The sequence below is a fragment of the Barbatula barbatula genome (assembly GCF_947034865.1).
Source record: "Barbatula barbatula genome assembly, chromosome: 25".
Lineage (NCBI taxonomy): Eukaryota > Metazoa > Chordata > Actinopteri > Cypriniformes > Nemacheilidae > Barbatula > Barbatula barbatula.
Genome location: NC_136788.1, coordinates 4857714 through 4929029, shown reverse-complemented (window position 1 = coordinate 4929029; position 71316 = coordinate 4857714). Strand labels below are relative to the sequence as shown.

The 71316-nt window shown below is 40.7% G+C and overlaps 10 protein-coding genes across 11 annotated transcripts; 6 read left to right on the top strand and 4 right to left on the bottom strand.

Annotated features, from left to right (window-relative positions):
* Positions 1-26807: 26807 nt before the first annotated feature.
* Positions 26808-27446, top strand: LOC306890630 (histone H1-like; the record flags this gene model as incomplete). The annotated part of the gene is made up of 1 exon (XM_079450490.1): positions 26808-27446. The coding sequence occupies one exon, from the start codon at positions 26808-26810 to the stop codon at positions 27444-27446; it is 639 nt and encodes a 212-aa protein (XP_079306616.1).
* Positions 27447-28036: 590 nt separating this feature from the next.
* Positions 28037-28423, top strand: LOC306890637 (histone H2A-like; the record flags this gene model as incomplete). Its single annotated transcript, XM_079450497.1, has 1 exon — positions 28037-28423. One exon carries the CDS (start codon positions 28037-28039, stop codon positions 28421-28423), a length of 387 nt encoding a protein of 128 aa, XP_079306623.1.
* A 1379-nt stretch (positions 28424-29802) lies between these two features.
* On the top strand, positions 29803-30932 carry LOC306890633 (histone H3.2). The gene has a single exon (XM_079450493.1). It carries the CDS (start codon positions 29830-29832, stop codon positions 30238-30240), a length of 411 nt encoding a protein of 136 aa, XP_079306619.1. The 5' UTR covers positions 29803-29829; the 3' UTR covers positions 30241-30932.
* A 42-nt stretch (positions 30933-30974) lies between these two features.
* On the top strand, positions 30975-31286 carry LOC306890642 (histone H4; the record flags this gene model as incomplete). The annotated part of the gene is made up of 1 exon (XM_079450502.1): positions 30975-31286. One exon carries the CDS (start codon positions 30975-30977, stop codon positions 31284-31286), a length of 312 nt encoding a protein of 103 aa, XP_079306628.1.
* Positions 31287-35525: 4239 nt separating this feature from the next.
* LOC306890641 (histone H4) lies at positions 35526-35837 on the bottom strand (the record flags this gene model as incomplete). The annotated part of the gene is made up of 1 exon (XM_079450501.1): positions 35526-35837. One exon carries the CDS (start codon positions 35835-35837, stop codon positions 35526-35528), a length of 312 nt encoding a protein of 103 aa, XP_079306627.1.
* A 42-nt stretch (positions 35838-35879) lies between these two features.
* Positions 35880-37009, bottom strand: LOC306890632 (histone H3.2). The gene has a single exon (XM_079450492.1). It carries the CDS (start codon positions 36980-36982, stop codon positions 36572-36574), a length of 411 nt encoding a protein of 136 aa, XP_079306618.1. The 5' UTR covers positions 36983-37009; the 3' UTR covers positions 35880-36571.
* Positions 37010-38388: 1379 nt separating this feature from the next.
* On the bottom strand, positions 38389-38775 carry LOC306890636 (histone H2A-like; the record flags this gene model as incomplete). Its single annotated transcript, XM_079450496.1, has 1 exon — positions 38389-38775. The coding sequence occupies one exon, from the start codon at positions 38773-38775 to the stop codon at positions 38389-38391; it is 387 nt and encodes a 128-aa protein (XP_079306622.1).
* Positions 38776-39365: 590 nt separating this feature from the next.
* LOC306890629 (histone H1-like) lies at positions 39366-40004 on the bottom strand (the record flags this gene model as incomplete). The annotated part of the gene is made up of 1 exon (XM_079450489.1): positions 39366-40004. One exon carries the CDS (start codon positions 40002-40004, stop codon positions 39366-39368), a length of 639 nt encoding a protein of 212 aa, XP_079306615.1.
* An 883-nt stretch (positions 40005-40887) lies between these two features.
* LOC306890868 (C-type mannose receptor 2-like) lies at positions 40888-43183 on the top strand (the record flags this gene model as incomplete). The annotated part of the gene is made up of 4 exons (XM_079450885.1): positions 40888-40934; positions 41776-41954; positions 42330-42668; positions 42798-43183. The coding sequence occupies 4 exons, from the start codon at positions 40888-40890 to the stop codon at positions 43181-43183; spliced, it is 951 nt and encodes a 316-aa protein (XP_079307011.1).
* Positions 43184-47165: 3982 nt separating this feature from the next.
* ankrd27 (ankyrin repeat domain 27 (VPS9 domain)) lies at positions 47166-64343 on the top strand. Of its 2 annotated transcripts, XM_079450172.1 has the most exons (30): positions 49215-49250; positions 49400-49447; positions 50219-50341; positions 50601-50711; positions 50808-50964; positions 51212-51366; positions 51900-51959; positions 52036-52089; positions 52177-52242; positions 52336-52412; positions 52813-52940; positions 53497-53578; positions 53724-53856; positions 54567-54650; positions 54915-55039; positions 56051-56133; positions 56252-56367; positions 56443-56535; positions 56631-56828; positions 56981-57040; positions 57115-57234; positions 58521-58565; positions 58664-58783; positions 59539-59736; positions 60007-60126; positions 61066-61239; positions 61446-61542; positions 61666-61732; positions 61863-61914; positions 62965-64343. In XM_079450172.1, the coding sequence occupies exons 2-30, from the start codon at positions 49433-49435 to the stop codon at positions 63334-63336; spliced, it is 3285 nt and encodes a 1094-aa protein (XP_079306298.1). In that variant the 5' UTR covers positions 49215-49250; positions 49400-49432; the 3' UTR covers positions 63337-64343. The 2 variants fall into 2 exon arrangements, with proteins under 2 accessions (XP_079306299.1, XP_079306298.1); XM_079450173.1 differs by lacking the exons at positions 49215-49250; positions 49400-49447 and adding an exon at positions 47166-47469.
* The last annotated feature ends 6973 nt before the right edge of the window (positions 64344-71316 follow it).

The following is a 71316-nucleotide window of genomic DNA, read 5'->3' as shown; positions in this document are numbered from 1 at the left end:
AATCTACCTTTTTATGTATCCAGTTATAACTGCATTTGTAAATGACATATGAGTCATTAAGGAACTCATTTATAAATGCTTTATGAAGGGAACCTGAATGTAATTGTTACCATTAGGGGTATATCTATTAACAGGATGACACACAACTGCAAGTATCGGATCACTGCAATAAACCATAAAGACACGAGTCATAATTTGTTTTAGACAAACTCTTGACATAGACCTGCTTTAAAAAAATTGCATAACTAGTATCATAATGCATAATTTCTCACGATTGTCTGTTATCCTCCTAACCTGTCAACGAACAAAGCATTTTTCATTACTTACTTTCAAAGCCAGCACTCCACATGATGTGGCATCTCGTTGTCGCGGGTGAGCTACTGACCCAAACTTCCATCCAGACACGACACAGTTGTTTACTTTCAAAAAATGTCTTCACATAAAAAAGCAACATATTAAAACATTGGTAAACTGTTTGTTTCTCAAATATTAACATTAAAAGCACATCCTGTAGGAAAAACAATAGCTTATACCTTGTAATGACCTGGCAGGTTTTTAGATGCTTGGAGCTCTCTCCCAAAGGATCAGCATAAATAGCTCTCTTCTCCGACAGCAGCAGAGCCTGTGTGTTTTAATAATTAAAATGATAATCACTGAAAATGACAACTTTAAATCCTTACATTCCACTTTTTACATGACATGGTTTCTAAACAAAAAAGTTCCCCATTATATCTTCACTCAACATTACCATGTGGGACTCCTCCCCCTTCTAAACCCTCGTGAAGTCTCACGCCTGTGTCAATGCACTGGTCAATTGCCCTGCGGCATGCAAATAGCTCTTCTATTTAAGGCGGCCGCAGCAGCAGCAATTCCATCTGAATCTTAAGCTTCACGTTCCCATCGTTTGATTCATCACAAAGAAGCCTCATGAAGGGAACTTCAAGTACTCCAGTGGCGACCCTCTGCAAGACCTGCCGGGGACCCATCAACAAAGCCGCAGACCCACACCGCTCACGCTGATGCGTCTCTCCCCGAAGATGCCGCCTGATGCCTGTGGAATGAACCTACGTCACGCTCTGCAAAGGCCATCGGACGTTCAATGGGTTTTCTGGTCGTTCTCGAGAGCCACCTTTGGTTAATCCTAGCTGACCTCATGGCAGAGACAAGGCCCTTTGCGTGAGATGCAAGTTGGCCCGCCGAAGGAAATGCCCCTCAAAGCAGATCTGCTTAATCAGGTGGGAGACCTAATTCGGCACCCTAACACGGAGCTGTAGAACCTACATGACTGAACAAGCTTCTCAGCATGACGTAGATAAGCTAGGGGTCGCTATTGCTATTATTATGTGTATACAGAGTCATTCCATGCAGGATTTTATTATCGTCCCACATGTTGAGTGAAGCTGTGATGGGAAATGATTCGGTTAAGACTGTTACCTCGGTTTCCAAAATAGCGGACGGGACATTACCAAACCTCAACCGTGCGCGCGGCATATCTGTCAGTTTCGATTAGATTCTGAAGGAATTGCCACTGTGGCCAATTTAAATAGAAGATATATTTGCAGGGCAATTGACCAGTGCATTGTCACTAGCATGAGCCTAGAAAACTTCACAGAGGTACAGATGGGAATCACGTGGTAATGTCTCGTTCCGCTATTCAGGAAAGAGTCGTAACTGAGATAAAAGCATTATAAAATATACAGACTTCATAATGCATTCCATATCTGTATCTAATAATTTGAAATCTTGCAAGTCTTTTAAGGTAAAGTGTTCGGTTTACCACAACAGTCCAATTATTTTGAACATTCACAAAGCCAACAACACAGCTGTATGTTGCGAGATCAATCTGAAAAACAGAAAGAGCGTTATGATATTTCCAGAAATTGATATAAAAAAATCAATAAATAATAACAGGAGACCCAACAAACCTTCAGCTTCGAAGCATTTCCTTGCCATATGCCTGTCATTACTTTTGAATCAATGAATAATGTTTTTGATTGAGAATTTTCATTAAAATTTCGAATAACACTTGTCATGTATCCATTCATAACCTACAGGAACAAATACAATTGGGGATTAACAGGGAAATTGTTTAATTTCCACAAGTGGTCCTTACCTATAATTGTAATCACTGAAACATGTAATAAGATTGTTAAAACATTTCATTGTCTTACTTCACATTCCAGTTGTTTATTTGATGAAATGTTGTGGATGTCAAAATAAAATATTTTATATGGTCCAATCTTTGAAAGTAACACTTGGACTTTTTTTCCAGCCCAGGCCTCATCGATATCTAAAATGATATATATTATGAGATGACTTTCCAGAATATTCGTATAATATGGGTAACATGGTTTCTAACTTACGTCTGTTAATGATTGCTGAATCTATTGCGTTCAAGCAGAGAGGAAAATCATCAGTTGGCTCAGGGGTGCCCGTTGGGGTTATTAGGTATGTTTTTCTAAGAGCTGGAGTGGTGGATGTGTCTGAAAAATGTGAAAAAAGTATTATGGATGTGCCCCAGATGCTGGGCTGGATGGTGATGCCTCAGACGCTGGGCCGGACGGGGATGCCTCAGACGCTGGGCCGGACGGGGATGCCTCAGACGCTGGGCCGGACGGAGATGCCTCAGACGCTGGGCCAGAGGGGCCTGCCTCAGACACCGGGCTGGAGGGGCCTGCCTCAGACGCCGGGCTGGAGGGGCCTGCCTCAGACGCCGGGCTGGAGGGGCCTGCCTCAGACGCTGGGCTGGACGGGGATACCGGACTGGCAACCTTTAAATAACTTCTTGTTTATTTCTAGATAAACATGTTTCTAATGTATTAAATCAATAACTGACAATTCACACCCACCTTATAGTGTTTCGGGACTTTTGATGAGTATCGTGCCTCATGTCCAAATAATCTTTGAAAGGGGGAACTCCTTTTTTTTGTTCTTAGTGTAAACATAAGTTTGTCCACGTATCTATCCCAGCTTTTGGGATTTTCTTGAGCAATTTTGCAAAGCGCCCTTAAAATCATAAATTGCATTAAAAAACGGCTTGAAAAACAACATGGCAAATATTTATCTTCACTTAATACAAAAACGACTTTTCTATCTGTTGTGGGTGTACCTGCAATATCAAGTTAAAATGTAAATATAGTACCTCTTTATTGTTGCTTTCAGTTTTTTAATTGGCTCATTTTCGCAATGGATCTCACACAGTTGAGATCTGATTCTTAAACCTTTCATAAGGTTTACATTGATCTGTAATTACAAAAAGTAAAAAAATAAACAGATATATTAAGAGACATTTACTACAAAATGTGGTTATTGTATGACATGCCATAGAGTGATTCCACCCTTATAGAACACATACACAAGTGTCTGGGAGACGTGTATTTACACCTGCAAGATGTTTGCAATACATGTGCAAACGTGTGCATTTCGGACCCAAAAATAATATTAAGGCAGTCCAGTGGGTGCGGTGGGAGGGGGGAGCAATCGAATACGAAATACAGAGGTCAAAAAATGTAGTTTGTCCCAAACAAAAAAATTATGTTCTTGATCTACAATTGTGCATCAAATGGAGAGCGGGCACTCTTTAAAGAGGGTGTACATCTGTCTTGCAGATGTAAATGCAGACATCACATAGACGTCTGCCAGATGTTTGTGTGCTGTCAGGGTAGGTTGTAGGAGGTAACATGATGTGTGTTTTCCTCTCAAATGACAATAAATTGTTAATGCTAATACTATAAGCAGTTTCTTCTTGCTCATTCGAGTTTCATAAGTCATAAGAATTCACCAAAAGTGTTTGATTTGCACGCGCACACACACACACACACACACACACAGTACATGTTCTGTCAACTTAAAGGCTGTGTCCACCGAGGCCTTTCTGCTTGCGTGTTTTTTTTCAATTGTTGTCAACTGAAATGCAGCGTTTTTTAAAATTTCAGCAGCTGGCATTCTTTCCGCTCAGCCTATCATAGTAACCAATGCGCCTTCGCTTGAAATAATAACGCTGTTCAAACGCCCGCAAGCAATTTTTTCTACGAGCGCCTGCCCGTTTTAGCAACATAAACGTTCATTCATTCATTCATTTTCTACCGCTTATCCGGGACCGGGTCGCGGGTAGCAGCAGTCTAAGCAGAGATGCCCAGACATCCCTCACCCTAGACACTTCCTCCAGCTCTTCCGGGGGGACACCGAGGCGTTCCCAGGCCAGCCGGGAGACATAGTCCCACCAGCGTGTCCTAGGTCTTCCCCGGGGTCTCCTCCCGGTCGGACGGGCCCGGAGCACCTTCCGGGGAAGGCGTCCAGTAGGCATCCGTAACAGATGCCCAAGCCACCTCAGCTGACCCCTCTCGATGTGGAGGAGCAGCGGCTCTACTCCGAGCTCCTGCCGGGTGACCGAGCTTCTCACCCTATCTCTAAGGGATCCCCAAGCCACCCTGCGGAGGAAGCTCATTTCAGTCGCCTGTATCCGGGATCTTGTCCTTTCGGTCATGACCCAAAGCTCATGACCATAGGTGAGAGTAGGAACGTAGATTGACCGGTAAATTGAGAGCTTCGCCTTGCGGCTCAGCTCTTTCTTCACCACGACTGACCGGTACATCGACCGCATTACTGCAGAAGCTGCACCGATCCGTCTTTCAATCTCCCGTTCCATCCTTCCCTCACTCGTGAACAAGACCCAGAGATACTTAAACTCCTCCACTTCAGGAAGGAACTCTCCACCAACCTGAGGTGGGCAAGCCACCCTTTTCCGACTGAGGACCATGGCCTGGGATTTGGAGGTACTGATTTTCATTCCAGCCGCTTCACACTCTGCTGTAAACCGTCCCAGTGCATCCTGAAGGTCCTGGTTTGAAGGGGCCAACACGACAACATCATCTGCAAATAGCAGAGACAAGATCGTGTGGTCCCCAAACCTGACACCCTCCGGCCCCTGGCTGCGCCTAGAAATTCTGTCCATAAAAATTACGAACAGAACCGTTGACAAAGGGTAGCCCTGGCAGAGTCCGACATGCACTGGGAACAAGTCCGACTTACTGCCGGCAATGCGAACCAAGCTCCTGCTTCGGCCGTATAGGGACCTGACAGCCCTTAGTAAAGGACCACAGACCCCATACTCCCGAAGCACCCTCCACAGGATGCCACGAGGGACACAGTCGAATGCCTTCTCCAAATCCACAAAACACATGTGGATTGGTTGAGCAAACTCCCATGAACCCTTCAGCACCCTGTAGAGGGTGTAGAGCTGGTCCAGCGTTCCACGGCCTGGACGAAAACCACACTGTTCCTCCTGAATCCGAGGTTCTACTATCGGCCGTATTCTCCTCTCCAGTACCCTGGCATAGACTTTCCCGGGAAGGCTGAGAAGTGTGATCCACCTGTAGTTGGAACACACCCTCCGGTCCCCCTTCTTAAAAAGAGGGACCACCACCCTGGTCTGCCATCCCAGAGGCACTGTCCCCGACCGCTATGCGATGCTGCAAAGGCGTGTCAGCCAAGACAGCACCACAACATCCAGAGACTTGAGGTACTCAGGGCGAATCTCATCCACCCCCGGTGCCTTGCCACTGAGGAGCTTCTTGACTACCTCAGTGACTTCGGCTTGGGTGATGGACTAGTCCACCTCTGAGCCCTCAGCCTCTGCTTCCTCAATGGAGGACGTGACGGTGGGATTGAGGAGATCCTCGAAGTACTCCTTCACCGTCTGACGACATCCCCAGTTGAGGTCAACAGCCTCCCACCTCCAGTGTAAACAGCGTTGGTAGGGCACTGTTTCCCTCTCCTGAGGCATCGGACGGTTTGCCAGAATCTCTTCGAGGCCAGTCGATAGTCCTTCTCCATGGCCTCACCAAACTCCTCCCAGGCCCGAGTTTTTGCCTCCACAACCACCCGGGCAGCAGTCCGCTTGGCCTGCCGGTACCTGTCAGCTGCCTCAGGAGTCCCACAAGCCAACCAGGCCCGATAAGACTCCTTCTTCAGCTTGACGGTTTCCCATACTTGCCGGTGTCCACCACCGGGTTCTGGGATTCCCGCCTCGACAGGCACCGGAGACCTTATGGCCACAGCTCCGAGTGGCCGCTTCGACAATGGAGGCGGAGAACATGGTCCACTCTGACTCAATGTCTCCAGCCTCCCTCGGGATCTGGTTGAAGCTCTGCCGGAGGTGGGAGTTAAAGATCTCTCTGACAGGAGACTCGGCCAGGCGTTCCCAGCAGACCCTTACAGTACGTTTGGGTCTGCCGAGTCTGTCCAGCTTCCTCTCCTGCCATCGGATCCAACTCACCACCAGGTGGTGATCAGTTGACAGCTCCGCCCCTCTCTTAACCCTAGTGTCCAAAACATATGGTCGCAGGTCAGATGAAACGACCACAAAGTCGATCATCGACCTGCGGCCTAGGGTGTCCCGGTGCCACGTGCAGTGATGGACACCCTTATGCTTGAACATGGTGTTCGTTATAGACAAACTGTGACTAGCACAGAAGTCCAATAACTGAACACCGCTCGGGTTCAGATCAGGGGGGCCGTTCCTCCCAATCACGCCCCTCCAGGTGTCACTTTCGTTGCCGACATGGGCGTTGAAGTCCCCCAGTAGGACGACGGAGTCCCCAGTCGGAGTACTTTCCAGCACCCCTCCCAGAGACTCCAAGAAGGTCGGGTACTCTGCACTGCCGTTCGGCCGTAGGCACAAACAACAGTGAGAGACCTAACCCCGACCCGTAGGCGCAGGGAAACGACCCTCTCGTTCACCGGGGTAAACTCCAACACATGGCGGGAGAGCTGGGGGGCTATAAGCAGACCCACACCAGCCCGCCGCCTCTCCCCATGGGCAACTCCAGAGTGATGAAGTGTCCATCCTCTCTCGAGGAGTGTGGTTCCAGAGCCCAAGCCATGCGTAGAGGTGATCCCGACTATCTCTAGTCGGAACCTCTCAACCTTACGCACCATCTCAGGCTCCTTCCCCGCCAGTGAGGTGACGTTCCACGTCCCTAGAGCTAGCTTCTGTGTCCAGGGATCGGGCTGTCGAGGCACTCTCCTCCGACTGCCGCCCGATCCACTACGCACCCACCCCCTATGGTCCCTCCCGCACGTGGTGAGCCCACGGGAAGGCGGCCCCACATCGCTCCTTCGGGCTGAGCCCGGCCGGACCCCGAGGGGAAAGGCCTGGCCACCAGGCGCTCGCATGCGAGCACCGACCCTGGGCCTGGCTCCAGGGTGGTGCCCCGGTTGTGCCATACCGGGCGACGTCACGGTCCTTGTTATTTTAAACGTCATAAGGGGTTTTTGAACCACTCTTAGTCTGACCCGTTGCCTAGGACCTGTTTGCTTTGGGAGACCCTACCAGGGGCATATGACAACATAGCTCCTAGGGTCACTCGGGTACTCAAACCCCTCCACCACGTTAAGGTGGCGGTTCAAGGAAGGGACAGGCTTACAGCACCTGGTATTCCCAGGCGGTCTCCCATCCAAGTACTGACCAGGCCCGACCCTGCATGGCTTCCGAGATCTAACGAGAGTGGGCGTGCTCAGGTTGGTGTGGCCGTAAACATAAACGTGCCTCTGTGAATTCATGTCATAGAAAAGATAAATGAAAACATGGGAGTTTCGCTTTGTCAATCCATCAGATTTTTTTAATAAAGATGGAAATGGAGTTTCGTTGTATGAAAAATCTGATTATATAAAAACTTTTTAAGTTTTAACTACTTACAGATATGTCTCAGTAAAACCTTGATATTTTAGGTTGACTGAATTCAGTTATATTTATTCATCTTAACCATTATAAGGTCTTTGTTTGGGAAAATTTAAGCGCACTTATCCGGCGTCACGCGGTTAAGATTGCATCTGCGGCAAGTGTTGAGTAATGTTGTTTAGCCGTTGGAGAGGTTGTGGGGCTCGAGTGCATTATATCCGCCTCCCGAATGAACAACGCAGTTGTGATTTTCTTTGACAGTATTGAGAAAGTAAATGCTGTTGGTGAGCACGGAGTTACTATTAGCGGTGAATTTGTTCCTGTTCATCTGTTGGCTCAAATTCAAGCCATCCTTGTGGACTTTTTCAGAGACCCCGAAGACCATGAGGGTGACTTGTTTATCACTAACATAAAATCAAGTAAAAACAATTTTTTTTCATGCCATTTGGTCAAAGATAACTTTTTTTATTTCAGCAAACGTCAGAAAGAACCCAAACCGCATAAGGGTTAATGAATCACTTACAAACCTTTTTTTTTTATTGCGGTAACATCTACATTGAATGATTATGTTAAAAAAGTGAAAGTAGATCTGACAGACCAGGGTCAACAACCTGTTCAGTGCACACTGAAGGGAAATCAACGGCACGCCAAGCACATCCACATAGATGTTGGAGTTGGAGTTCCTATGACAAATGACATTCAGCTATTTATCCTTGTAATCAAGTTTACTTGTCACAGCGGGTGTCAGCGATCATGCAGTTGGCGCTAAGCTAGGTTCTGAAGTGGTACTGCACAATCTTTCATCTCGCCGATCTGGTGCTGAAAATATGACACCTATAAAAAAGTATGACTCCCTCCATTCCCCATCTCGACCCCTTTAAGAATTTAAAGAGCGAAAGGTATGCGTTTTTAAGAATATTAGACTTCAAATATACTGTACAGAGGGTCGCACAGGCTGCCGCGTTGCATCCCGAAAGCTGTATCGCACACCGGACACGCATCCTACATTCATGCGAGCTCAAGTTCAAACATTAATTAGTTAACAACATTAATAGCATGACTAATATATGTATTCATATTGGTTAAAATAATTCAACTTCTAATACTTTTTTCAATTTGCTTGATATATATATATATATATATTCAATGAATTATGCTTTATCCTTAACTTACCTGATTAACAAACTCCCCCACTTGATTGGTAAGGATCCGGATGGGTGCTTCGAACTGATATATAAATGTCATGAGGCATTCACTAGTTTGAGTTGCAGTCTTTGAAGACATTATGTATGTTTGTGGCCATTTGGTAAAGTGGTCTATGAGTAATAGTACGTAGCGTTTGCCCCTGTCAGTAAGAGGGAGTTCGCCAATGACATCCATCCACACAATTTCAAAAGGCTGTGTGACCTTATGAGAAATATGACAGAAATAAATATCAATTTAGGCATACATGATTAAAAACAACATGAAGTTGGAGGGAGAAATAGTCTCTAACATGTATAGATGAAACAGGTGAAACAGGTTTCCTCTTTTTGCTGCATTCCACACAGTCTTTTACCTGAGTAAACAGAATAACTTTTTAATAAAACAATTATTCTCATTATGACTCATTATAATATACCAATAGGCAAGGCAAGGCAAGGCAAGTTTATTTGTATAGCACATTTCATACACAATGGCAATTCAAAGTGCTTTACATAGAAGAAATTAAAAATATCCATTTGATAAAACAGTTAAGAAATAAGAAAAATAAAAGTAACCAGTTAAGAATAAAAAAATAAAATAACATAGTTTAGAAGAAATAAGAAAAATAAAAATTAACCAGTTAATAAAATAAAATGTAATATAGTTTAGATTAGATAATCAATAAAATAAAGTACAGCACAAACAGTCGGACGGTCAGAGGCACAGTGGCACATTAATCAAATGCAAAGTTAAACAGATGTGTTTTGAGTCTGGATTTGAATGTGGCTACTGTGGGAGCACATCTGATCTCTTCTGGAAGCTGGTTCCAGCTGCGGCTCGCATAATAGCTAAATGCAGACTCTCCTTGCTTGGAGAGAACCCTTGGTATTTCTAGCTGATGCGATCCTAATGACCTTATGTTCTTTTGGGTCTGTATTCAATGAGCATATCTGCAATGTATTGAGGTCCTAGGCCATTGAACGATTTATATACCAGTAATAAAACTTTAAAATCTATCCTATATGTAACTGGTAGCCAGTGTAAAGACCTGAGGACTGGTGTGATATGATCATATTTTCTGGCTCTGCTCAGAATCCTTGCCGTAGCGTTCTGTATGAGCTGCATCTGTCTTATGGTCTTTTTGGGAAGGCCAGTAAGGATCCCATTACAATAATCCACCCTGCTCATGATGAAAGCATGCACTAGTTTCTCTAAGTCTTGACTAGAAACAAAGCATCTAATTCTTGCAATATTTTTCAGATGATAGTATGCTGATTTAGTTATTGCTTTGACATGACTACTGAAGCTAAGGTCTGACTCTAGAGACACACCGAGATTCCTGACTTGATTTTTTGTGGTTTGACCTTTAGAGTGAAGGTACGCGTTCACCTTGAGAACTTCATCTTTATTTCCAAACGCAATGACTTCAGTTTTGTCTTTGTTTAACTGAAGAAAGTTTTGGCACATCCAACTATTTATTTCATCAATGCATTTGAGCAAGGAGTCGTTTAGATTCATTATACGCGCATGCTTCGTAAACTACGGTAATTTCTAGAAACACCGCTTTAAAAGCTTTATTTAAATGCGGATCGTCTGTGTGTCTCCTCAATATTATATATTGTGTTTTACGTTTAGAATATGTCGTTTTTGTAGTAATTTATGTATTTTTTTCGGAATGTTTGCATCATAATTTCTGTAGGCTAAAGTAGGCCTACTTTATTGTAAAAACAATGTCTCCGTCTAAAACTAGCCTTTTATTATAGACCTTTGTCCTGCATATAAAACAGTTTATCCAATTCAATTATTTGTCTAATATCTATACTCCTACGACAATTAACCATGATTTTTATTTGTTCAAAACAAGTTTAGTGGTTTTAATACACGATTTCTAATAAGTTTCCAAAACGGATGGTCGGTTCCTGTAGGGGGCATCCCACACTATATGCACACCATATATGGCCTCATTTTACTGTAGCATTTGGGAGAAATGGCGATTTCCCCAATTTAAATGCCTATAGAAACATGATTTCTAATAAGTTTCACAAACAGATGGTCTCTTCCTGTAGGGGGCATCCAACACTATATGCACACCATATATGGACTCATTTTACTGTAGCATTTGGGAGAAATTGAAATTTTTCCACTTTAAATGCCTATAGAAACATGATTTCTAATAAGTTTCACAAACAGATGGTCTCTTCCTGTAGGGAGCATCCCACACTATATGTACACCATATATGGACTCATTTTACTGTAGCATTTGGGAGAAATTGTAATTTTTCAACTTTAAATGCCTATAGAAACACGATTTCCAATAAGTTAAAAAAATGGATGGTCGGTTCCTGTAGGGGGCATCCCACACTATATGCACACCATATATGGCCTCATTTTACTGTAGCATTTGATAGAAATGGCGATTTTCCCAATTTAAATGCCTTTAGAAACATGATTTCTAATAAGTTTCAAAAACGGATGGTCGGTTCCTGTACGGGGCATCCCATACTATATGCATACCATATATGGACACATTTTACTGTAGCATTTGGGAGAAATTGTCATTTTTCCACTTTAAATGCCTATAGAAACATGATTTCTAATAAGTTTCACAAACTGATGTTCGGTTCCTGTAGGGGGCATCCCACACTATATGCACACCATATATGGACTCATTTTACTGTGGCATTTGGGAGAAATTGTCATTTTTCCACTTTAAATGCCTATAGAAACACGATTTCCAATAAGTTAAAAAAATGGATGGTCGGTTCCTGTAGGGGGCATCCCACACTATATGCACACCATATATGGCCTCATTTTACTGTAGCATTTGATAGAAATGGCGATTTTCCCAATTTATATGCCTATAGAAACATGATTTCTAATAAGTTTCAAAAACGGATGGTCGGTTCCTGTACGGGGCATCCCATACTATATGCATACCATATATGGACACATTTTACTGTAGCATTTGGGATAAATTGTAATTTTTCCAATTTAAATGCCTATAGAAACATGATTTCTAAAATGTTTCACAAACAGATGGTCTCTTCCTGTAGGGGGCATCCCATACTATATGCACACCATATATGGACTCATTTTACTGTAGCATTTGGGAGAAATTGTCATTTTTAAACTTTAAATGCCTATAGAAACATGATTTATAATAAGTTTCACAAACAGATGGTCTCTTCCTGTAGGGGGCATCCCACACTATATGCACACCATATATGGCCTCATTTTACTGTAGCATTTGGGAGAAATTGTAATTTTTCAACTTTAAATGCTTATAGAAACATGATTTCTAATAAGTTTCACAAACAGATGGTCTCTTCCCTGTAGGGGGCATCCCACACTATATGCACACCATATATGGACTCATTTTACTGTAGCATTTGGGAGAAATTGAAATTTTTTCCAATTTAAATGCCTATAGAAACATGTTTTCTAATAAGTTTCACAAACAGATGGTCTCTTCCTGTAGGGGGCATCCCACACTATATGCACACCATATATGGACTCATTTTACTGTAGCATTTTGGGAGAAATTGTCATTTTTCAACTTTAAATGCCTATAGAAACATGATTTCTAATAAGTTTCACAAACGGATGGTCGGTTCCTGTAGGGGGCATCCGACACTATATGCACACCATATATGGACTAATTTTACTGTGGCATTTGGGATAAATTGTAATTTTTCCAATTTAAATGCCTATAGAAACATGATTTCTAAAATGTTTCACAAACAGATGGTCTCTTCCTGTAGGGGGCATCCCATACTATATGCACACCATATATGGACTCATTTTACTGTAGCATTTGGGAGAAATTGTCATTTTTAAACTTTAAATGCCTATAGAAACATGATTTATAATAAGTTTCACAAACTGATGTTCGGTTCCTGTAGGGGGCATCCCACACTATATGCACACCATATATGGACTCATTTTACTATGGCATTTGGGAGAAATTGTCATTTTTCCACTTTAAATGCCTATAGAAACACGATTTCCAATAAGTTAAAAAAATGGATGGTCGGTTCCTGTAGGGGGCATCCCACACTATATGCACACCATATATGGCCTCATTTTACTGTAGCATTTGATAGAAATGGCGATTTTCCCAATTTAAATGCCTATAGAAACATGATTTCTAATAAGTTTCAAAAACGGATGGTCGGTTCCTGTACGGGGCATCCCATACTATATGCATACCATATATGGACACATTTCACTGTAGCATTTGGGATAAATTGTAATTTTTCCAATTTAAATGCCTATAGAAACATGATTTCTAAAATGTTTCACAAACAGATGGTCTCTTCCTGTAGGGGGCATCCCATACTATATGCACACCATATATGGACTCATTTTACTGTAGCATTTGGGAGAAATTGTCATTTTTAAACTTTAAATGCCTATAGAAACATGATTTATAATAAGTTTCACAAACAGATGGTCTCTTCCTGTAGGGGGCATCCCACACTATATGCACACTTTATATGGACTCATTTTACTGTAGCATTTGGGAGAAATGGCGATTTCCCCAATTTAAATGCCTATAGAAACATGATTTCTAATAAGTTTCACAAACAGATGGTCACTTCCTGTAGGGAGCATCCCACACTATATGCACACCATATATGGACTCATTTTACTGTAGCATTTGGGAGAAATTGTAATTTTTCAACTTTAAATGCCTATAGAAACATGATTTCTAATAAGTTTCACAAACGGATGGTCGGTTCCTGTAGGGGGCATCCGACACTATATGCACACCATATATGGACTAATTTTACTGTGGCATTTGGGATAAATTGTAATTTTTCCAATTTAAATGCCTATAGAAACATGATTTCTAAAAAGTTTCACAAACAGATGGACTCTTCCTATAGGGGGCATCCCATACTATATGCACACCATATATGGACTCATTTTACTGTAGCATTTGGGAGAAATTGTCATTTTTAAACTTTAAATGCCGATAGAAACATGATTTATAATAAGTTTCACAAACGGATGGTCGGATTCTGTAGGGGGCATCCCACACTATATGCACACCATATATGGACACATTTTACTGTAGCATTTGGGAGAAATGGCGATTTCCCCAATTTAAATGCCTATAGAAACATGATTTCTAATAAGTTTCACAAACAGATGGTCTCTTCCTGTAGGGGGCATCCCACACTATATGCACACTTTATATGGACTCATTTTACTGTAGCATTTGGGAGAAATGGCGATTTCCCCAATTTAAATGCCTATAGAAACATGATTTCTAATAAGTTTCACAAACAGATGGTCACTTCCTGTAGGGGGCATCCCACACTATATGCATACCATATATGGACTCATTTCACTGTAGCATTTGGGAGAAATTGTCATTTTTAAACTTTAAATGCCTATAGAAACATGATTTATAATAAGTTTCACAAACGGATGGTCGGATTCTGTAGGGGGCATCCCACACTATATGCACACCATATATGGACACATTTTACTGTAGCATTTGGGAGAAATGGCGATTTTCCCAATTTAAATGCCTATAGAAACATGATTTCTAATAAGTTTCACAAACAGATGGTCTCTTCCTGTAGGGGACATCCCAGACTATATGCACACCATATATGGCCTCATTTTACTGTGGCATTTGGGAGAAATTGTCATTTTTCAACTTTAAATGCCTATAGAAACATGATTTGTAATAAGTTTCAAAAAAGGATGGTCGGTTCCTGTACGGGGCATCCCATACTATATGCACACCATTTATGGACTCATTTTACTGTAGCATTTGGGATAAATTGTCATTTTTCAACTTTAAATGCCTATAGAAACATGATTTCTAATAAGTTTCACAAACGGATGGTCGGATTCTGTACGGGGCATCCCACACTATATGCACACCATATATGGACTCATTTTACTGTGGCATTTGGGAGAAATTGTCATTTTTCTACTTTAAATGCCTATAGAAACATGATTTCTAATAAGTTTCACAAACGGATGGTCGGTTCCTGTAGGGGGCATCCCATACTATATGCACACCATATATGGACTCATTTTACTGTAGCATTTGGGAGAAATGGCGATTTCCCCAATTTAAATGCCTATAGAAACATGATTTCTAATAAGTTTTTCAAACAGATGGTCTCTTCCTGTAGGGGGCATCCGACACTATATGCACACTGTTATGACCTGGAGAACTTTCTGCATAATACTATATTGTTGCCTGTGTTTTTCTTTGTCCATGGTTCATGTGTGCAGACACGTCACTACTCCAGATGGGCGTGGTCTCTTCTAATCACTTGGAGATGGTCATTGGTCCGACGCCAGGTGCCATGTGGTTATTAGGACAGCCCCAAACACTCATCGTGGCCTTGGGTTCCTTGTGTGCCATTGAACTCTTGTGCCTTGTGATGAAGTTGGGGAGGATGATTTGAGAACAATTTTTCAGGTAGTCATTCCTAAAACTTTTCGAGAAGAAGTGTTGAGTGTAGCTCATGACCATGAACTTTCTGGTCATATTGGTGTTCGGAAAACATACGATAACTTATTGAAACATTTCTTCTGGCCAGCGATGAAATCTGACGTTTCAAAGTTCTGTAAGTCATGTCATGCCTGTCAACTAGCGGGCAAACCGAATCAAGTTGTTCCTGTAGCTCCTTTAAAACCCATCCCAGTTCTAGGAGAACCATTCGAACGGGTGTTGATTGATTGTGTGGGTCCGCTACCTAAAACCAAATCTGGAAATTCTTATCTACTTACACTGATGTGTGCTTCAACTAGATATCCTGAAGCTATACCTCTTCGTTCAATTAAGGCTCATGCTATAGTCAAAGCGATTGTCAAGTTCTGTACTATTTTCGGTGTGCCAAGATTTATTCAATCAGATCGAGCGACAAATTTCATGTCAAAGGTATTCGCTAAGGTGATCAGAAAATTGAATGTAAAACATCAAATGTCTAGTGCTTATCACCCTCAGTCTCAAGGTGCCATCGAACGTTTCCACCAAACTCTAAAATCGATGCTCCGAACCTTCTGTGTAGAGCAAGAAAAGGAATGGGATGAGGAAATTCCTTTATTGTTGTTCGCTATTCGAACCACGACTCAAGCTTCACTCGGCTTTAGTCCTTCCGAATTAATCTTCGGACACAATGTGCGTGGCCCGTTAAAGATTTTACAAGAAAGGTGTGGATAATGTTATTGCTGATTCACTGTCACGGGTAAATTGGTAAAACATTGTATGTTTTATTTTTATGGGTGGGGGTGTTATGACCTGGAGAACTTTCTGCATAATACTATATTGTTGCCTGTGTTTTTCTTTGTCCATGGTTCATGTGTGCAGACACGTCACTACTCCAGATGGGCGTGGTCTCTTCTAATCACTTGGAGATGGTCATTGGTCTGACGCCAGGTGCCATGTGGTTATTAGGACAGCCCCAAACACTCATCGTGGCCTTGGGTTCCTTGTGTGCCATTGAACTCTTGTGCCTTGTGTAGATGGTTCAGCTGCGGGATGTTGTTTGATGTTACTGGATGAAGTTTTGTAATTCTTGAGAATGAGTAGTGTTAGACTTTGTGTTATATTTAAGTATACTCTCACACTGTACATATCTTTTTACATTTGTTCACCAAGTTGGGGAGGTAGGGGGGGTAAGGCGCCATTTTGATTTACATACCGGTTTTTACTTTGTTTATCCTCAGGGAGTCAGGGAAGATACTCTGTTTTGTTTTTTTATTGTTTATCCTCACAGGTTATTTAGCACTCTAAAATAAGACTGTTTTGTTTGTTATGTTGGCCTTGTCTGCCCCCCTGAAGAGATTCCCATATGTTAATAAACTTGGTTTATTGAGTTACTTGTTTTTACGAGTGTGGTTTTCTTTGCCTGTTTCGGCCGACACATTTTACTGTAGCATTTGGGAGAAATGGCGATTTCCCCAATTTAAATGTCTATAGAAACATGATTTCTAATAAGTTTTACAAACGGACTGTCGGTTCCTGTAGGGGGCATTCCACACTATATGCACACCATATATGGACTCATTTTACTGTAGCAATTGGGAGAAATTTTAATTTTCCAATTTAAATGCCTATAGAAACATGATTTCTAATAAGTTTCACAAACGGATGGTCTCTGCCTGTAGGGGGCATTCCACACTATATGCACAAATAATTATTATTGTGACATTTTTTTTCGGCCCGTAACTAGTCCGGCAGCTTTGATCGTACACCCATGAATGATTAGTCAAATCGTCTGGCTTATTGAGAATGGTGAGCTATGACTTTTATAAGCGATCAGGCGTAGGGGGTATGATAGGGGGGCAAAAACTCGCCCCAAAAATCCCATTGACTTAACTTTACGACAAATTTCGGCGGGTCGTAGCTCTGAGCGAGAATTTCGTTGAGATACATGCTGGTAACGACATTTGAAGAGGCTGGCAGGCCCTGTAAGAACATACCTCACAATGGGGTGTAAGTTGCACCCCTGGGGCGTAGGAGCCCCCCCAAAAAGCCCCACTGACTATAATGGATGCCCATATAAGGAGTTAAAATGTCCCGCATGATATAACTTAGCAGTACCAGGCAACGAATCAGCATCCCAGGAACTTCATAAAGATATGAAGCCACGCCCATAGCAACCATTTACATGGACTTAGCAACCGATCCTATAGACTTCCATTATAAATGGCCCACATTGATATCTTGTCCACACAGTGTCGTAGAGACAAGGGGGTGGTCTCATTTGACTCAGGCATTCAATTAGTCTGTCACAGGATCATTGTGAAGCTTTTAAGCCACGCCCATTGCAACCAAATAGGTTTACTTATTTTACAAGATGTATATCTCTGCATCAGAACATCGTAGAGACATGGGAGTTGGTTCATTTCACTTATACCTCAGAGTTTTATAAATTGTTTAATGCCAAGCCACGCCCATGCAAACATTCTGACAAAAATGTTCTTCAATTACGGAAATTCTAAACGTAAAACAAAATATATAATATTGAGGAGACACACAGACGATCTGCATTTAAATAAAGCTTTAAAAGCGGTGTTTCTAGAAATTACCGTAGTTTACTAAGTATGCGCGCATAATGAATCAAACGGCGGCTGGCTTGACCGTGTATTTTCGAACTGCGGCTGGCTTGACCGCGGTAAATCAGAATATCCTATTTGCAATGTTTTTTCTATGTGATTGTCACAGAGACATCCAGAGTTCTTCAAATAACACATGGAGGATGTAAAATGCCATATAAATATTTGTTCAAGTTCTCATAAGCCAGTAAAGTGCAAGGTGCTCACAGGTGCCAAAGCATCACAAAAATAAAAATGAAAGGAAACAAGTTCAATAAACAAACATCAATCAATCAATCAATCGATACCAATCAAATTTGGCGTTTCATTTTCCTTGTAGGGTCACATTTTAATTATGCATTTAAATATAAATAAATAACAAATACTTGCAGACCAAAAATAATTTAATGCCGTATAAGCTGCACCAAATTAAAATATTTTAAGCTTATGTCAGTTTACTTGTTTACATCATTTTTAGTGTTTGATGAGGCCAATAACTGTGCCATGTGTTCAATGGCAAAGCCAATTGGATCTGGGCCTCCCACTGCACATTGGGTGAGTTTATTCACATTTTGGTCTCGTTTTTTTTATTTAAAGACTCCACATCAGAATGTCCTGATATTGCATGATGGACAATCTGAGATGGTGTACTATGATTCTGAAGTGAAATCATTTTTCCAAAACAGGTAGTTTTCTTTAAACACCTATCTGAACATATAGAAAAAAAACATTGCAAATAGGATATTCAGGGGACTTTTATTTAAAAACTCCACATCAGAATGTCCTGATATTGCATGATGGACAATCTGAGATATTGTACTATGATTCTGAAGTGAAATCATTTTCCCAAAACAGGTAGTTTTCTTTAAACACCTATCTGAACATATAGAAAAAACTGTGTATATAGGATATTCAGGGGACTTTTATTTAAAAACACCACATCAGAATGTCCTGATATTGCTTGATGGACAATCTGAGATATTGTACTATGATTCTGAAGTGAAATCATTTTCCCAAAGCAGGTAGTTTTCTTTAAACACCTATCTGAACATATAGAAAAAACTGTGTATATAGGATATTCAGGGGACTTTTATTTAAAAACACCACATCAGAATGTCCTGATATTGCTTGATGGACAATCTGAGATATTGTACTATGATTCTGAAGTGAAATCATTTTCCCAAAACAGGTAGTTTTCTTTAAACACCTATCTGAACAAATAGAAAAAACTATGTATATAGGATATAGGGGGGACTTTTATTTAAAAACTCCACATCAGAATGTCCTGATATCGCATGATGGCCACTATGATTCTGAGGTAAAAAAAAATTCCCAAAACAGGTAGTTTTCTTTAAACACCTATCTGAACATATAGAAAAAAACATTGCAAATAGGATATTCAGGGGACTTTTATTTAAAAACTCCACATCAGAATGTCCTGATATTGCATGATGGACAATCTGAGATATTGTACTATGATTCTGAAGTGAAATAATTTTCCTAAAGCAGGTAGTTTTCTTTAAACACCTATCTGAACATATAGAAAAAACTGTGTATATAGGATATTCAGGGGACTTTTATTTAAAAACTCCACATCAGAATGTCCTGATATTGCATGATGGACAATCTGAGATATTGTACTATGATTCTGAAGTGAAATCATTTTCCCAAAACAGGTAGTTTTCTTTAAACACCTATCTGAACAAATAGAAAAAACTGTGTATATAGGATATAGGGGGGACTTTTATTTAAAAACACCACATCAGAATGTCCTGATATTGCATGATGGACAATCTGAGATATTGTACTATGATTCTGAGGTAAAATTATTTTCCCAAAACAGGTAGTTTTCTTTAAACACCTATCTGAACATATAGAAAAAACTGTGTATATAGGATATTCAGGGGACTTTTATTTAAAAACTCCACATCAGAATGTCCTGATATCGCATGATGGCCACTATGATTCTGAGGTAAAAAAAAATTCCCAAAACAGGTAGTTTTCTTTAAACAGCTATCTGAACATATAGAAAAAAACATTGCAAATAGGATATTCAGGGGACTTTTATTTAAAAACTCCACATCAGAATGTCCTGATATTGCATGATGGACAATCTGAGATATTGTACTATGATTCTGAAGTGAAATAATTTTCCTAAAGCAGGTAGTTTTCTTTAAACACCTATCTGAACATATAGAAAAAACTGTGTATATAGGATATTCAGGGGACTTTTATTTAAAAACTCCACATCAGAATGTCCTGATATTGCATGATGGACAATCTGAGATATTGTACTATGATTCTGAGGTAAAATAATTTTCCCAAAACAGGTAGTTTTCTTTAAACACCTATCTGAACAAATAGAAAAAACTGTGTATATAGGATATAGGGGGGACTTTTATTTAAAAACACCACATCAGAATGTCCTGATATTGCATGATGGACAATCTGAGATATTGTACTATGATTCTGAGGTAAAATTATTTTCCCAAAACAGGTAGTTTTCTTTAAACACCTATCTGAACATAAAGGATAAAATAAATAGAATAAAAAAACATAAGATAAAACAGTATATATAACAAAAAATAACAATACCAACCACCGGAATGCCTTAGGAACGGCCTAGCAACCACCCAGAACGCCACACAAACTGCATAGCAACACCCTTGTAATCACCAAAATACCTTAACAACGACCTAGAAATCACCCAGAAGATTATAAAAACTGCAAATCAACCCTTTAACATTTAACATTGCTCGTTGCAACAGCATCACTAGCAACATCACTTGCAACCTGTAAGACACTATCAAGTGATAGAGTGCGAAACCGCTTTTATTTTGAAATTTGTCCTACCGTGCTCTTACCGTAATGTCTTATATATGCGCTCACAAAAACCACCGTGAGGGCTGGCTTGACCTTCATTATCAAAGTGGAGGCTGGCCTGACCGCAGTAGACTGCCTTAGGTCTAGTGCGTCTAGCCTAAAACGTTCTTTGCCACAGTTATAGCCTTAGCTATAGCCACAGCCACAGCTTTGAAGACCCTACCTCGTCTCCAATGCTTCTCGTAGAGCTGTTTTCATTTGTAGTCTCCTCTGCCCTGTCACTCCCCTCAATAGTTCCCTGCTGGCGTCCTGGACCGCTCTCGCTACACTGCTCCGACAACCCAGTCACAGTTCCAGAACGGCTCGTCCCCTCGCCCACCCCGGAGCTGGCGGGTCAAGAGGTCTCCCCGTGTGTTCCCACCTTCTCTCGTCGGCGGACGCCACGCTCCCATGGCGATTCAGACATTGTGTTCAAGCCTTGGATTGATTGTTTGATTACTTTAATAAACTGTGATTTCCCCGCAATTGAGTCCTCCTTGTCTGCCATGACAGTCTCCCAACAATACAACACATACACGACAATAACTCCCAATACAATATTGAAAAAGTGTTCTTTATTTAAATTAATTTAAAAATTATAAATGCTTAAACCACAAAAATACATTTAAAACAATTAATGTTATTTGCAGCAATGCGTGAACCCTTCTGTCATTCAAACCGTATCAAATGTAAAGTAAAATGATGTGTCAATTTAACTTGGACTTCATACAGAACGGATTTAAAATGGAATTCACAATTAAATATGAAATGTAAAGAAAATTCATTATTTTAAAGAATTGTATCTGAAATTCAATTCAATTTTATTTATATAGCGCTTTTCACAATTTGCATTGTTCCAAAGCAGCTTTACAGGGGAAAACAAGAAAATCACAAAAAGGTACAACACCATACATGAATAGTTTAACTTGTTATATAAACACCTAAATAATATCTAATGTCAGCAGTCTCCCGGTGGTTTATTTTGCATATTTTACATGTGAATAAAACCGAACTGATTTTAAATGGAATTCACCATTAACTGCATCAAACAGCACTTTACAGCATCAAATGTGAAGAAAATTCATATAAAATAAATAAAATAATTGAGAAATCCTGTAGAACAGCATAAAAAACCCATAGTACAGGCTACATTCGATTCCTAACGAAATCCTGTAGGTTTCCTTTGGATTCCTGGTCCTATAAGAGTCCTACAGGAATATTGTCACCAACATCCTTTGGTATTCCTGTAGGGCATCGAAATACATTAATTGCACTCCAAAAAAAACTATAAGTACACAATACAGTTCACTATCGCAATAACATTCTCCGATATTATTTTTACAGATATACATTTTTTGTACTTAGAAATCCCAGATAAACTGGAAACTATCTGTATACTGTAGCCTACATATCCTTCCTATTAAGCAGTGTCTCACCTACAAAGTTCTTCCACTCAAATTCTGTGAGATGGCCAAGGAAGGATGATACCCTGCGTTTATTGCTGTCGCCAGTCTTTCAACTCACTACGGTCTTTGCGGTGCACTTTGTTCCGTCCTCTGGATAAAAATCTTACATTAACAGGGAAATAATAAAAATATAGGAAAATAAGTAATAAACATCCATATGTTTTACATATTTACTCGCCCTTTTGTCATTTCAGACTTCTGCAGAACACAAAAGAGGATGTTTTGAAGAATGTTGGTAACTGAACAGCAGCGGCACCCATTCATTTCTACTGTGTGTACACAAAACCAATGCAATGAATGGGAACTAGCTACCAACATTCTTCAAATTATTGTTTTCTGTGGAAGAAACAAAGTCATGCAGGTTTCGACTGACAAGAGGGTGAGTAAATGATGACAGAACTTACTTTTTCAGCTAAACATCCCAGATAGCAATGAGTCGGCGGACCACCGGCGGTGCTCCGGAGGCAGTAGAAGCGTCAACAAGGCGTAATCGCAAACGCGTCTGACAGCGGCAGCCGGCTTTCTACCGCCTCCGTTTCGCGGGCAAACCGCCGTTCAGCCGCCGTTATATTGAAGGCGGCTCTTCCGCGGAAACTCGCGGAACTCGCTTCAGAGTTTCAAAGTAATTTAAATGTCATTTTCTAAACCTCACTTTAATGGAATCATAGTCAAGAATCTGTTATAAACCCTACTGACTTTGGAGCAAAACAACTATAGCCTATTTGATATAATTTACATCTAGGCTATTATGATTTTATAACCGCTTCAAGTGTGAAAGGTAGTTAAAATGCTGTCAGTTATACTCTCTCAAAATCGGCCATGTGCAGGAGTTAATGTCAAGGCGGCTTGCCGCCAGCCTGCCGCAGTCCAATATACGGAGGCAACCGCCAGAGAAAATGAAGCGGCGGCATCTCGCAAGAAATGGGAGTGACGTATTCATTCAGAAATCCGGCGGTTGCCTCCGTATAATGGACTGCGGCAGGCTGGCGGCAAGCCGCTTAAAATTTTTGGCAAAATCGGCCGTACAGGAGTTGTGTAATTACAGCATTTTAACTACTTTCCCATTTGAAGCGGTTATAGAATCATAATAGCCTAGATGTGAGTGAATTATATCAAACAGGCTATTGTTTTACTCCAAAGCGGGTAGGGTTTATAACAGATTCTTGATTCCATTAAAGGTTTAGAAAATGACATGTAAATTACTTTGAAACTCCGAACCGATTATACAGTATTATATGTAAAATATATTGAATTATTTTATGCACTTAGGTGAACATTTTTACATTTCTTTGATTTATGCACTTGACTGGAAATGTCGTTTATGTGTTTAATTTTTTTCCAACCTCGATTCTGAATTTATTTGACCTTTTACAGGTGTAAGGGATCAATTTGCAATTGCGACCTGTACAAATTAATGTTTAAGAAAGTGTTAAAGCACAAACAATGAAGTACCTCCACCTGTCGACAGGGGCAGCAGGGGAAGACAAATTGTAAACTGGAAGTTACCGGTTCTCTTAAAAATCTCTCAGCTCCGTCGGAAACATGCGGTTCTCTCAGATATAACATATTAATTTAAAAGTCACAGTCTCTCTTAGCTCCGCTGAAAACACACCGTTACAATTTTCAGCTTCAGTTCAGGAACTGTGCAACTCAAATAGACTTCCCCGGTAAAACCTTCTCCGTTCTGCGGTGGGGTTCCTTTTTCAAAACATAGAGAGCAAAGCCTATGCTGTCCCTCAGAAATGAGCAAAATAATTACGTTGTGTTTAAAGACCGCCAAAGACCGTTAGGGGAAATACAGTAAATCACTGAACTTAGTGTTTGATGTCACACAAAATTCCCACAATGCATTAGAAATTACAGTTATTTACTGTTTAGATAAATTGCTGTATTATGCAACATACAGGAACATGCTGTAGATGAACTGAGACCAATTTAACAATGAAACAGTTTCATTAAACTTTCATTAAATACTTTACTTACACATTCATGACACACAATGGGAAGAGAATGATGACAGTCCGCATCATTCCATTGTCTCTTCATCATTCTGACCTCTGTATAATCTTCATTATTGTTATTGTTTGAATCTCTTCATTCTCATTCTGGTTTCTCACTCTGGTCAGATCAGTATGATGCTGTCTGCAGAAACTCTGAGCGTCTCTCCATGTTCTCTGAGAAGTTTCTTTGACGTTTATTTTGGTGGTCCCTTTTTAAAGAAAAATATATATACATTTGAATTCTTGCAATGAAAATTTGAATGTGAATCTTTAGAGACACTATTTTCCTCTGAAGATCTTGAGTTACTGCAGTGCGTGTTTGATCATTTTCTCTCACTCAGTCATTCAGTTTACATTAAACAATAACTTTGACTTTATCACACAAATGTATTTACATACACAGTATCAACACAAAGATCATTTTCATCATTTCATTTAAAAGAGTAGTACAGAGAATAAACGGATCTAAGACACACATCATGTAGTTTACTGAATAGTGTTTATCTTTCTCAACAGTGATTTATTGTTGTTGTTTAGCTGAAATATACTTTTTGATTGTTGTGATTTTTGAAAGCTACACTCACCATTGAAACAGATGAACGTTGATATCTGATCACAGTTCTGATGATGCCATTCTCCATTTCTCATAAATACGCAATTGTCGTTGCCATTTTGTTCATTTGCCCAGTTTGGATTGTTCGCAGGATCACCCAGAGACCACTTCCATTTATAAACACCTGTATTCTTCAGTCCAATCCAGACACTTATATAAAGTAAATTATCATGACTATGAACAACACTGAAACCAATCCACACCATAAAACCAGACTTTGCCCAAACAGAAATTAAGCCTGAAGTTTCCACTTAAACCATTTATTTTTTCACTTTCAGAAAGTAATATTTCTATACGGCTGCCTGCGTATAGCAACTGTGATATCACATGTCAAGACACATCACACGTTTAAGAATATTATTGTCTTGTGATACTGTTATTATCATCATCATGTCATCACATGGGTGATTAAAAATTTGAAGGTCTGAGTTGACATTTTTATCACAGTGTTTTTGCATAACCTTGCATTTCCAGTCTGTCTCATTTGCATGTCTCATTGACATTTGCAATGAACGAGAAGTCTAGTGTGATTCATTGCTGTTCTGTACACATTTTTATTGTTGCATTTTTAATATGAATTAGATATAGCTGGCACTTTCTGACGCCATTTTGCTTTTTTGGTGCCGTTTCCATGGTGAATTGTAATAGCTGAGCTCCATTGATCATGGCTTGTCATAGTTGTGGTGCAAGCGCTTAACTCAAGGTAAAGTCTACCCAGAGTTGATAGAATTACTCAAATCAGCTGTTCTGTAACCAAAAACTCAAGTAAATTAACTCTGAGTTCAATGTATAACCTAGATTTGGTTGAACCTACTTATTGTCTATATGTTCAGGTGTAAATGTATTTTTATAACTTAATACGACCCCATTTCTGCAAGATCACGCTTCGTGTTATTGTTTTGGTTTAACTGTGTATTTCTGTTTGTGTTATTATATTGAAGGAAAACAGTCTAGATCAGTGTATGTCGGCAGCTGAAGAATGGCTAACAGACCCTGAACAACCGTCCCTCAACTCCTGTGACATCAGAGAAGTGTCCATCCAGAACTCTCACAAATCTCAGCAGAAGCAGAAGTAGACCATCAGGGTTTTTCTCGCCTACTGTTTTTGCATACTGAGGTTTCAGACATACTATTCATGACTCATGTTTATTTTCACTCACTATATAGTGTGGAAGTTTGCGCTTTTAGATGCAGGGTTGGAGGAAATGTTGCTGTTAATTACTCTCCCATGATAATGAATAAACGTTCTTAAAATAATGACATAGTGCAACAAGAATGACTCAAAATAATGACTGTTTTTACAAACCAATAGCAAGTTTATTTTTATTAAAGTATAACCAACATAATGTAAATGTAAATAATGGCTGGAATACACAACAAGGTGGATCTGTTAAAGACGGACAGGAAGCCTCTGGGTGGCGCGTGTGCTTCAACACGGCCACAATAACTCCTATAAATAAGACTTCACGAGACTCTCAATGATGTTTTTATCATTCGAGTCATTTTCAGGCGCCTGTTAAACACACAGAAGACGCGAGAAAGATTTTCACCAAATATTCAACACAAAAATAACAAGAAAAACCTTCGCGGCTTCATCCAGTAACTCGCGCTGCTCGAAGATTTGACCGTAAAGTGACAAATGAAACGATTAATCAGCGTGTCATTTAGCTTCCAGACGGAGCTCTGCGCCTCAGCTCGGTGTTCACATTGTTTTTATCGCACACACGGGCTTTATGAGTCCGCTTTTGTTGTAAATGTTAGAGGAGAAAACACACGAGTCAACGGCTCCTGGAAGCACACAGACGCTGAACTGTTCAGTTGAGTCTGTACGGTTCTCATGTGCTGTATAACACTGCAGCGCCGCGCTCGGTCGCTCATCGCTCCTGATCTACTACAGATTGTGTGACATCACTTATCCGAAGAGAAGAATGACAGAAACCGCTCCAGCTGCCGCCGCGCCGCCGGCCAAATCACCCAAGAAGAAATCTGCTGCTAAAGCCAAGACCGCCGGACCAAGCGTGGGCGAACTCATCGTCAAAGCCGTGTCTGCTTCCAAGGAGAGGAGCGGCGTGTCTCTCGCCGCCCTGAAGAAAGCTCTCGCTGCCGGCGGCTACGACGTGGAGAAGAACAACTCCCGCGTCAAGATCGCCATCAAGAGTCTGGTGACTAAAGAAACTCTGGTCCAGGTCAAAGGAACCGGCGCTTCAGGATCATTCAAACTCAACAAGAAACAAGCCGAGACAAAGAAGCCCGCGACGAAAGCCGCTGCCAAAGCGAAGAAGCCCGCAGCCAAGAAACCCGCTGCTGCTGCCAAGAAACCTAAGGCTGCACCGGCAAAGAAGACCGCCGCAAAGAAATCTCCTAAGAAGGCGAAGAAGCCAGTTGCTGCCGCCGCTAAAAAGACAACGAAGAGCCCCAAGAAGGCGAAGAAGCCAGCGGCACCCAAGAAAGTAGCCAAGAGTCCCAAGAAAGCTGCTAAAAGCCCGAAGAAGGCGAAGGTTGCCAAACCCAAGACGACGAAGCCTAAAGCAGCTAAACCCAAGAAGGCCGCCCCGAAGAAGAAGTGAAGTCTGACTTTACATTAAAAAAGGCTCTTTTAAGAGCCACCCACCAGCCCACTAAAGACATATTTTGATATTATCATAGTTGTGTTCTTAACAAATGATTATGAAAACGATGAACTTAATTATGAAGGTAATAATCGCCAAAGCATTTAATTCAGAATCAGCGCAACAACTGAAGTTGTGTTGTCTGTATAAATATATATTATAGCCGATATCATTTAAACTAATGCGCGTGAAGTGGCGAAAGGCAACGTGAGGAAAAACTAAAGGCTTGATGCGGCGCCGCACGATCCGACAGGCGGATGACATCAAAGTACCGCGAGAGCGAATTTACATATCATAAATAAGTTTGCTTTCGTATCGCTCTCGCGGTATTTTGATGTCATCCGCCTGTCGGCTCTTCCAGTCGAATAAGCCTAAAGGGGAGAATGGGCGGGGCTTGGCGTTTGGAGGGAAGTTCAGTGATTGGTTTGAACTTTTCCCAGAGTCCAACCAATAGGCGAACGAAAGATCCGTATAAATACTGGAACTCACGACCTCCATGTCAAACATTGTTTGTGTTGCTGTGATCATTACACTCTTACAAAGGAATCATGAGCGGCAGAGGCAAAACCGGCGGCAAAGCGAGAGCCAAGGCCAAAACTAGGTCATCCAGAGCGGGTCTTCAGTTCCCCGTTGGCCGTGTTCACAGGCTTCTTCGCAAAGGTAACTACGCTCACCGCGTCGGTGCAGGAGCTCCAGTTTATCTCGCAGCTGTGCTCGAGTATCTGACCGCTGAGATCCTGGAGTTGGCTGGAAACGCCGCTCGGGACAATAAGAAGAGCAGAATCATTCCTCGCCATCTGCAGCTGGCGGTGCGTAACGACGAGGAGTTGAACAAACTGCTGGGTGGAGTGACCATCGCTCAGGGTGGCGTGTTGCCCAACATCCAGGCGGTGTTACTGCCCAAGAAGACCGACAAACCCGCTAAGACCAAGTAAACGACTTTCTCCCGAATCATTGAAAAGGCTCTTTTAAGAGCCACCCACTTGAACCAAAAGGGAGCGATTTCATCCTCTATATGAACAAATATAAAGCGATGTACAACATTGCGCATGTGTTGGATAACCAGGTTATGTCGAAGACGGATCTTCAGTATTCTGAGTTTGGCAGTGACTGGTCTGAGTGTTATAAACTAACGTTAGTGGTGTTTTTCTTTAACTGCGTTTTATTACAATTTACCTCTCGCACACAATGAAACGAAACTAGATGAGGTTAAAGTTTGTGAACAAAATGTATGTTGGCCTGAGAAAGTCTGGTGTAAAAGTTTGAATTGTGTAGAGTTGTACACTGTGAAAAGTGGACAGTTTAAAAGACAGACAGACAGACGAGTAGATAAATAGTTTGTTTAAAAGTTAATAATTGTAAAGATGGATGGATAAATAGATAGAGATTGGTGCATTTAGCAGACACGTTTTTCCAAAGCGACGAAACAATTCTTTTTTTTAAAGAAAAGAGATCGAAAGGAAAAAGAGCTTAGTGTTATAGATAAATAATTAGATAAAAAGATAAGTAGGTAGACGGACAGAAAGAAAGACAGATTTGCATTTAGTCATTAAGCAGACGCATTTATCCAAAGCAACATTTTAAATGTTTTTTAAAAAATATTCCAAAGCGACAAAATTATTATATTTTTAAAGAAAAGAGAAAGAAAGAAAAAAGAGGTTAGTGGTATAGATAAAAAGATAAAGAGATAAAAAGATAAGTTGGTAGATAGGTATGTAGAGATGAATGCAGAGAGTGAGTGAATGTTTATGTTTGAAAGTTGTCAGTTGAAATTTGGAACATAAACATCTTCCCTGAACATTCCGTCAATGTAAGTCAATGGGACTTTTTGGAGAGTTTGATCGGCATTTTTAGGAAAACCGTAAGTCCAATCCCTTAGAAAAGATATAGCAACTCGAGTGAGACCAGACTGAAGATGTGTGGGAAGTTTAGTGGCTGTAGCTAGAAGGCTCTAGGAGGAGCTACAGTCAGAAAATTTGAGTAAGAAGAAGAACAATACGTTTATTTAGCATATCAGCATTACTCAAGCCAACATAATAAAACCTCTTTGTTAGAAGAGCAAATGTGTGATTTCTCCGTAAAGTCGCGAGTTCATCACAAGTAAACATCAGAGGATTTAATGCGACAAATGTAAACAAAAGGTTTCGAGCGGGAACCGGTTCGTTTAAACAACGTGAAACGCACAGCCATTGGTCAGTTGTATGCGTAGACGTCACATATTATCCAATCACGTGCCAGCTCACCGTCACCACCCTCTGATGTCACGGTGGACTAGTCTTTATAATCAGCCGCAGAGCGCGTTTCATTCAGTATCTGACAGAGAAGAGTCGCAACTGTAGTCATGGCGAGAACTAAGCAGACCGCTCGTAAGTCCACCGGTGGCAAAGCCCCGAGAAAGCAGCTCGCTACTAAAGCCGCCCGCAAGAGCGCACCAGCCACCGGCGGCGTGAAGAAGCCTCATCGTTACAGGCCCGGTACAGTGGCGCTGAGAGAAATCCGCCGCTATCAGAAGTCCACCGAGCTGCTGATTCGCAAGCTGCCTTTCCAGCGTCTGGTGAGAGAAATCGCTCAGGACTTCAAGACCGATCTGCGCTTCCAGAGCTCCGCCGTCATGGCCCTGCAGGAGGCCAGCGAGGCTTATTTGGTCGGGCTTTTTGAGGACACAAACCTGTGTGCCATCCACGCCAAGAGAGTCACCATCATGCCCAAAGACATTCAGCTGGCCCGCCGCATCCGTGGTGAACGCGCTTAAACTAATTTCTGCATCCCACAGATAAACCCCAAAGGCTCTTTTAAGAGCCACGTTAATTCTACTGAACGAGATACTTTCCCTTAAAAACAGTATTTTCTGCACAAGTCTTGATAAGTGGATGTTAAAATCAGTATTGTGAAGCAATTAGAAAAACGCGTGAGAGCAAATGACGGACAAGACGAGACGCAACACCCGCAATATGTGTCTAATCTCCTGCGGTGTTTAGACCGCCGCTGCAGACATACAGGGCCGGTGTCACGGACGAGATTTAAGGCGAGTCCCAGACTAAAATGAATGTGTGACCGGTCTTAACTCGATATGACTTTCCCAGAAATATCTTCAAATGTATCAGTGCCTTTGTCTCAAGTTGCACAGCAATCATGTATTCAAAGCATTTTCATGAAATCGTCATACAATATCTTAATTAAATTATAATCCTGGTTTAAATTGAGACGTGTCTGTGAGTCTGTTGGTTGGTCACGTGTGAGTTTGAAATAAATGAACATTCTTGACTGAAAGTTACGGACACGAGGCTGCGCCTTAATTATTCCACTCGCCCAAAACACACTCTTTACGTTCTCGCGAGAGTCACAAAACGAGCGCCATTGTGTCTGTGTACTTACGTTGTTGGCTCCTCCTTTGTTTCTGTGTGTCTCCATTAGGTTCTGTAAGCAAAAGTAAATCACCGTGTCAGAGCCGTAATCTACATTCGTAACGCTGCAGTCGAAATAATCATGTCTGGAAGAGGTAAAGGCGGTAAAGGGCTTGGGAAAGGAGGCGCTAAGCGTCATCGCAAAGTTTTGCGCGATAACATCCAGGGAATCACTAAACCCGCCATCCGTCGTCTCGCTCGCCGTGGTGGTGTTAAGCGCATCTCCGGTTTGATCTACGAGGAGACTCGCGGTGTGCTGAAGGTGTTTCTGGAGAACGTCATCCGCGACGCCGTTACCTACACCGAACACGCCAAGAGAAAGACCGTCACTGCTATGGATGTCGTCTATGCGCTGAAGCGTCAGGGACGCACTCTGTACGGGTTCGGAGGTTAAGACTCGTCTGTTCGACAAACTCAACGGCTCTTTTAAGAGCCACCCATGTTCTCAAACAAAGAGTCGATGTCGTTCTGCTTGTTAATTGTCACCAGTGAAGTTGAGACCGTATGTGGGTAAAATTATTCAATAATCCATTCGGAATTGTGTTTGAGTAAAAATACAGTAAATTATGATGCATTCAGTACGTTTTTTTGACCACGACGGAGGTTCGCTTCATGCTAGATTATTGGATTATAGGATACGCGGCCCTGTGCACGCTACGGCGTTTGTTCTATGCACGAGTAAAACAGTGATCCTAATTACGGTTATGTACCATGTCCATTGAGTGTGTTTATCAATTTGACTAAATATTCATTTCAAGCAATGCTAACTTTATTAAAAGATAAATATCACCTATTATAAAATTGGTCAAGTTCTTACATTTATTTGGCAAAAATGCAAATTAGGCCTAAATTTTGCAGTTTTTTGTGTTGTCCAATTTCATATATTTCAAGTTTTCTCTTCAAAATGAACACACACCTGTGTGCCATCCACGCCAAGAGAGTCACCATAATGCCCAAAGACATTCAGCTGGGCCGCCGCATCCGTGGAGAACGCGCTTACACTCCTGGTAGAAGAAGACATGTTTGTGTATATTTTATTTTCAGCATTATTTGTTCAAAATAATCATTAAAACACGATAAAAGTGTTTTTTTAAAACTATTTGAATCCTTAATAAACATAAAATGAATCACTTTCTGTGTCCGAGAAATCTGTCACTTATGTTTCCCATTAATATAAAGAGAGATTGCTCTGTCAAAAAGATAGACAGATATCAGAAAAGTATTCGAAAGAGTTTACAGAAGGCTACTAAAGTCTCCTTTGAGTGTTCGCTGTTGATTGCCAAGGCAAAAAAGTCGCATAATCAAACCCCTGCCTTCATTAAAATAGTGGACGGACTGTGGCCCGCAAGCAGCTGTTAAATCTGTCCCACTTTCTAACAACACTGTTAAAGACAGAATTGATGAATGGCAGAAAACTGCAAAACACTTGCACGAAAAGCTAGAGAAGTCCAATTTGCTATACAGCTGGATGAAACGACCACAGGGTCAGGGTATATTCTGGCAAACAGTTTCCCGATCACGTTTCTCAATCGGCAAAGCAGACCGTTGCCGTTTACCAACACTTGATGAACGTTCGCAAAGCATCTGGCCGCCTCCCCAGCGCATTCGAATCAAAAGCGTTAAGACGTAAGAGGCAGAGCAACCGTTTGGAAAATGTCTAAATGCTAAAGTGGCATGTTAATGGTCCGTGTACCTTCGGATAATTCGTTAATCGTTTTGTTTTCAAAACTGAAAAACGAATAAACCGATACATTTGTACATATTCCGTCGTATTCATGATCATAAAAAAACAAACCCAAAAACTAATTTTGGTTTGTTTTCCTCAATATTTGATTAAATGCCGAAAATAAATAGAAAATAAAACCAAAACGAAAAAAAGTATTTTTATGAACAAGCGCGTTTTAGTCCACCGGAAGTCCAGATGCGCTGCCTCTGGTTATCAGTGGAGGCAGGGGGCGCAACTACTCAGTGTTAGGGGGTATGCAGTTTTGGCTGATTTTAGCTCAGTCTCGGGAGCTAGCGCTTCGACATCGGGATGTCGTCCTAGTTCATCTCGAGACCCTCGGGTTAAGACTCAACGTCAAAAAGAGCGTTCTTTCCCCTACACAGAATGCAACGTATCTGGGGGTTATATGGGACTCGATCGCAATGCAGGCACAACTGTCACCTGCACGTGTCGAATCCATTCAGAGCACCCTGAGGAGCATCAGGTTAGGCCAGAGAGTGACAAATCATCACTTTCAAAGAGTCCTAGGTCTCATGGCGGCGGCTTCCACAGTAATACCTCTGGGCCTCCTGCATATGAGACCGTTTCAGTTGTGGCTCAGAGCCAGGGGGTTTCTTCCAAGGGCCAACCCCCAGAGGCAAATAAGGGTGACGCGCCAGGGGCTTCGCACCCTTTCTATGTGGTTCAGACCTCGGTTTCTGACTCTAGGTCCCACTCTCGGTCCGTGTTGTCGTCGCAGGATGTTAACGACAGATGCTTCCCTCATAGGTTGGGGTGCGGTTTTAGATGGCCGTCCAGCCCAAGGGATCTGGAGAGGTCATCTTCTCGATTCGCACATCAATTGCCTCGAAATGATGGCTGTATTTCTGGCCCTGAAGTACTTCCTCCGGCAGTTACGAGGCTACCATGTCCTAGTGCGGGTGGACAACACTTCAGTAGTCTCGTACATAAATCACCAGGGTGGGCTGCGGTCGCGCCACCTGAACAAATTGGCCCAGCAGATCCTGCCCTGGGCAGAGGGCAAATTCCTGTCCCTCAGAGCGATTCACATCCCGGGGCATATGAATGTGGGAGCAGACTTTCTGTCCAGACAAGCTGTGACGAACGGGGAATGGAAACTCCACCCCGAGATAGTGAGACAAATCTGGGAAAGATTTTACGATACTTTGCTACGATACTCTTTGCTACACATGAGACAGCACAATGTCCCCTCTACTTCTCTCTGAGTCATCCAGCTCCCCTGGGTCTGGACGCGATGGCCCACACGTGGCCCAGACTGCGTCTTTACGCATATCCTCCGATAGCTCTGCTCCCGGGAGTCCTAGCGAAGGTCCGTCAACAGGGGTGTCGCCTCTTATTGATAGCTCCCCGTTGGCCAACCAGAATTTGGTTTTCCGACCTAATATCCCTCCTTGATGACACGCCATGGGCGATCCCAGTCAGGAGAGATCTTTTGTCTCAGGCACAGGGGACGGTGTTTCATCCCCATCCGAGCTGTGGAACCTCCATGTCTGGCCCCTGAAGGGCACCAGCTGAGAGGTTCAGGGCTTCCGCCTGATGTAATAGAGATTATTTTAAGTGCTAGGGCTCCCTCCACTAGAAGGAGCTACGCCCTTAGATGGAGCGGTTTTGAAAGATGGTGCATGGTACACCATGCAGACCCAATTCACTGCCAGATTGTTTCAGTGCTGGAGTTTCTGCAAGAGAAACTGTCCTCAGGGACAAAGCTCGGTACTCTCAGGGTTTATGTGGCCGCTATTTCGGCTTGCCATGCCCTGATTGGTGGGGTTTCTGTGGGAAAACACCCTTTAGTCGCCCGCTTTATTCGTGGAGCGAGGCGGCTAATGCCTCCTTCTAGACGGACTGTTCCGTCATGGGACTTAGCAATAGTGCTCGAGGGTCTGGTTAGCGCCCCTTTTGAACCTATGTAAGATGTACAGATTTAACAGCTGCTTGCGGGCCACAGTCCGTCCACTATTTTAATGAAGGCAGGGGTTTGATTATGCGACTTTTTTGCCTTGGCAATCAACAGCGAACACTCAAAGGAGACTTTAGTAGCCTTCTGTAAACTCTTTCGAATACTTTTCTGATATCTGTCTATCTTTTTGACAGAGCAATCTCTCTTTATATTAATGGGAAACATAAGTGACAGATTTCTCGGACACAGAAAGTGATTCATTTTATGTTTATTAAGGATTCAAATAGTTTTAAAAAAACACTTTTATCGTGTTTTAATGATTATTTTGAACAAATAATGCTGAAAATAAAATATACACAAACATGTCTTCTTCTACCAGGAGTGTAAGCGCGTTCTCCACGGATGCGGCGGCCCAGCTGAATGTCTTTGGGCATTATGGTGACTCTCTTGGCGTGGATGGCACACAGGTGTGTGTTCATTTTGAAGAGAAAACTTGAAATATATGAAATTGGACAACACAAAAAACTGCAAAATTTAGGCCTAATTTGCATTTTTGCCAAATAAATGTAAGAACTTGACCAATTTTATAATAGGTGATATTTATCTTTTAATAAAGTTAGCATTGCTTGAAATGAATATTTAGTCAAATTGATAAACACACTCAATGGACATGGTACATAACCGTAATTAGGATCACTGTTTTACTCGTGCATAGAACAAACGCCGTAGCGTGCACAGGGCCGCGTATCCTATAATCCAATAATCTAGCATGAAGCGAACCTCCGTCGTGGTCAAAAAAACGTACTGAATGCATCATAATTTACTGTATTTTTACTCAAACACAATTCCGAATGGATTATTGAATAATTTTACCCACATACGGTCTCAACTTCACTGGTGACAATTAACAAGCAGAACGACATCGACTCTTTGTTTGAGAACATGGGTGGCTCTTAAAAGAGCCGTTGAGTTTGTCGAACAGACGAGTCTTAACCTCCGAACCCGTACAGAGTGCGTCCCTGACGCTTCAGCGCATAGACGACATCCATAGCAGTGACGGTCTTTCTCTTGGCGTGTTCGGTGTAGGTAACGGCGTCGCGGATGACGTTCTCCAGAAACACCTTCAGCACACCGCGAGTCTCCTCGTAGATCAAACCGGAGATGCGCTTAACACCACCACGGCGAGCGAGACGACGGATGGCGGGTTTAGTGATTCCCTGGATGTTATCGCGCAAAACTTTGCGATGACGCTTAGCGCCTCCTTTCCCAAGCCCTTTACCGCCTTTACCTCTTCCAGACATGATTATTTCGACTGCAGCGTTACGAATGTAGATTACGGCTCTGACACGGTGATTTACTTTTGCTTACAGAACCTAATGGAGACACACAGAAACAAAGGAGGAGCCAACAACGTAAGTACACAGACACAATGGCGCTCGTTTTGTGACTCTCGCGAGAACGTAAAGAGTGTGTTTTGGGCGAGTGGAATAATTAAGGCGCAGCCTCGTGTCCGTAACTTTCAGTCAAGAATGTTCATTTATTTCAAACTCACACGTGACCAACCAACAGACTCACAGACACGTCTCAATTTAAACCAGGATTATAATTTAATTAAGATATTGTATGACGATTTCATGAAAATGCTTTGAATACATGATTGCTGTGCAACTTGAGACAAAGGCACTGATACATTTGAAGATATTTCTGGGAAAGTCATATCGAGTTAAGACCGGTCACACATTCATTTTAGTCTGGGACTCGCCTTAAATCTCGTCCGTGACACCGGCCCTGTATGTCTGCAGCGGCGGTCTAAACACCGCAGGAGATTAGACACATATTGCGGGTGTTGCGTCTCGTCTTGTCCGTCATTTGCTCTCACGCGTTTTTCTAATTGCTTCACAATACTGATTTTAACATCCACTTATCAAGACTTGTGCAGAAAATACTGTTTTTAAGGGAAAGTATCTCGTTCAGTAGAATTAACGTGGCTCTTAAAAGAGCCTTTGGGGTTTATCTGTGGGATGCAGAAATTAGTTTAAGCGCGTTCACCACGGATGCGGCGGGCCAGCTGAATGTCTTTGGGCATGATGGTGACTCTCTTGGCGTGGATGGCACACAGGTTTGTGTCCTCAAAAAGCCCGACCAAATAAGCCTCGCTGGCCTCCTGCAGGGCCATGACGGCGGAGCTCTGGAAGCGCAGATCGGTCTTGAAGTCCTGAGCGATTTCTCTCACCAGACGCTGGAAAGGCAGCTTGCGAATCAGCAGCTCGGTGGACTTCTGATAGCGGCGGATTTCTCTCAGCGCCACTGTACCGGGCCTGTAACGATGAGGCTTCTTCACGCCGCCGGTGGCTGGTGCGCTCTTGCGGGCGGCTTTAGTAGCGAGCTGCTTTCTCGGGGCTTTGCCACCGGTGGACTTACGAGCGGTCTGCTTAGTTCTCGCCATGACTACAGTTGCGACTCTTCTCTGTCAGATACTGAATGAAACGCGCTCTGCGGCTGATTATAAAGACTAGTCCACCGTGACATCAGAGGGTGGTGACGGTGAGCTGGCACGTGATTGGATAATATGTGACGTCTACGCATACAACTGACCAATGGCTGTGCGTTTCACGTTGTTTAAACGAACCGGTTCCCGCTCGAAACCTTTTGTTTACATTTGTCGCATTAAATCCTCTGATGTTTACTTGTGATGAACTCGCGACTTTACGGAGAAATCACACATTTGCTCTTCTAACAAAGAGGTTTTATTATGTTGGCTTGAGTAATGCTGATATGCTAAATAAACGTATTGTTCTTCTTCTTACTCAAATTTTCTGACTGTAGCTCCTCCTAGAGCCTTCTAGCTACAGCCACTAAACTTCCCACACATCTTCAGTCTGGTCTCACTCGAGTTGCTATATCTTTTCTAAGGGATTGGACTTACGGTTTTCCTAAAAATGCCGATCAAACTCTCCAAAAAGTCCCATTGACTTACATTGACGGAATGTTCAGGGAAGATGTTTATGTTCCAAATGTCAACTGACAACTTTCAAACATAAACATTCACTCACTCTCTGCATTCATCTCTACATACCTATCTACCAACTTATCTTTTTATCTCTTTATCTTTTTATCTATACCACTAACCTCTTTTTTCTTTCTTTCTCTTTTCTTTAAAAATATAATAATTTTGTCGCTTTGGAATATTTTTTAAAAAACATTTAAAATGTTGCTTTGGATAAATGCGTCTGCTTAATGACTAAATGCAAATCTGTCTTTCTTTCTGTCCGTCTACCTACTTATCTTTTTATCTAATTATTTATCTATAACACTAAGCTCTTTTTCCTTTCGATCTCTTTTCTTTAAAAAAAAGAATTGTTTCGTCGCTTTGGAAAAACGTGTCTGCTAAATGCACCAATCTCTATCTATTTATCCATCCATCTTTACAATTATTAACTTTTAAACAAACTATTTATCTACTCGTCTGTCTGTCTGTCTTTTAAACTGTCCACTTTTCACAGTGTACAACTCTACACAATTCAAACTTTTACACCAGACTTTCTCAGGCCAACATACATTTTGTTCACAAACTTTAACCTCATCTAGTTTCGTTTCATTGTGTGCGAGAGGTAAATTGTAATAAAACGCAGTTAAAGAAAAACACCACTAACGTTAGTTTATAACACTCAGACCAGTCACTGCCAAACTCAGAATACTGAAGATCCGTCTTCGACATAACCTGGTTATCCAACACATGCGCAATGTTGTACATCGCTTTATATTTGTTCATATAGAGGATGAAATCGCTCCCTTTTGGTTCAAGTGGGTGGCTCTTAAAAGAGCCTTTTCAATGATTCGGGAGAAAGTCGTTTACTTGGTCTTAGCGGGTTTGTCGGTCTTCTTGGGCAGTAACACCGCCTGGATGTTGGGCAACACGCCACCCTGAGCGATGGTCACTCCACCCAGCAGTTTGTTCAACTCCTCGTCGTTACGCACCGCCAGCTGCAGATGGCGAGGAATGATTCTGCTCTTCTTATTGTCCCGAGCGGCGTTTCCAGCCAACTCCAGGATCTCAGCGGTCAGATACTCGAGCACAGCTGCGAGATAAACTGGAGCTCCTGCACCGACGCGGTGAGCGTAGTTACCTTTGCGAAGAAGCCTGTGAACACGGCCAACGGGGAACTGAAGACCCGCTCTGGATGACCTAGTTTTGGCCTTGGCTCTCGCTTTGCCGCCGGTTTTGCCTCTGCCGCTCATGATTCCTTTGTAAGAGTGTAATGATCACAGCAACACAAACAATGTTTGACATGGAGGTCGTGAGTTCCAGTATTTATACGGATCTTTCGTTCGCCTATTGGTTGGACTCTGGGAAAAGTTCAAACCAATCACTGAACTTCCCTCCAAACGCCAAGCCCCGCCCATTCTCCCCTTTAGGCTTATTCGACTGGAAGAGCCGACAGGCGGATGACATCAAAATACCGCGAGAGCGATACGAAAGCAAACTTATTTATGATATGTAAATTCGCTCTCGCGGTACTTTGATGTCATCCGCCTGTCGGATCGTGCGGCGCCGCATCAAGCCTTTAGTTTTTCCTCACGTTGCCTTTCGCCACTTCACGCGCATTAGTTTAAATGATATCGGCTATAATATATATTTATACAGACAACACAACTTCAGTTGTTGCGCTGATTCTGAATTAAATGCTTTGGCGATTATTACCTTCATAATTAAGTTCATCGTTTTCATAATCATTTGTTAAGAACACAACTATGATAATATCAAAATATGTCTTTAGTGGGCTGGTGGGTGGCTCTTAAAAGAGCCTTTTTTAATGTAAAGTCAGACTTCACTTCTTCTTCGGGGCGGCCTTCTTGGGTTTAGCTGCTTTAGGCTTCGTCGTCTTGGGTTTGGCAACCTTCGCCTTCTTCGGGCTTTTAGCAGCTTTCTTGGGACTCTTGGCTACTTTCTTGGGTGCCGCTGGCTTCTTCGCCTTCTTGGGGCTCTTCGTTGTCTTTTTAGCGGCGGCAGCAACTGGCTTCTTCGCCTTCTTAGGAGATTTCTTTGCGGCGGTCTTCTTTGCCGGTGCAGCCTTAGGTTTCTTGGCAGCAGCAGCGGGTTTCTTGGCTGCGGGCTTCTTCGCTTTGGCAGCGGCTTTCGTCGCGGGCTTCTTTGTCTCGGCTTGTTTCTTGTTGAGTTTGAATGATCCTGAAGCGCCGGTTCCTTTGACCTGGACCAGAGTTTCTTTAGTCACCAGACTCTTGATGGCGATCTTGACGCGGGAGTTGTTCTTCTCCACGTCGTAGCCGCCGGCAGCGAGAGCTTTCTTCAGGGCGGCGAGAGACACGCCGCTCCTCTCCTTGGAAGCAGACACGGCTTTGACGATGAGTTCGCCCACGCTTGGTCCGGCGGTCTTGGCTTTAGCAGCAGATTTCTTCTTGGGTGATTTGGCCGGCGGCGCGGCGGCAGCTGGAGCGGTTTCTGTCATTCTTCTCTTCGGATAAGTGATGTCACACAATCTGTAGTAGATCAGGAGCGATGAGCGACCGAGCGCGGCGCTGCAGTGTTATACAGCACATGAGAACCGTACAGACTCAACTGAACAGTTCAGCGTCTGTGTGCTTCCAGGAGCCGTTGACTCGTGTGTTTTCTCCTCTAACATTTACAACAAAAGCGGACTCATAAAGCCCGTGTGTGCGATAAAAACAATGTGAACACCGAGCTGAGGCGCAGAGCTCCGTCTGGAAGCTAAATGACACGCTGATTAATCGTTTCATTTGTCACTTTACGGTCAAATCTTCGAGCAGCGCGAGTTACTGGATGAAGCCGCGAAGGTTTTTCTTGTTATTTTTGTGTTGAATATTTGGTGAAAATCTTTCTCGCGTCTTCTGTGTGTTTAACAGGCGCCTGAAAATGACTCGAATGATAAAAACATCATCGAGAGTCTCGTGAAGTCTTATTTATAGGAGTTATTGTGGCCGTGTTGAAGCACACGCGCCACCCAGAGGCTTCCTGTCCGTCTTTAACAGATCCACCTTGTTGTGTATTCCAGCCATTATTTACATTTACATTATGTTGGTTATACTTTAATAAAAATAAACTTGCTATTGGTTTGTAAAAACAGTCATTATTTTGAGTCATTCTTGTTGCACTATGTCATTATTTTAAGAACGTTTATTCATTATCATGAGAAAGTAATTAACAGCAACATTTCCTCCAACCCTGCATCTAAAAGCGCAAACTTCCACACTATATAGTGAGTGAAAATAAACATGAGTCATGAATAGTATGTCTGAAACCTCAGTATGCAAAAACAGTAGGCGAGAAAAACCCTGATGGTCTACTTCTGCTGAGATTTGTGAGAGTTCTGGATGGACACTTCTCTGATGTCACAGGAGTTGAGGGACGGTTGTTCAGGGTCTGTTAGCCATTCTTCAGCTGCCGACATACACTGATCTAGACTGTTTTCCTTCAATATAATAACACAAACAGAAATACACAGTTAAACCAAAACAATAACACGAAGCGTGATCTTGCAGAAATGGGGTCGTATTAAGTTATAAAAATACATTTACACCTGAACATATAGACAATAAGTAGGTTCAACCAAATCTAGGTTATACATTGAACTCAGAGTTAATTTACTTGAGTTTTTGGTTACAGAACAGCTGATTTGAGTAATTCTATCAACTCTGGGTAGACTTTACCTTGAGTTAAGCGCTTGCACCACAACTATGACAAGCCATGATCAATGGAGCTCAGCTATTACAATTCACCATGGAAACGGCACCAAAAAAGCAAAATGGCGTCAGAAAGTGCCAGCTATATCTAATTCATATTAAAAATGTAACAATAAAAATGTGTACAGAACAGCAATGAATCACACTAGACTTCTCGTTCATTGCAAATGTCAATGAGACATGCAAATGAGACAGACTGGAAATGCAAGGTTATGCAAAAACACTGTGATAAAAATGTCAACTCAGACCTTCAAATTTTTAATCACCCATGTGATGACATGATGATGATAATAACAGTATCACAAGACAATAATATTCTTAAACGTGTGATGTGTCTTGACATGTGATATCACAGTTGCTATACGCAGGCAGCCGTATAGAAATATTACTTTCTGAAAGTGAAAAAAAAATGGTTTAAGTGGAAACTTCAGGCTTAATTTCTGTTTGGGCAAAGTCTGGTTTTATGGTGTGGATTGGTTTCAGTGTTGTTCATAGTCATGATAATTTACTTTATATAAGTGTCTGGATTGGACTGAAGAATACAGGTGCTTATAAATGGAAGTGGTCTCTGGGTGATCCTGCGAACAATCCAAACTGGGCAAATGAACAAAATGGCAACGACAATTGCGTATTTATGAGAAATGGAGAATGGCATCATCAGAACTGTGATCAGATATCAACGTTCATCTGTTTCAATGGTGAGTGTAGCTTTCAAAAATCACAACAATCAAAAAGTATATTTCAGCTAAACAACAACAATAAATCACTGTTGAGAAAGATAAACACTATTCAGTAAACTACATGATGTGTGTCTTACATCTGTTTATTCTCTGTGTGACTCTTTTAAATGAAATGATGAAAATTATCTTTGTGTTGATACTCTGTATGTAACTACATTTGTGTGATAAAGTCAAAGTTATTGTTTAATGTAAACTGAATGACTGAGTGAGAGAATATGATCAAACACACACTGCAGTAACTCAAGATCTTCAGAGGAAAATAGTGTCTCTAAAGATTCACATTGAAATTGTCATTGCAAGAATTCAAATGTTTATATATTTTTCTTTAAAAAGGGATCAGCAAAATAAACGTCAAAGAAACTTCTCAGAGAACATGGAGAGACGCTCAGAGTTTCTGCAGACAGCATCATACTGATCTGACCAGAGTGAGAAACCAGAATGAAGAGATTCAGATGGTCATTAATAACACTGAGACTTCTGTCTGGATTGGTCTGTTCAGTGACTCGTGGGAGTGGTCAGATAAAAGTGACTCCGGCTTCAGAAACTGGAACTCGAGTGAACCGAATAATAAGAATAATAATAATAATGAAGATTGTACAGAGGTCAGAATGAAGGAAAGACAATGGAATGATGCAGGCTGTCATCATTCTCTTACCTTTGTGTGTCATGAAGGTGTAAGTAAAGTATTTAATGAACAGTTTCACTGTTAGATTGGTCTCAGTTCATCTACAGCATGTTCCTGTATGTTTGTTCTGGCTGTTTTGATGCTCAGTATCAGATGGTGGTTTGTTCTGTGTGCAGATAAGATGATATTGATCAAACAGAATCTGAGTTGGACTGAAGCTCTGATACACTGCAGACAGAATCACGTTGATCTGGTTTCAGTTGATTCAGATGAGATTCAGAAAAGGCTGAAGGCAGTGGTTCAACATGCGTCTACTGCTGAGGTCTGGCTAGGGTTACGTCACTCCTGCACACTGGACATTTGGTTCTGGGTGAATGGAGAGATTGTGTGTTATGAGAAGTGGGCTGAAGGGAATGAAACAGAAGTGAAGAACTGTGAAACTGTGATGAGATCTGGAGCGGTTCAGTCTGGAGGAGATCAGCGCTGGATCAGAGAGACGCAACTTCATCTTTCTTTGTGTGATTCTTTGTCTGTGTTCCCTGACAGGGTGACTTGTGTGTAATTCATGAGTTACTTGTCAATCCTTGTTGTAATATATTTTTGTATATTTGAAATAATTAACGTCTTGTTCGCGTGTCGTTTAAATGTCTTTGTTTCCTTTCCTGCCCATGTTATCATTTTTTATTTTCTGCACACGAGCTAAGTGCAAAGTTGACGCTACGCGTGTGTTCTCCTTTACTTTCCACGAAAGCTTCAGGGAAAAAACACGTTGAAAATAAAATATCGACAATATTAACAAGATGACAATATGCGACGAGTTTTAACAAACGCACTATGAAAACAATCAAGTGCATAAAACTGAGAAACAAAATGCAATAAGAAACAACGCAATACCAAAAATACATATATATATATATATATATATATATACACACACAGATAGGCCTATGCTTACATTTCACGTAAAACGGACCTTCCCGAAACATTTACAAATACGTCGTCTGTCCGATTTCATAGTGAAATGTATGTTAATGTATATGTAGTGGGTTGGACTCAGCGGATGACATCACGGCAAAGTGCGTCCTACGCAGGTTCCGCTTGAGCCCGGAGAAAAGTGCAGACGGCAGGCCGTGGTTAGGAGCGCATACATGGCTGTCTAGCGCGACACTCGCTAGAAGCTCTTCACTGAGTTTGGCATTTTTCTTTTTGTTTTTAGTTAGTTTTTTTTGTTATGTGTGTTTGATACTCGCTTGCTCGTTTACTGCCGGTCTGTAAGGACGATGATCGTGCCGTAGCAAATTCCGCAGACCAGCTGCGGCAACTCCGTGATCTGGCAGTTTCTGCTTGGTGACATGGTATCTCTTGAAGTGAAGAATTGTAAAGGTAGCTCTTGGATGGAAGAACTGTAAAGTGCCATCTGAGTTTGTTTTGTTGACCACTGTTTTTCCCATTACTTGAATGTTGTGAAATTTCTAGTATTTGAACTTTGTTAATTGTGTCTTGAAGTATTTGTTTGGGTCATTGGTTATACTTTGTTTTCCTTTTGTTTTGTTCGTTGGATGTAGCCGCCATTTCTAGGTTAATGGTCCCACTTGGCCACTAAATGGTGGATGTATTGGTGCTGTTGATATTACATGTGTGCTGTGATTTGATTTCTTGGCTTGTAGCTACTAATCATGGCCAAGGGGTTGTTTTAGATCTGCCTCAGAAGCTTGTCCGTTCGACGCGATTGCAATGACGACAAAGCGTTGATGAAGTGTTTAAGATGAGCTGCGGTTACTGTATCACAAAGGTCATTCTAAGTATTTTGTCTCCTACAATACATCAGTCAACATCAGTTTATTCTACAAACCTGTTTGTAAAATACAAACTGAGTTAAGTAATAAAAGCCCTTTCTGTCCATTGTCCAACTCTTGCTTCTTGCCAGCAGATGGCGGCACTTCAGTCGCTGCCCAACGAAGGCCTTCAGTTTATTCTACACACTGTGGCAAAATCCATGGCACTGTCCCAATGTAAAATGGCAGTGTAGGAAGCACATAAAGACAGCTTGGTTGTATACAGAAGTGAAAGCACATGGTAAAATATTTTTAATAATCATTGTTTTTAATATCCCAGTTACCGGTGTAGTGTAACACCTTCATAAAGACAGACATTGCTGACCTTCAAAAAATACTGTTATAAAAATATCAGTCTTTACGCAACAAGTCGACATAAATATTCATTTATACACGCAAATACATAGTTGTGTTATTAGTCTTGAAATAGAAGGGACTCTGGTATCAGAAAGCAAAATGTCCTGTTTGTCCTTAATGATGCGATCTTTAAATGTCGGGTCTCTGTGATAGGAACCTCGTGTCTGAGATTTAGTTTTTGTGTCTGATGACCTTATTTGCGAGGTGTGATCACATAGGGATAGACGTTTGTTTTTCTCTTATATTTATTTTGTTTGGGTGAAAGCAAGTAAGACAGAATATTAACGTTATTAAAACGTAACTGCTATGAGACGGCGTAACCTGAGTATCCGGAGTACTGATCTTGTTACAAAGATCAGTACTTATGATCATTCTTAAATGCCCGAGCAAAGTCGTCAAAGTATTTCTGTAATTGCCTCTTAGGACTGTGTTTCCCAAACAGCAGGCATCCACAAAAGCACTGCATATATTGTGTTTCGTAATCGTATAAATTATTATATTTAGGGGCTTCTCTTACTTTTCTTACTGATATTCAATGGCAATTTATAAGGAAGTGACGGCTGACTAGATGGCTGGAAACAGTGCTTATTCACAAATATTTTAAGCTATATTTAAATTTTGCGCATAAGCTACATTTGAAACTTTGGATGGAAACCCAGCTATTGTAAACATCAATAACATCTTTAACTTGGCAAATGATCATGCAAATTCGCATCAGAGGTGCGACCAGTTGGACTCGTCACGGCGTGACCTTTCTCTTCTCAGGGCGTGACCCTCCTCCATTCTTTCAACTAGTTTCCTTATCCATATTCGCAGCTTTATGTGACAAATATTTGCATGCTCCAATTAGACTTTGAGCATCCAAAATATTTTTAGACTGGCTTGCGTTTCAGGTCTGCCTCATTCGCATGCGTATGAATTGAAGTCAATGGAACAAAAATTCAAGTGTGACATCGGTTTAAAGAGTAAACATTTTGTGATTTTTAAGGTCCTATATTGGTTTATGGACTGTCCAACAACACGTTTACGTACAAACACAGTGTAAAAACACTTTCATTTTCTAATAAGACGCTGTTATTGCCTTCTTGCCTGACTGTTATTGCCTTCTTTCGGCGATTCATCTGACTTTCTGTCAGCCTACTCGTCAGCCTACTCTGATCTGATTGGTCAGATGGTGTAGTCTACTGTGATTGGTCGCAAATGGAACGTAGGCGGGCACTACACAGAGTGAAGCAAATCTCACCAGGAAGTGGAATTGGAACGACAGATGACTCGTTCAAATAAGCACTTTTTTCCCAAGCCAATAACTTTGTTATTCGTTGACTTTCGCCTTTACATCTTGGCAGACTGCTTCTATTCACACACAGCAACACTGCATGAAATGTAATTCTAAGGACATCCCAGATAACGCAGATACGTTGTGATGACATACCTGGACATCATGAACCTCATATCTGGCCCACTTTTTCAGCAAAACATTGTTACTTTACCGTCTGTGACCGCTTACTGGAATAATGCAGTTGGTAATATCTGTTGGAAAAAAGTTTGGATGCTTCCACATCATTTTCTTTTAACCAATAAAGTAAAAGAGATTTCTTTAAAAATAATTCATAAATTCAACCCTGCAAGTCCCTACCTCAATAGATTCAAAAAGGATATTTCCTCCAGTTGTTCTTTCTGTGACAACTCCGATGAAACTGTAGTTCATCTTTTTTGGTATTGTCCATTTACCAAGGGGTTTTGGCAAGATGTTTTACGTTTTATTAGGTCTGAAATCTATAGTGAATGTGTTTTTATGATAATTAATGAATTATAATGAATTTTTATGTAATCTGATCTTGTTACTAGCAAAGGTTCACAATCATAAATCTAAATATTTAAATGTGAGACCTTTTTTCTCACATTTTTGAAAGAACTTGAAAAATACCTCTTTTCAATTAAGTTGAAAGAAAACAAAAAGGCCTTAAAACATTATCTGTGTGTAATTATAGTCCTTTTTTCAGTGTCGTGTAATTCTCATAATTGATCAATATGTTTAAGTTACATGATTCCCCCCTTTGTGATTTTTTGTTGATTTTTATCTGTTTTAGTTCTGTTGTTGACTGTTATTATCTGTTTATTGTTTTAAGCAATAATACAAAAAATCTCATATCTGGCTACATACATTTTTATTTTATTTTCTTTTTGTTTCTCTTTCCCTAATATTTGCAGCAATGCCCTTAGATAGCCCACTGCATGTTTCATTGTCTATATAATATTAGCCTTGTGTGTGTGCGCGCGTGTAGTTTCCTTCCGACTGTTTCTGTAACCCGACACCGGGAACTTCAAGAAGCGGTGATTAGAGAAGTCATCAGGCCTTCAGAGGGCCGATCATCTGTCTGTATTCGGTTAAGTGCACCTGCTCACAAGTTAGGAAGCTTTAACCCACCAAAACGGCACTTCCTGGTGTCTCACTGGGCAGAATGAAAGAGAACTCGTGATTGGTCAGAGCATCATCGCTGTCAGCTCTGATTGGTCTGTCTGATTTTCGATGAATCGTCAGATTTGGAGGCGCTGTTTTGTTGACATTAGCCATCTGAAATGCTTTTGCGTTTTCTGTCAAACCCAGTGAATGTTCGCGCTTACCACTCTGACATCTTTTGCATAAATATATGAGGTAAGATCACAACTATTTATATTCCGTTTTTGTGAGATCTGTGATGTGTTGTTGTGGATTGTCATTGTTGTTAGCATTAGACAGGTTAAAGCCACACGTAAGCATCATAGGTTACTGTCGCTTATATTATTTTTGTTTCTTCGCTGGATCACCAAAGCGTTGATTTATTATACACACAAAATCAAACATAACACTTCTTCTGCCGTGTATGGAATATGTTGAGTTTGACAAATGGCTAACTTGGTTAGCTTATGGTCGTGTTTACAACAATTATTTACGGTTAAAATGTTAAAACCGCGTGTGACAATCGCAGGCCGAAACACCATAACACGCACGGTATGGTAACGGTACCGTAAATACAAACTGTATGTTTTATGTTTGATGACACTGTTTTCCTTGCATAGAAACTGTGTTGATGCTTGTTTGTGAAATGTTGTATACACTTCCCGAAAAGTGCATGACTGTAAAATAAATATGATCATAACTACTGCAATGTTCATATTGATGAATCGAGAGACACGTGATCATGTTATTTCACGTGATTTTACGACGGTGCTGAGTAACGAATAAAACATAAAACTAGATACATAATTGTTGGTAATTTACAGGTTGAAAAAATGCAAACATAAGTATTTATCGGACACGTGTTAATATATAGTATATGACATGTAAACAAATAAACGTATTTAAACAAATTTATCTTTAAAATGTATTCTACATATTTGCATTAATCTGTCGGATGGACTGCCCTTTACATTTTTCAGCCCATCTTTTCTTTATTTTCTGAATTCATTCTTTTTTTAATTTTCTTTCCAACGATCAAACGTCATACTACTAGCACAAAGTGGTGATACATATATTATAGGGCTGCTCGGTTATGAAATCACAATCACGATTATTTTGGCCAATATTGAGATCCCGATTCTTTTAACACGATTAATCGTTAACCTTTAAAACAGCATAGTAAATTGAGTTTAAACTGAATTTAACTGAAAAATAAATGTAAAGAAATAGCACGGCTGAAGCACTGTAAAGCAAAGGTGAGCGCTGTGGATTTATACTATAAGGAAAGAGAGGATCCTTGCAAAATGGAATGCGGCACAATAATCGTTTATCTCGATTATTTTGTTTTTGTAAGTGAGGCTAAAATGGACAATTACGATTCCTTTTTGATTAGTTGCACGGCCCTAGTATATTAAGGTCATTAATATGTGTTAACATGTTTATCTAATCCCTCTATGGTCACATATAGACCACTTAGGAAAATGTAAGCAAAGGTGGTCCAGAAAACTGTCTTGTATTTAGTTCAAATATTTGCGTTGTGTTAAAAAAACTGAAACAACCAAACATCATCATGGGTTTCCTATGAGAACATCTTAAGTGAATCTGAAAATTCGAAGCATCAAGCTGATTTTAATTGTGAAATCATTCTGGACAAGCCGATCTTGCCAGATCCGGTCCTGATCACGGGGGTAAGGTTCTCGCTCAGCCCAGTCTGTTATGGCCTGGGGAAACAGATCACATGGTAAATCTCACATTCTTAAGGGTCTCAGCAGACAGTCATCCAAACAATCCTCCCATGATGCTCAGTATGAGGGGTGGAGGCTCTGTGGAATACCAGCCGGCCTTGACCTCTCGGAGCGCCCTTGTGATTCTGTGATCCTTAACCGGGCAATCTGAACCTCACCCTTATGGCTTTATTCTTCCTTATTCAACATTTGAAAAGCTTGAAGATGAAATTGTTCATGGTGTCGCAAGCTCTCTTTAACCACCATACATATGTGAGTAATATCTTGGCTGTTATATTTGAGACGTTCCTCATAATATCTTACTTTGTGGTACTCGGGAGGGTCACATGCATGTTTTGAATGGCATTGAGGGTAAATTAATAATGTCAGTTTTCATTTTTGGGTGGACGTTCCCGTAACAGCTGAAATAGTATGTCAGCTGTTGTAGTATATCAATGACTCCTTTTATTGTGAGTAGAGTGTAATGTGCTTCTTGTGTTCTCTCTTCTTTTATTTGCATGGATACGGGCTTGTTTACTGTGTATTGAAGTTCATTTCATTACCAGCTGGCACAGCTGAAAGCGAGAAGAATTGATTTTTGTTGCTAAATCTCATGTGATGTTTGCACGGATCCCCTTGTAGTCTGAAATAACTCTTAATTTATTGCTCATATGCCGATGATTAGTGTACTATCTATGTACAAAATGCCCTGACAAAAACTATTTATTTATTTGTAGTTGCTAAGATTTGCATATTGGTTTATTTTCCTAGTGGGTTTCCTTCTTGGGTGCAATGACCATTTGCTGAAATGGGGGGCGAAAATTACATACATCGTCAATGCAAAGATGCGACTAGATGTGCACATGCATCAATCTTTTCTTCTCGCGTCACTCACACGAAAATAACAAACTTTTCCCGCGAGTAATAGAGCGTAGAACGCAATTGTCCGGGTTTGGTGTGAACTTAGCATAAGGCTTTAAATGCTTAAAGACCTAGTTTTTTGTACAATCAAATTCTGTAAATTAAAAATGTCCTTCTAATATCACTCACATATTGCTAAATGTAATTTTTGCTGAGGTTAATACACAATAACAGTTTAGCAAATAATAACATAAAGGCTGATCAAAATGCTAATCCACTTCAGCATTTGACATTTCTAAAAGTTCCTTTTGTTCGTCCGTTTCCTCTATTTTTCTTGTCATTTAACTTTTAACTCCGTTTGTTTTTCTCTCTTTGTAAAGGAGCTGGAGTTTAGGACACATATGGCTGTGTATGATGAGAATATCCTGAAGAACCCTTTTTATCTGGCTCTGGAAAAACACAGACCGGACCTCTGCAGCAGGGTGGCAGAACTTCATGGAATTGTAAGACACCGACCGCGGGAATGATTCACTTCTGTTTATGCCTCTGAGAAGGGAGAACTGAGTTTATATGTGAATGAAAGTCAGTCATGTATTCACTCATTTTACTTTGAATTTTTGACAGCAATGTGAACTGACCAGTTTACAATGTGAATCGAGAACTAATTCAGGAGTGTGTTGCACTTAAGTATGTAGTCTTAAATTAGTGCGAAACCTTGTTTCATTTCAGATTTTTCTTATGTTTTTCTCTTTGTTGTTGTAGATTCTGGTACCGTGTCGTGGAAGTTTAACAGTCAGCTCTTTTCCTGCATCTCAGTTTGATGGATATGTCCTTCAGCCTGCTGAGCAAGGTTACCAGACATTAGATGGAAAGGTGCGTTTACACAGTCTTTCATATAAAACTTCACACAAATCTTCCAGAGTTCAATATAATGGAGCGGATTCCCTTTTTTTGTGGCCGATGTTGCAGGAAGTGTCTATAGAAAATAACCAGGTGCGACTGGATGCAGGGTTTCCCAGACCCATTTCTGTCCCCATCTTGTTTGAGGAGACTTTCTACAATGAGAAAGAGCAGGCGTACAATATACTGTGTATCTCTCGGCCCCTCAACTCTGACCACAGCCCGGGTATTGTTTAATGTCTCATCCCATGACTGTACAGAAATTAAATTGGACCAATGAGATTTTGCTATGCTTAAAGCAACCCAGCAGAGTACAAAATTAAATCAAAATATAAAATGTATGTAAACAGTGAATGTAAAGGGGAGCTCCAATCTGATTTGCCATTGTGATTGATCACCATGTTTGACAGTTTGTTTGCTTAATCTGTACTTTTATTGTTTATTGATTTTTTAGTGTTTTTTGTATTTCATAGAAGAGATACATTCGGTTTCTGCGACATACTGCCTGAAGAATATTGAGAACGTGAGAGAATTTTTGGGCCGTCATGCTGAAAAACTGGACAAGTTTGTTGACATCTTCTGTCAGACGTTTAAAGAACAGGAGAGGAAGGGCCTTCGACATCACATAGTAAGAATAACACATTTTATTTGGACTTTTTGCAATAGTTTTCAAATTTTTACACATTATCTTCTGTTTGTCCTGGAAATGGTCCATTCAAAAATATTGCGCCCTAAATGAAATTGCTCAAATGGATTGGAAAATTTGTAGACAGCGTTAAAGTATTGTAATGCCAATATTTAACACTACGTAGTTTCAATTGTTTAACAAGACATTTCCCTGAATAATACAGTAACCTGATATGAAATACTGTAACTAGAGCAGTATTTCTCAATCCAGATATCAACAATCCGATAATGATTTAAATGAGACACAATAAGTATTCAAAAAGCTAAAACAACTCAAAATTGATCTTAGTGTTTTTATAATGTATTGTATTTGAAATGTATTTTATTGTAGTATTAAAATTAATATAAAATGATAAGATGCTTTATATTTATATGCTACACCAATGTACTTCCACTAACACAGTAGCGTCATTGAATTTTGTCTTGTGTTTGTGTTACTTTTGGATGTAAATGCTTATGTTTCCAATCCTTTAGGACTCTGTAAATACTCTTTACACCAAATGTCTTCAGTGCCTGTTGAAAGACTCTCATCTGGTAAGTTTGTTGTTGATAATGTTATTGATATTGTGGTTGATGTTGTTACTAACGGAGTAAAACATCTACATTTCAGAAGCTCCTTGCAAGACAAGAAATACAGATGACTCTACTCAAACAAGCAGTGGAGGTCTGTTTTAATCCAACCTTTTTTATTTTCTCCTTTTAAATTTGTATAAAGTTATTATTTTTTTTATTACTTTTCCTTCATCTTCAGATGTACATTCATCATGGCATCCATGATCTACTCTTTAGTTACGTGGGAACTCTTGAAGCTAGTCGGGTACTGTTTTTCTTCATTGGTTATTTTCAACATTCTAAATGACTGGACTTCCAAAAGCATAGTGCTGACAAATTGAAGGTCTTTCTGTGACAGGATGCAGCGTTCAACAAAACCACACGGCCCCTACAGGATCTGCAACAGAAAGATCTGGGCGTGAAGACAGAATATAGGTGAACGTTCACATGGTTTATTTTATAAACAAATAGGAGATTTCAATTGAGTTGAATTGAGCTGGATAGTAACGCTATTGTTCTCTACAGAGCTGATTTCACTTTGATTCATCATTGATACAGTTTTCACCTGTTAAATTTTCTGTTATCAAAATGTTAGGAATTCCGTCGCATTTCATGACATGAAAATAGAATCAGTGTCTTCCTATCTTACAACAATTTACAACAATAATTGTTTACAATTTGACCGAATTGAATGTTTAATAATGATATTTAGACCACATCTATGCACTGAAATATAATTAAGATATCTATAAAACAAGTCAGCAACAGGTTTCACATGTTACAACTATGCCTCAGTATATTGAGTTAATGTGGTGACCAGATGTTTCTCCTGCAGTATAAATATCCCTCGAGCTAAGCGGGAGTTGAGTGCGCTGAACGCTTGTAAGTCTCCTCAGCAGAAGCTGCTGTGTCTCAAGAAGGTTATTCTGACCATCATGCAACCGATCAGACGCAAAGATTCAGGTGTGTGCATCTACAAAAGGCCATTCACACACAAATACAGTGCTTTGTGAACACTATAATATCTTAGAATATCATGTAGACACACAGCACAGTATAGTGGCCCCCCCAAGTGATGTCAGGGGGCAAATCTGTACAGTGTTTGCTTTTAATGACCCCTCGGGTTGGATTAAACCATCAAAAACTGTCTCAGTTGCGTACCTTTTGATTTTAGATTAACTGCGCTGTGTTTCTCTTGAAGTCTTGTAACTGGATTAGTTGATGTGTTTTTACACGTTTCACACCGACAAACATCGCATTGCTAAACCAACAAGCCGTCCAGTGTGTGTGTGTGTGTGTGTGTGTGTAAACCACTAATATCCGTTTGTCACACAGCTTGTTAAGTCATTCTGCCAATTTGCCCTAACAAGACCGACTAAGAGAGTGTTTGTAGGTCTGGCCCAGGACGTCTTATCTGCGTCGGTGGTCAAAACAAAGGTTTTAAGTTTGGATGCACAGTAAGACTGTGCCTTGTGAAATATGTTAATAATGTACGTTTATGGTTTTTTGTTTGTCCCAGCTGTGAAAATAGAGGCCATGTGTGCTGATGATCTGCTGTTAGTCATTCTCTATCTGTTGGTCAGAACTGAGATTCCTAACTGGTGAGTTTGTTTTTCACTTTCTGGTTGATATCTATGGAACCGAACCGGTCAACTGGACGGATTATGAAATAACATTGATCGGTGTTCATATGCTTGCATTGGTTCCGTGTTGTACACTGTGAATGGTTTGGTCTTGTCTCCTCAGGATGGCGAATCTGAGTTACATCAAGAATTTCCGCTTCTGTAACTCTTGTAAGGATGACCTGGGTTACTGTCTCACTTCATTCGAGGCTGCTGTGGAGTACATCAGTCAGGGTAACCTCGACCAGAGATCACTGGTAAGACCTACACTGAAGCTAACACCACAATTCAGTCCATAAAGTCTTTTGTCAAGTCAAAGTGAACAAGCTTTCCAAAGAGGAAGTGCTTTATAGGAACTATAACACAAATTGAGAATTCCCCTTATTGCATTTGCAAGGCAGACAGTGACAGGAACTGATATAATTCTGGACAAAGTCAAACTTTTTCACTTTCTTTTTAATAATAAAAATGAAGTTTAACGTCAGAGTGGAGCTGTTTGACTTGCATAAACTGAACTTGCAGCGTCTTAGAAAACATTCCCATGACCACATGGTTTCCCTAAAGTTAAGAAGCTTGGACATGATTTAATCCCATCACGCTTTAGTGATTTAAAGGGATACTTCACCCAAAAATTAAAATTCTGTCGTCATTTCGTCACCTTTGAGTAGTTCCAAGTCTGTATAAATGTCTTCGTTCTGATGAACACAGAGAATGATATTTGGACCAAACAGATTTTGCCCCCATTGACTACCATATAGGAAAAAAACATTTTGTTCAGTTCAGCACAAAAGAAGACATTTTGAAGAATGTAGGACAGCAAACAGTTCTGCAGCACTTTTGACCACCACTCTATTTTTTCCTACTATGGTAGTCAATGGGGGACAAAATCTGTCCTTCTTCCAAATATCGTTCTCATCTTTGGGAGAAGTCTCCCTTTAATGAGTCGAGTGTGTTTTTTGATGGACAGGAAGCAGGAAACAGGATGTCTTTCAGACAGAAGATGGACCTGCTCTCCCAGAACGCTGCCACACCTATAGACCATCTGTTTGAGGTGAGCGTCACCTCAAGATCTTCAGATGTCAAACTCATCGTCATTACTTCTTATAAGGAAGAAATTCTTCCAAACAAATCAAATAAATTCTTTTTCTAGTATGTGATTTGCAAATCAAGATCAGACATGACATCCAACATGAATAACACAAAGGCGTCAAGTGTGCTGTCTAAGTCTTAAACTGGATTCAGAACGTATCTGTGAGGTCATATAAGCTTTGTCGAATGTGTTACATTGACCATATGTGTGTTTGTGTGTTGGCAGCACATTGTGAGTGGTAATGTGTCAGAAGTGCAGCGTTTGCTGTGTGAGAGTGAGAACGAAGAGGACGGTATGAAGATGTGTCACCCGCTCTGCTCATGCGATGCCTGTGACCTCCGTATCTCAGGGTCAGTACTGACACTTTCATAATGTGTATGATCTACACCCACAGTAATGTACAGAAACCTCACAATGATCCAGATTTATGCTTGTTTATTGAGTATTTTTTTACATACTGTCATATTAACATCCGCATTTAGCAGACAGAGTTGGGGCTTGTACCATGAACGTAGCTCAACATAGTCAGGCTTAGAGAATTAGTTTTGGGTTGACGAACATCGACTTTCTTTGTCAACTCAAGCTTTGATCATGAAGCCAAGATGAATCCGCGCAAGTTCGCATCTATACACGTCTTTGCATTGACTTTGTATGTAATTTACACACGTTAAACACTTAATTCGCGTTTGGTGTGAACCCAGTGTAAGAAAGACAGAATTGTTCTAGAAACACTGCTTGAATTCATGCACAAATTTAACAAATACATGTATACGCATTTACAATATACTACAATAGTGTAATAGGATTTATGCATGTAATGTATATGTATGTGTGTGAGTTCAACCAAGTTTAAAGATTAAAAAATAAACATGCCAAAGTGCTGTACAGAGGAAAATAGAACAGACTAAAAAAGACAACAAATCTAATTCAATACAGTAATACATGTCAGATAAATGTACAGTACTATTCATTATGGCACACATGTGAATGTGCAGATTTTAGGTTAACGGCTCCTACACTGTTGTCTTTTCACAACTAAGACCAGACACTAAAGCATTTAACTCCATGGGTTACAGAAGAAATATGAACAAAACACACAATAAGATAACTGTGAGACTGAGCAGCTGGAATAAAATGTCAGTATGTGAACCTGACAGTGGGCCACATCGAAACGGTTTTGTGGTCAGGGTAGCAACAACCTCTCACATTCATAACCCCTGTCTCCCACCAACAGGACATCAAATAGTCCTGTCATGGATCAGAGAAGGGAAGATTATATAAAAGTTTGCAGAGTAAGTGTCCCAGTGTTTGGCGATGAAGTAGCTTTGCATCATTGTCTTGTTCTTCTTGCATTTATTCAGGAGATTGAACGATCCATCCATAGTCACTCCATTCTCTCGCGATGACAGAGGTTACACTCCTCTTCACATTGCTGCTATCTGTGGTGAGCTGTGTTCTCACTTCTAAACCGTTCTGTTGAAACACCCTCACACCTTACGTCTCGTAGGGTTTTATACATGTATCCACGCTATTCATTGTGAACGTGCTGTTGTGTTTGTCAGGTCAGTCTGCACTGATCGATCTTCTGATTTTAAAGGGAGCCGTGGTGAACGCCACCGATTATCACGCCCTCACACCGCTGCACCTCTCCTGTCAGAAGGGTTTCCAGGGAGTCACGGTCAGACACTTTTTGGTTTGATTTCTGTTATAAAGATAAGGTTGCATATTGATATGTTTGAGTTTTCTGGTGTAGTTGCTGTTGTTGCATTATAAGGCGAACACGGATGCTCAGGACAACAACGGCAACACTCCGCTTCACCTGGCCTGCATGTACGGACACGAGGATGTAAGGCGGCGTACAGTTTACATATCCTAAAAACTCTCCACAGCCATTTCTACGTTTTATTCGGAACATTGAAAAGTCTGCGGTTTGGTTTATAGTGTGTGAAGGCGCTGGTTTACTTCGACCTGCATGCGTGCCGGCTGAACGTTCAGAATGATAAAGGGGACACGCCGCTGCACATCGCCGCTCGCTGGGGTTACGAGGGCATCATGGAGGTGCTGCTGGAGAACGGAGCATCAACCCTCATCCATAACAAAGCCAAAGAGACGCCGTTGCACTGCGCTCTCAACTCAAAGGTCCATAACATTCATAGTGTTTTTCCAGTCTTGTCCTGTCATGAAATCCCATCTCCAGTCTTCTTTAAATTTTAAAAGATGGACTGGTAGATTAGTTAATTGTGAAAATGTTACAAAATAAATGTATAATCTGTGACTATTTGATGATGTAGATTGTGTCGTTGCTGGAGCGCAGACACAACGACTCTAGTAAAATGGAAAGCGGATTTGAGGTGAGGTTTAAAACTAATGCTGAGGTTGATTATCAGACACACATGTTTATCTGATGACATCATTTGTGTGTCAGTCTCCGAGTCGATCTCCACAGCCGTCCGACTGCAGCAGTAAACGCTCGTCGGTGTCCAGCGTGTCTTCACTGAGTGTGGAAACGACAATACCAGAAACTGAGCGCTTCAAACACAGAGAGGTACAGACGGCGCCCCCTGGAGGATTGATGTAACTTTCCTTTTGTGAAAATGGTGTGCACGCTAAATGATGTTTAATTAACAATGTTCGGGAGGAGCCGTAGCATATAATCAGCCGGCTGGTCCACAATCAGCAATCACCGCACATACACAATCAGCAATAGCGAGCTCGCTCATAAATAGAGAAACCATCTTACCTGCTCGATCTCCTAAGATTAAGCATCCCTCCTCCACCCCGGCTCCTCTCCCAAACTCATTTTCTTGCAAGAGCCCCGGGGGGTGTGCTCTGGGCTCAAACCGGTTCCGAGCCCGGCGCACTCACCCTGACCAAGGTGTAGTGTTTCGGGTTCGGATAGATCTGGCGAGCTCGGAGCCCGCTTCCCGGACAGCACGCCAAATACGCATAACCTTCATTACCAAGCTCTTGCTTTATTATCCCTATCAACATCGCTGTTATCTGCGCAGGTGAACTCGTGAAACGCGAAGCATTGCATTTCTCGCTCTGGATTACTCGCAGGATTACTTGGTTTTCACGTAACTTGCATTAATAAAAACGTACACGTCTTCGCACATCCGGACATGTGAAACTGTAGGCCTATGCGTCAACAGGCTCTTTGCACGAATTTCCTTCTAGAATTGACATTTTGCGTCGTATTCGCGTTAATTGTAGAATTTAATTTGTGTTTGGTTTGCAAAGACCATTACAGTTTTGTATATGAAAGCTTTAAGTTTTGCCTCTTGGAGGTTTCCGTTGGAAACAAAGCAGGTTGCTTTACATGCTTTCCTTTATGTAGGTTAACAAGTCAATTTATATCATACTGACATCTCCAAAATCATATTGACAGCTCAAATTATAAATCATTATTATTTTAAGCGTTAGCCGATAGATAGGAAGTCATTCATTTCTTACGGAGAGTCGTGGGTGGGGTGACGGCAATCTGGAGATGCGAAGATTTTGGATCCAGTCTGAGCTTTGGATGAGTTAACAAAACTGAGCTTGGCAGGATTCGCCTTCCATATTGCCGTGAGTTTACGTTCAAACTGAAAGTTCCTCACGGCTGCCACTAGGGGGCAAATTACGACAGTCGTGTCCGAATGCCGTGTGCAGTGAAAAGGCGGCATTACAGTGAATAAGGTTGAGCTAAAATTACTTGTTTATTTGATATATTGCAGCTTTAATAATGCAATAAAAAGTAATAGATGCGTCAGCATGACAGTATAACGACGTGGATGAAATGATCAGAAGCATGTGTGTGTGTTTGATTTGCGTCGCTCTTGTTTTGGTCAGATCGAGAAGTTGTTAAGAGCCGTGGCTGATGGAGACGTGCAGATGGTGAGCTCATAGCATCACTTCAGTTATTTTACCTGTTGTGTTCAGCACTGAGCTGGAGTGGTATCAGATACGAGCGGGTGTGTTTGTGTGTGTTTCAGCTGCGTTATCTTTTGGAATGGCTGGATGAAGAGCCAGAGGACGAGGACGTTAAAGTTTCAGCTAAAACAGAGCTGTGCCATCCGCTCTGCCAGTGTGCCGACTGTGAGCCTACACAAAAGGTCTGAACATGCAAACATACATCATATGACGCTTTACGTTCTGTGCGGAGGGATCACGTTTGGTATTTAAAAACTCTTGCATGTGAATCATTGCTGCATTTCGTTTTGCCTATTTACATATACAGTAGTGTTTTGTCTTTTTCTAGACAGAATGATTTTTTGGGGTATGCATCGATAATTCTATCGACGGGGGGGTTTGAGGTGGTATGCATAGATAATTCGACCTTTATATCTGATATCTAACATTTCTGAAACAATGTAAGACCCTGCCCATTGAGAACCTATAACACAGTGACGTGATGCTAAGCTGATTTGATCACAGCCTATCTTTGTTTTAGTTTTGTAAAGGAAAGCCCAATAGATCAAACATTTGACAGCACTATGTTGTTTTAATCTTGTGACTCATTGTAAGCACAAATGCAATTGATACTGTATGAAACACAATCGCAATGTAAATACGCCAGATTGATAATAATAATCCTACATCTCCTTCAGAACTCACGTTTGAGCCAGTCACAGACTACTTGCATACTGTATGAAGATAAAGATGAGTACATATTAAGTAACCTGCATGTTTAGGTTTCAAACAGAGATGGCGATAGAGAGACAACAGTTTTCTTAATTTATATATTCATCTCTTTTCAACGGTTTTTCACTCTTTTGTGCACTGTCAATGTCGCATTGGCTTTTTAGTCTATGAAATAAATGTATGTGGTAGAATATATGTGTTTGGTTAAAGTACGGTTTGTGTTCAGAAAATAGCCCGCGTGCAGCAGGACGGTGTGGGTGTGAACAGCAGCAGTGTTGACGGCTTCACTCCGCTTCATGTGGCAGCGCTGCACGGGCACACGGCTCTGGTATCTCTCCTCACCCGTCACGGTGCCAACATCAACGCTCGCAACAATCAGAGCGCCACACCACTGCACCTGGCGTGCCAGAACACCCACATACAGGTGCGTTCAACCTGACCAATCACAACTTGCATCTCCAAACCTTATGCCCCGTAACTCATCTAATTTATTTTCAAGACAGCATCTCACAAAAGCAAACCATCTAAAAGGGAAATCAATCCCAGCGTTCTTCCCTACATGATTTAAATCGTCATATTGCTGTTCGCTCACAAATATACTACATAACAGATCTTGAATTGTTGTTTAAATATCAATAGCTTATCATCTTTAATAGTTGCAGCGCCCTCTCCTGGCTGTTGTGTGTTTGTGCAGGTGGTGTCTGCCCTGCTGGAGTGTAACGCCAAACTGAATAAGAAAGATCATTACGGGAACACACCGCTGATTCACGCCTGCCTGAAGGGACATGTGGAGATAGCCACCGTCCTGCTGGAGGTATATAGACATCCACCTTTAAAAACGTTGTATTGCAACGTGCTGGGTTACATCATTTCGTATGTAGATATAATTCTGTAGTTTGAATTGAAAAAACGTAGATAGATGTGGGGTTCATTACTACAAACAAGCGTATCGCTGTTGTCCTTCTGAAACCTCGTATCTCCATTTATCGATAAATCATTATTATTAGTCGCACTTAGTTTTTTCTGGGTTTTGCAAATATCAAACCAGTAAAAAGAGCTGGTCAACCTTGACAACCGAATCATTTTATAGAAAACAGTGTTCTTTCCATTTCCTGAAACACTGCGAATTTTGAGGTCTGAGGTTTCCGACGGACAGCAACGATATTATTCTGTGTTCATTTTCAGTTTATTTCCAAAATGAGATATTTCTTGTTTTTGGGGGGAATTCCAGTTAATATAAATCAAACTGCAGTTGGTTTGTTTTGATTTAAACCATACCAACTCAAAAAATACTACCACAATAAAAACATGATCTTCTTTTGGAAACAAACTCTTCAGAAATGAGTTTTGTAGACCAAATTTAGATGTGCAAACATATTGGTTTCTTCATTACAAAACTAAAATACTCCAAGCTAAAGTTGAATCATGGAAGAAACAACAGTAGCCCAGAGTAGATGTGAACTTATTCAATGCTGTTAAAAAGCCTCTCAAAGTGAAGATGTTTGATAAAATGACTTTAAAATGAACATTTCTGTAAATTGGACACAGACACTGACTACACTGAAAATGATCGAATAAGTTACATTGGTGTTACTCCATAGTGGACACTTTTGTTATTGTATTAAAATGAGGTGAAACTGAGTAAATGAGTAAATGCACGGTTATATAATTCCATATGAATGATGTATTTGTGTTTGTAATATGTGAGACAGCAGTGAAACATGAATGGTGAAGTGTCATGTCTGTCTATCAGAGCGGTGCGTTGGTGAATATGGTTAATAATCACGGAAACACGGGTCTTCATGAGGCCGTGAGGGGGGGACACGTCCAGCTGGTGGAGCTATTACTGCACAGAGGAGCTCTGGTACATATACGTGACAAAAGACAGAGAACCGCCCTCGACTGCGCATATGACACCGGCGGCAAGGTGTGTGTGTGCTCACTTGTCATGGTCAAAACAGACAGTACACATATCTTAAATCTGTCCGTTATGGATGTTAAAATAAAGAACGCAACAAACCTAGTTAAAGTCGGTTGCCTGTTTTGACACGCATTGTAAATTTCATTTAATGTAAATAAATCATTTGATGTAATGTCCTGTATTTTAAAAGGTATTTTTGCTTTTTCCCAAAGAACGCAGAGATTCAGAGGCTTCTGCAGAAAGCGTGTGCTGATACTGTTGAGTCTAACCTGATCAAATCACACTCCGCAGGGCCAGAGAGGATTGTAGGTAAGAAACTGATCATTAACACGGCAGCAATTCCTTTTCAAAAATGCTGGCTTTGGCCAGGTCGTATTTTATATTAATTGCTGTTGTTTATTGCTGTTGTTTATTTACATTTAATACACTCAGAAATGCAAAGAAGCAAAACACATCAGAGTCCCGATGGCAGTGGCAAGATCACACACGCTAAACAAAGGTATTTTCACCTGCATGAGCATTCTGCGTAGTGTTATTTGTTTCTTTTGTTATGTTTGTTTACTCAAAGTAAAGTATTTAAAGTGATTTTGACGACGTTTCATAGGAATTGTTTCTTTCGCTCTTTCTAGATCTCAGGAAAGGTCTGACAGAGGTGCGACCACCACAGGCGCAGTAGATCCGGTACTGTTCTTTACATTTACACACAATACAACACACAGCCGTCAAACAATCAAGAGACCATTTCTGAAATATTTTCAGTTTTTGTGAATTTACTGTTTACAAGTATTGTGTTTGGGTAAAATCATTCGTTTTTGTTTCATTCTACGAACTAGGAACCATATTTCTCACAAATTTTGAATAAAATATTTTTATAATAATTTATTTGCGGAAAATGAAAACTGGAGAAACAGGTGAAAATAACCGAAAGGATCCTCTGTATTTTTTCTGACCTCAAATACTGCAAAGAAAATAAGTTCATATTCACTTTCAAGCAATACAACAGTCGTATCTGAAGAGTAAAAACACAGCTACCAAAACAAAAACAACACGATGTTCAAAAATCATGTTTTTATTATTATTGTGCATTCCAAATGATATCAACCGAACTGCAGTTTGTTTGTTTTGATTCAAGCCATAATAACAAAAAAAACACAGCTAACTAACACAAAAACAACACAATGTTCAAAAATCATGTTTTTATTGAGTTATTATGGCTTGAATCAAAACAAACCAACTGCAGTTTGATTGATATTAATTGATATGTTAATAAAAAACATGATTTTAAAAACATTTCAAAAGACACTTATCTCATTATAATGTGTTGGATGACTTTGTCAGTCCTGAGGTTTGATTTAGTTGAAATTCAACAATTTGGAATGCTCACTGTATATATTAACACACATAAAAATCATATAAAATTACAATTGAAAACACTTCATCGTTCGCATGTATTACATCACTGAATTATTCTCATGGTGTCGAATGTTAAGATGCATGAATGAAAGCAAAATGCACTTCTGTCATTTTGTGTCAAAACTGATTCACGTTTTATAATCTGACGATAATACTGATTCTGTTATAGGCTTGCTCAAATGTAATGTTGTCAGTCCCCCAGAACGGCACAACAAGGAACATTTCCATGCTGAAAATAAATCACAAATGTATTTTGACTAGGGCTTCATGGTGCAGCGTAGATATGAATATAACTCCTGTCGCTTCTGCTTTTCTCAGACTGACAGACGGAGAATGACGAGAGGAGAAACCATAGACTGCAGCGCTCTGTTCTGTCATTCTCAGACGCAGCACGACCCATCCGGCATGCACTCGCCACACGCCAAGACCAAGAGCCTGACCCGCTGTCACACCATCAGCCAGGACCTGACCCGCCACTCGCTCCAGACCCCAGAACACTTCTCCGCTGCAGACGAGACAGATGAGCTGAATGAACTTCAGGAATCCACCGACTCCCTCCAACCCACACCTGACCTCGAGCAGGTGACCACGGGCTCAGCGTCAGGGCGGGATGAGGAGAAGGAAGACGCTCTGTATAGAGGAAGTGATGTGGATTCACCCTCTACGGAGATGGACAGTGTTGTGTTGTGATCAGATTCACAAAGACTCATGCTGTACGGTTAGCTTTTATTCGCCATGGCTACAGTGTCTAAATGTTATCAACTTAAATACGCAGAACTCATGAGTGGCATTACGGCATCCGGTGGGTTTCATCATGTCTCTGGTTTACAATATAAACATTGGTTTTAGAGATTTTAGGGTCAGCGCGAATTACTTTTTTGGTCGTTTTGAAAAGAAAATGAAAAAGCTTTTCGCGTGATAAGAGAAGCAAGACAAACTGTGATGAAATGCATTTGGAGGTGACCCTTGAAGACGAGAACAGGCCTGAAATGAAGTAGTTATACCGGCACATATAAAGGGAGACATTCACAATGACTTGTGCACAATATGATTTTATTGCACTTTTTTTTTGTTAACAAAGGGACGGTTACTTGGTAGCAAGATTTCGGTAGCATTTGTTTTTATATTTTTTGAATAGATTTAAAATCAGTGTTACATCATGGTGTTTACCACAAAGGCAACCTTTTACTAGTCACTTTGTCATTTTTTCTTACAACTTTTTACTTTTACGTGGTGGGTCCTGACGTGTGTGATTCTCATCTCTGAATCGGACAATAAAACGTAATTAATTCAATTTAATAATGAATGTTGAGGTTTGCGAGTGTGATCTATCTGTGGCCAGCAGGGGGGAGTGTTTTCATCCGCAGCTCTAACGCACTTTACGCACCTGCGACATTTCTGTGGTTTGACCGCGTTAAACTTGACTTGCAGTTCGCTCACTTTACATTGTGCGACATTGTGTCTCTTAATCCAGTCGTAGGTTAGCATGAATGCTGGAAATCAACATGTTAAATGCCTGAATGTCTTTGAATGTGTGTGTTCAGTTCGGCATGGGCTGCTTTGTCCAATCCAGAAAACAAGGAGTTATTTTTGTACAATTGGTTTTCAGTGTCGTTTTGTGTGACAATGCAGTCGTGCCTTATTTAATTTGTGCCAAATAATCTATAATAAACCCTTGCGAGAACAAAAATAGTCTGTAATATTTGTTTGATCTCACTTCAGGTTCATTCATCACCCGATAAATGGAAAGCATTGAGTGCATTGACAGTGTGATATATCTAACGTGGCTCTGCTATAGCACATTTTGACAAATTTAGGTTATCTGGGTATTTAATGCATGCAGAACATGTTCATACCACACACATACTGCATAAATAGTACTAGAAGGAAAAAAGTAGGCTATTCCTGACACAGTAGCCTATATTCTCGCAAATAACACAAAAGTTTACATACTGTGCAGTGTGGACAAGTGAAAAGTTTATTTGACCCTCGTACTTTGTTTATTTGTGAGCGGATTACACATTTGACATGTGACTAGTATAACTTCACTGATAAATTGACTTTAATGTGTATCATAATGTCTGTTCTAGGTTGTCTTGGGGTTCAATAATGTGCTTTTGTTGAGGAAGATAGAAAGTGCACGTTCATGAATGTCATTTGGGTTTCTCTGAGGGATGACAGTACTCAGCAGCTCCTTTACACACATACAACTTTCTCCACGAGCCAAAATAGTACCTAGTGTGTGTCCGCACTGTAAAATATTTCTGTAGAAATTACAGTATTACTGGCAGCAGTTTGCCAGTAACTTACTGTAGATTTACATTTGTGTAATTTACTGGCAGCAGTTTGTTCAAAGATAAATGTGCATTAAACATTAACAAGTCTTTATCCTTACAGAAAAAAACAATAAATAAAGAACAGCCCCATGCTCTCGAAGCATTCTGGGAACCAAAATAAAAACACTGAAAAAGGTTTATGTGGATTTCTGGTTCCCGGAATGCTTCGAGAGCATGAGGCTGTTATTTTATAGTTTTGTTTTTCTGTAAGGTTAAAGGCTTCATTTATCTTTGAAACAACTGTTGCCAATAAATTCGATAAATATAAATCTACAGTAAGTTACTTGCAACTAGCTCCATAACTACAGCAAAAACGTTTACAGTGGTGGTGCTGATGATGGTCGCAAAGATTGATGACTGTAAACTGGACGGATACAGGCTGTTTGATTTAGAGAAAGTGATGGAGGGAAATGTAGTCATTACCATTATTAAGCACTGGACCGAGGCGGCCATGCATCAAGACCACACACAACTGTAAAGCGCTTGCTCTAAACGCAAAGAAAAAGTGAGCGCACTTCAATAAACGTGTATTAAAGGGACAGACTTTTGGAAACGGTTTGCCTTGGGGTATTCAGATGGTGCGCATGTTCATTTGAATGTGGAGAGCAGGTGAAGGATGGGTCATCAATCAACACGATGAGAACAAGAAACTTTTCTGTATACGTGTATCCTATAACCAGCACACGTGCAGAGCTGGGATGTGTAATCTGGTTATCCGATTCCTAAAATCAAGTCCTTGTAATTGAATTATGTTACACTTGAGTACAGTTACTATTTTATTGTTTCAGATTACATTACATATTAAATTTTTATTTTTGGGTTAGTCTTCCACTTAACTATTAAGTATCAACACAATCAACAAATGCAGGAAAGCTAATCTGTTTAACAAATCATTCTTTGTGGCTAAAAATAGGTTCTTTATCTTATAAATAGGTAAGAAGAAGCGATGGTTCTGTAAAGAACCTCAATTGTTCTTTGTGGAACCGAAAGTGGTTCTTCTGTGGCTTTTAGGAGTGTTTGTGAATAAAGTAGGCCCATATTGACATTGCTGGACTTAAAACTTGTATATTGATTGATCATTGTTTTAGGTGATGAACTCGATACTGGTCACCCTTCATGATCCTCGGTGGGTCTTAGAAATAACCAATAAAAACCATTAAAAAGGTTTCAGTCCAACAGTGACAATAAGTACATAAATAGCAGAGGTCCGACCACAAGAAAGGCTTAAAAAGCATCTTTGAACCCCACTGTAGTCAGAAGCAAGAGACCAACAACTAAACTAACTGATAAACTCTACCCAGCTTAATTGCTTTGTATATTTAAATAAAACGTATAACTACATTCATTCATGTGGCAGATGCTGTTATCAAAAGGAGAGCATGTTGTGCAGCCTACCGTTCAGTTTACAGGTCATATTCTCTGCTGAGCTGTGGTTTGGTCTTTTCTGCTAAATGTTTGCCCATTACATACGAGTTTTTATATTTGATTACATTAAAAACATTTATTCATTACACTAAAAGCAATTAGTGTGCAGATATGCCCTCCGGATATCACTCTTTGGCCGCTACTGTGTTGTGCGTTACATCAGACACTAGGGGGCAGTGTTACACTAGACAGAGCGCATCTCTTGAAAAACGCGCTCTGTGAGTAATTAAGCAACAGAAGAAATATCTCGAACCATCGACTGTTGACAATAAAAACTTTTTTGAAAGGATACTTTAACTCTAACTCATATTATAGAGCCCGGCGATGACAGCACAGAGAGAAATATGACGACAGTAAATATATAAAAACAATAACAGCTCCCTGCTCAGTTTATAAACTGTCGCCACGCGCATCAGTAATGCAATTTAAAGACACCAACAAAGAAGAAGCGATGCATTACGCGTCAATTCCCCTCGTGCTGTAGGGAAATGAGCAGAGCGCGTCAACATGCTCACATATTGACAACATCTCAGCACAGACGCGCGAGTCCCTGTCACGTGACCGGAGTATTGGCAGCTCGTACGATCTCGAGCTTTACGTCCCGTCCACGTTTAGCTCAACAAACACGACCGCGGATCCATACCGGAGGATCTTCATTCAACGACTCAAGTCCAGCTGGATGAACGGGAGAAGTTCACAGGATGATGATGATGATGCACTGAACGCACTTTTTATTTTGCTCTGTTTTTATATGTATTTATTGTCCAAAATAAATGTATGAACTTCTTTGACATGGTCTTTGTTAAGCATTCGAGTAATCACGTGTCTAAGCCAAAGTGATGGTCATCTGAAATTAAATGTCAAATGTGAATCTATCACAGGCCTTTGGTGAATCCCTTATAGGGTCCTTTGGTTCTCATGAATTTAAAAGATTTAGACATTTTGTTCATAGGCGAAGTCATTCAAATTCATTCTAGCTTTAATGTCTGGATGTTGTTTGAGTTACAGTTTATTAACAACTTTTTGGACACAATGTGAAATACACAATGTCAATATGGATAGGATATATAAAGTATCAAGTAATTGCAATAATGCTTTGCAGGTGAAGTCTATGCAGACCAGGTGATACAAATGAAAATAAATACAGATACTTTGTATCTTAGTCTTATGTAAAAAAAAAAGAAATTCGACATTGTGACATCATGTCGGTAGTTGTGGAAAAGAATAAAGACAAGTATATTGTGAAAACCAAACAGAGGTTCATTCTTAAAGTCCCTGTGAAATAAAAAATGACACCGTCTATATTTTCATGAAATATTGAAGCGTCTATTGTAAATAGTTTATCAATGTGGGTCATTCTCTTTTTAACATTCACGTGCCCTCATGATCTACAGTTAAAATCTAAACTTCCGTCCTGTAGTGACTATCCATCTATTATGACGTCGATGATGAGACGTTAGACGGCCTTGGAGGGGCATCGGTTAACCTTCCCCTTGAGCCTCAATCTGTAGACAGTTCTATTTCAAAATGCTTTAATATATCAAATCACAGAGACGAAGGTCACGCCCACTATTTTTCTCTTTCAAAATTCCATTTCACTCTGAAATGCGTCAAAATACGGAAGTAAAAACCATCGTAACTTCTGGGGTTAAGACTAGAAGGGATATAGCTACGGACGGAAGTGATGCAAAATCTCACCATAAAATAACAATAAATGACATTAGGTAACGCCTGCACCTGCCCAAACCCTAAATGTAACCTTAGAATAAAAAAATGTCATTAACTGTTGTCATGTGACAAGAATCATGGGGTTTTGAAGTGCGCATGCCCAGTGGAGGTGGCTGTTTCCCTTCTAGTCAAAACCAACTTCCAGTTCACACGGACTTTAAAACACTTCTAAGCTTCACCTTTCTGGTTTTAAACCAGAACACAGGCCCATTTGTAAGAGCATTAAGCTAAACACAATTTAATAGATTTGTCAACAGTAAATAATGTAATATACGGGATAGTTCACCCAAAATGAAAATGATTTGATTATTTATTGACCCTCATATCCTTTCTAACCCGTATCACTTAGATAGACAAAAGAAGATATTTTGAAGAATGTTTGTCACCAAACAATGTCGGCCACCTTGACTTCCATTGTATTGATTTCTCAAAATATCTTCTTTTGTGAAGAGTCATTTACATGTTAAACATACATTGGTCCCGTATGTCTAAAAACCTCAAAGCTAAGTTGAGACTGGCTTTAAACTGAACTTGTATGACGTATGTTGGGGAAAATGCCATTGAAACCGTTCATCATGACAAAAGGCGAACTTCAACGACTGATTGTGGGTAGATGTGTACAGTTTTACACACTGTGTGACTGGTTGCATGAAAATGGGCTTGTTGTGTTGGACACATTATGATCAGTCCTGTAGCCCAAAGCCCGGTCACCAGTTACATCTGACCGCAAGAACAACTTCACTGTACGGCCACAGTGTGTGAATGTATCCCCTGTCCGTCCTCCCATGATAGTCTTCCTGTTCGTGCCGCTGCGAGCATGTCGCTTGACAGTCGTTGCCGGGGGGCGAGGCTTGCGCTGACAGCAGCAGAGACGCTCATTTGAGTGGGAGCCGTCACAAATGTCACACGCTCCCTCCCCCCCCATTTCCATCATCGCTGCAGCTTCACTGGACCCTCATGACCGGCTGACGGACTGACGAAAGTTTTGGCGGACGGACAGAAAACTTTCTCTGACAAGGTGACAGTTCTTGATGCATCCAGCTGTCCAGTCTGCGGGTCGTCTCTGGAGAGAGTCAGAGGAGCGGGAGAGGGAGGGGACGTGCGAGGAGAGGGTCCCTAATCACTAATTTAGTGCCAGCCATGGCATTCTGCCGGGGGGCACATACACACAAACACAAGGCTGTGTGCACACTTATGAGGGGAGACAGGAGAAGGTGAACCTCTCTGCAGTCCGACTCGTGTCTTTGAGTATCAGGGTCATATCAAAACAGTTATTAACTTCTTGTTTCACATGAACATGGGCTGCCGGCATTTGCATGGAGGAGAGAAGACGGCATGCTTTGTTTCATAGTCCATCTAATAAAGTCATTCATATAAAAATATTGTTTCTGGTAAAAACAAAACGATTTGTTTTTAATGAATGTGCACGCTGGTCTTCTTTGCATAAAGCAAATAGTGGCAAAGGCCTTTCAAACTCAATAAATGACATTAAAGTGTTATTCATTGAATCGATGCGATGTGTCTGCTAGGTTTGTTGTTTGTATTTATATATTTTATTGTGCGACATTTGACCAAATTTGACTGAAATCTGTTTCGTGCATTTGTATATTCATGGCATGTGTTGTTCGGTAACAAATACAAGCTATTGACCTTCTGTGTCACCGATGTCATTCACCAAGAATAAAGATTTTCATTGAAGGGATAAACGAAAATCCCTTTACTCGACCTTCCAAAACCTCTATGACTTTCTTCCGCAGAACAAAAAAAGAAGATATTTTGAGAAATCTCTCGTTGGTTTTGTGTTCATACGATGATGGGGGCAAGCGTTATTTTGCATGTTTCAAAATATCTTCTTTTGTATTCTGCAGCAGAAAGTCACTCATTTGGAATGACATGAGAATGAATAAATGATGAAATACTTTTTATTTATGGGTGAACTATCCCTTTAAATAACAACTGAAATTCAGATCAGAGCTTTTTTAATGCCCAGTCTTAAAAAAGCACATAACCACTGTGTTTTCATTGTTTGGGTGTTATTTGTAAAATAAACTTGAAAAAAAGAACTAAACAAACAAAAAACTTAAACTAACTCAAACGATAAACTCAAAGTTTTTTTACTATTTTATGAGGTGGCTTATTTGTATCAATTTGTCGATCGTTTAAAAAATGCACAATTATTTGCAAAAATAACTCCTAAAAACACATCCCGTAACCATCAATGGCGTGAAAGCAGATCATATGAAGACGTATGAATACGTGAATAAAATAAATGGAGATGAGCCCTGGCATGAAATTTACATTGGCACAGACCTAGGCGTGCATTCATCCTAGCTGGCGTTGCACCGCTATGGCCTCCAAATCTCCATGCAGCAAAATATCCGTGCAAAACAAGGGGGGCCCTGCATTGTTTTGTTAGTTAATTGGTCCTGACCCTTTTTTTCAGGCTCTTCGTCTCTTTAGCGGGATGGCTGTGTAGATCACCGCTCGGCTTATCTAATTTCATTAATGTGATCTCCTGTCCATTGGCTGACAGCTTAATGGTCATTATTTGTGGTTCCCTTCAAATAAAGCTCCGACTGTAAATTGCAGTCTGTGGCAATTGGGATCTAAGTGCCACCCTGCATTACTATATAATATCTATTTCTTTAATTAACTGAAAGCCACACTGACATTTATTGGATTGCAAGTTACTTGTTAATGGCAATAAATTGCACAGAGGAAAAAATATCATTGCTTATTTTACATCAATAATTTGTGGACCTTTAGGTAATGATTATTCATTATTCTCCCTACATGGCTGTCATGTTTGTTAAAGTGTTTGGGGGGCTTTACTTCACAATGCTGGAGAGAGACTGCAAACGTGTCACAATATGCTGCAGAATTCAAATGAGGTGTCAGTCATTGTTAAGTCATTAGTGTATAGAAGTAAAAGTAATTCATATCACCTATACGACTGATGATAAAATCATATATGGTTGTGAATAAATGTATTCATTATTTGGGGAAAGCATCTCTAGTGTGTTATGCTAAGGCATGCGGGTTGGCAGCCGAGACAGGTTGACTGCGCCAGACTGAAATGCTGAATTTAATCATCCACATAATGACAAATAATCAAAAAATTATAATAATTATGTCATAACGCTGAATTTTGGCATTGTGTCTAAAGATTATATTGAAAATA

Coding starts and splice junctions, on each gene's coding strand:
- ankrd27 (XM_079450172.1), top strand. Junction 52,243..52,335: donor GAACTCTTGAAGCTAGTCGG/GTACTGTTTTTC, acceptor TTTCTGTGACAG/GATGCAGCGTTCAACAAAAC. Junction 58,566..58,663: donor CTGATGGAGACGTGCAGATG/GTGAGCTCATAG, acceptor TGTGTGTTTCAG/CTGCGTTATCTTTTGGAATG.
- LOC306890633 (XM_079450493.1), top strand. CDS start 29,830: ATGGCGAGAACTAAGCAGACCGCTCGTAAGTCCACCGGTGGCAAAGCC.
- LOC306890632 (XM_079450492.1), bottom strand. CDS start 36,982: ATGGCGAGAACTAAGCAGACCGCTCGTAAGTCCACCGGTGGCAAAGCC.